Source organism: Colossoma macropomum, unplaced genomic scaffold (assembly GCF_904425465.1).
Source record: "Colossoma macropomum unplaced genomic scaffold, Colossoma_macropomum, whole genome shotgun sequence".
Lineage (NCBI taxonomy): Eukaryota > Metazoa > Chordata > Actinopteri > Characiformes > Serrasalmidae > Colossoma > Colossoma macropomum.
Window position 1 is genome coordinate 36,270,280 of NW_023494802.1, and position 60,948 is coordinate 36,331,227.

General features: G+C 38.5%; 3 protein-coding genes across 3 annotated transcripts; all 3 read left to right on the forward strand.

The window, feature by feature from the left end:
• The first annotated feature begins 4,911 nt into the window (after positions 1-4,911).
• Positions 4,912-7,738, forward strand: LOC118823043 (urokinase plasminogen activator surface receptor-like). The gene is made up of 5 exons (XM_036592421.1): positions 4,912-5,009; positions 5,253-5,366; positions 5,445-5,588; positions 5,699-5,809; positions 7,376-7,738. The coding sequence occupies exons 1-5, from the start codon at positions 4,961-4,963 to the stop codon at positions 7,576-7,578; spliced, it is 621 nt and encodes a 206-aa protein (XP_036448314.1). The 5' UTR covers positions 4,912-4,960; the 3' UTR covers positions 7,579-7,738.
• Positions 7,739-31,606: 23,868 nt separating this feature from the next.
• LOC118822905 lies at positions 31,607-48,257 on the forward strand. The gene is made up of 10 exons (XM_036592234.1): positions 31,607-31,723; positions 31,965-32,075; positions 32,152-32,295; positions 32,409-32,513; positions 35,008-35,206; positions 46,459-46,556; positions 46,837-46,947; positions 47,310-47,456; positions 47,685-47,795; positions 47,929-48,257. Exons 1-10 carry the CDS (start codon positions 31,675-31,677, stop codon positions 48,129-48,131), a joined length of 1,278 nt encoding a protein of 425 aa, XP_036448127.1. The 5' UTR covers positions 31,607-31,674; the 3' UTR covers positions 48,132-48,257.
• Positions 48,258-52,426: 4,169 nt separating this feature from the next.
• Positions 52,427-54,291, forward strand: LOC118823042. The gene is made up of 2 exons (XM_036592419.1): positions 52,427-53,460; positions 53,536-54,291. Exons 1-2 carry the CDS (start codon positions 52,923-52,925, stop codon positions 53,748-53,750), a joined length of 753 nt encoding a protein of 250 aa, XP_036448312.1. The 5' UTR covers positions 52,427-52,922; the 3' UTR covers positions 53,751-54,291.
• Positions 54,292-60,948: the final 6,657 nt, after the last annotated feature.

The window sequence follows — 60,948 nt, forward strand, 5'->3', positions numbered from 1 at the left end:
TTTCCTCCGAGCGCGTTCAGCTGTCCAGTGACGTTGCGTGAGCGGCAGCTCGAAAAGAAGCGGTGGCTGGTTTCACAGGTCTCGGAGGAAGCCTGTGTTAGCCTTCACCCTCCTAGCGTTGATAGCGTGGTGTGTGACTGGGGGAGTCCTAACTAGCAGGTGGAATTGGAGACGACTAAATTGGGGAGAAAATCGGGTAAAAATTGAAGAAAAGGTCAGGAAGTTCAAAACCATTATTTAAAATGACCAAAAACCAACTATTTAAAATTAGTAATAAAAAATGATAATATGGCATTATTTTAATAACATTTTAATTACCCAGCTATTAAAGCACATAACACAACACATACCCAGCTATTAAAGCACATAACACTGGTGACACATACAAGTTGTGTACTGCCTGATGAACAAAATTATTAATAAATAATGAAATATAGTGAGTGAGTGTGACTCGCCTTCTCGTGCCTTGAGATGCTTCCTCTCTACCCAAAGAAGTAGTTTCACAGAGCTGAAAATACTGTGTTAAAACGTAAAATAAGAGTCCTGATAACACCAGTGACCAAAATCTCTGTGACAAATGTATTTTTTAAACAAAATGCATATATTTTTTAAAACATAGTTTAACGTTAATGATATAAAAAGTAAACATGAATCTGTTTTATACAAATTCCTATATTAAACCTCTTAAAAACTTTGTTTTATGTTAAAAATAGTCTCTTAAATGTTGGAAATTGTTGTTTGTGCTGTTTTACATATACAGAGTGATTATGAATCAGGATTAAAAAAAAGAAAAATCAGAGAACTCATAAGGGAAAAGTATTAATCTCAGGTCAACTGTGTAAACGTACATACTGACTTTTGGTGCTCTGCCTAATATTTCAAGCATCTTTTTAAGCCCTGAAACCTTTTGGAAGTTGTTCCCCCACTCCAAATGGACAATGACCCAAATACAGGAACCTGAAATATAGCTCTGTATGCTCATTACCTGAGAACTTTCCTCATACTAAACTAGCCCCTGGTGCACTAGCCTGAGGTGATGAGATGAAGCCGGAGATGGACTGAGCAAAACAGGAGCTCAAGAATAATCAGGCCAGGCATCGGGTGGCAATGCCCACCATCTAATCATCATGCCCCACTAAACCCACTAGCTTTTAAACATGCTTCTATGGTGGCAGGAAGCCAAAACACAGTGAAACTAACCTATGTGTGCTACTGTTGCCTCATGTGCTTGAAATATAAGAGTATATCAGTTAACATAGGAAGGACTGCATGCACCACTTTGTATTGGCTGGTTTTTTGGATGTGCCATATGTTGTGGGAAGACAAATCAGCAAGCAGGGTTCCTAAATTTAGCAGATCTGTGGTGATTAGCTGTAAACATATCTCTCCTGTGGGTCTTGACCTGCCATACATTTATTGCTTCACGTGTTTTCTTATCTAAACGTAATAACGCAGTACACTTACAGTAAATGCAGAGCACTTAATGTTCAGTTATCACATTAACCTTTGCACTTGTGCGTGCGTGTGTGTGTGTGTGTGTGTGTGTGTGTGTGTGTGTGTATGAATTCACCTGTTGTAATTGAGAGATTAAGTGAGGAAATACTGCACACACAATAAAATGTTGCCATCTCCAATTTCATGTATGTCACAAACTTGTCTACCTTTGGCATCTCTGACTTCCCATAACCTACTGAGGATTATGTTCCCGTTTCTCTGCCATATAAAACTCTTCAGAAAGGCTGTAGATATTCTGGACTTCTCTCTCTGTATGAGCTGAAAAGTGTCAGCAATGCTTTTAAAAACATCTCCTCAGTCCAAATCTGCTTACCTCTTTACACCTGGCGCTTTCCTCCGAGCATTTTCGGCTGTCCAATGATGCGTTAGAGGAAAGGAAAGCACATTTTTATATGTAAATTGTCGTATTAAATTAATCAATAGCAACCGCACAATTTATACTTTATAAGGCTCCGCCCGCGCTCTTAAAGTCCAGCATGGTATTTCCCAAAGAGAGTGATAGAGTAATTAACAGGAATGATGGGAAACAGGAGAACAACTGTTCCTGTACAGATTGTGCTCATATGTTACAACACTGTGCTCCACAGAGCTCGTCTAGCTTTTGCCAGTAAAAAGAACAGATGACTATGCAAACCACTCTTTAACAGCGTGCGTGGAACTGCAGATTATGAATCGTCTTATCTTGTCATCCTCTAAGTGGGTGCGTAGAAGATGTACATTTCAAAGTGCAATTGTGAAGAAGGACAGTTGGAGGTGAACATTTGACATGAAGAGATTTTTTTCTCTGTCTTTTTATTTTCATTTTTTCCCCATATCTTAAGTTCAGCAAAAGCATAGTAATAGTGTTTTAAGATATTCTGAAGTCTGTTCTCTATAAACTTATCTCTAAGTCTCTCTCTCTCTCTCTCTCTCTCTCTCTCTCTCTCTCTCTCTATATATATATATATATATATATATATATATATATATATAGTCACCCATCATTTGTCACCCATCTGTACCCATAGCTTTAATAACACAGCTAGCATTTTAACACATTTTTTCTTTAAACCAAGACACAAATGTAAATATATGGGAACCATATAATGATCCTATCCCAATAAGTCATCCCAGAGCCCACATGCAAAAGTTTCAGACAGGGCCCTCTTAATCCAGGAACAATCACAAGGTGAGCTACATTGTAAAAAAGTAGATCGTCAGATCTCCCTACAACAATGACTTCATGTGGTAAGAAGCAATTGAACTAGTTTTATTCAACTTCAAATCTGCACTGAAAGAATCATTCATTCAAAGTATTTATTCAGGTTGAATAAAACTAGTTAATTTACTTGTTACCACATGAAGTAGATCTGACAAGCCACTTTTACAGTGTAGGCTAACCAAGCTACTTAGCCCTGTAAAGAGCTTTGAGCTTTTAGCTTGTTTTTCTGTATTGTTTTCCATATAATATAACTGACAATCTGTATTATCTGTAACACTTTGTATTATCTGCTGATGCCTTTTGTGTAATAGTCAAGTAAAAGCAGAGATTATCTGTTTACTTATCATATTTAAAAATTTCATGTTAAATGCATAAATGGTTTGCGTTCAAAGTGATGTTATTTTCACCCTATGACAGACGTATAAATCTGTGGTGTGACTCCAACTGCTACATTTTCCTCCCTCTGTAACGTGATGAATCTGTAATTCCCTCTAGATACGAATGCCAAATGCATAAATGTAAGCTTTTAGCAAATCTAATACTGTTGGCAAAGCCTCAAAGCTTTGTTATACCATAAACATAACTACAATATTACATTCTATCATATGCATCATCATGGACGTCATTACTTTTACCAAAGGAATATCAGATTTTAAATAATATAATTCAAATTTCTCAATGACAAATTATTTTATATACTCCTGAGTAAATACAGTTTATGTATTTAAGCACCCAGGACTATTTCAGACAGAAACCTTCACATTGTAAGAAGCCTCTATGATTATGCTATTTTTAGCACCTCTATGATATATGCACTGATATGTTAGGGCCAAGTTAAGAGTGGTGCATGTGTTCAAAAGGTGGGTTTAGCACTAGTAATGACTACTAACACTACTAACAGACATTTGAAGTTTGTTTGAGGACAAATGAGGACCAATCTAACAAATCAATTCAAACTATGGTTTGAAAAAACATATAGATAGATAGATAGATAGATAGATAGATAGATAGATTCATAGATAGATAGATAGATAGATAGATAGATAGATAGATTCATAGATAGATAGATAGATAGATAGATAGATTCACTCATTAAGTCAGTTGGTCTCATTTGCAAACAACTAATCATGTGAGCTCATGTCTTGCTGGAATGAAAGACTGCAGCAAACCATCCCTTTGGGGATAAGATTAGACTTGTCACTATCATGTTTTGTATCAGCTAATTAACCCATATACTCATATACTCATATACTCATACTGTTTTCCAGATAAGAGAAATGAGTAGAAATAAATTACAATGTTACTGCATGACTAGTGATGTTAGATAATCAGCATTCAGTGGGCTTAGAATTATGAGGGAGTCGAAATGAAATTATGTGCATGTAGGTAATCATTTAGTGCTGATTGTTGTTGCTCTGGTGATTTAAAACAAACAAGCACTGTAGAGGAACACTAACTTTTCAGCTCTGGAAGGGAACAGATTATTTGGATCAGGTGTGTTTGCAGTGGGGAAATTACTTATGTTCAGAACCAGGGTTGTTCCCTACCCTTGGGCTGGAGGCTCACTGGAGGCCACTGCACTGCACTTTTTAGTGTTTTCCCTGCTTCCAACGCACCTTACCTAACTAATTAGCTTATTACCAGCCCATTATTGAGTTAAAGTGGGTGTGTTAAAGCAGGAAAAGCACTAAGATGTGCGGGACAGTGGACCTCCAGGACCAGGATTGAGAAACAGAGCTCTCATGCATGCAGCACACCAAGAATGGCCCTATGAAAATGTGTAAAGGTACATAGATCTATACATTTCCACATCAAATCATTCATAAATCATTAAGCAAATATACTATCGTCTGTGTGTTTCATAAGCCAGGCTCTGAAAAGCTACTTTTGTAGGAAATAGAAACAGACAAACTTTCAGTTTCGATTCTTATCAAGCCATGAAGTAATGAGGTCGAATGAAAGTAGTCCGACTTCACTGGGCAGTGAACTCTTCCTCCCATCTGTACTTCCTCCAGTCTGAAACAACAGATAAGGGGTGCTGAAGGTAAAGGCTCAGGTGAGTGAACTAATGATGGGAAATGTGAATGGGCAGAGACACTATTGGGAAACCGTGACACATGTTAACAGTTTCGAAGGATAAACCATATCTGTGGGAGATTCTGAAATGCCTCTATGAAGCCACACCCCTTTAGATCTGATTTATATCCAACACAGCTCTGCTCTTCATCACATTTCGAACCAACAATGAAGCTGCAACTAACACTGGCGCTCATCTGCGTGCTCCTCCCACAAGGTATAGGACACGACTTTATAATGGAAAGTTTTAGATTTCAGTTTAATCAGTTTATGTAGTATAAAATATCATTTTAACCAAGTTGTTGTGGCTGTATTGCTAAAGAATCTTTCACGTTTGACCTTTCAATGCAATATTATGTGTTGAGTTATTGAAGTTTAACGTTTTGAGGATATGAATGAATGTTGTTTTGATTTCTCTTGCTGAACTGTTGTTTTAATGCCTGCCTTCTCTGTTCTCTAGTGAGGACATATGCGATATGTTACCTGTGTATACCAGATGCGTCTGGAACATGCAAAGAAATGCAGACGGTCTGTGCAGATCGGTGTGGCAGCCAGACCACCCTCGTGAGCGCTGGTAAGAATGAGCTCAGTACAAAATGGTGAGACTCAGTCAGAAGTGTATCCGCTAATTCATGTGTGCTGTGTTCACTAGGTGGTGTACAAGAGGTGTCGAGTGTAAAGGCTTGTGCAGTAGCATCACAGTGCGTCAATGGGAGCCTGAACCTGGGACACGTGAAAATGACTGTCCACACGCAATGCTGCACCACTGATCGCTGCAACAGCCAGAATCCAGCAGGTAAAATCAAAAGCTTTGAGTACTGAACCAAGATTGTTGACCATAAAGTTCAACTGCAGAACTGAAGAAAAGGTGTTAAATCTCTTCTTGTGGCTTGTTTTCCGGTTCAGCTTTGCCATTTGGGTCTCCGAATGGGAAGAAGTGTTACACCTGTACTAATAACGACTGCAAAGGAACTGTGAACTGTGAGGGGGATCAAGATCGCTGCATCATCACCACAGGTGAGAACTGCAGTACTCATTTAAACATAATGTTATTTTATGTGCATTTCTGGCCTAAAATAAGAGCTACTCACAAGAGGGAAAGTTCTTATGACACTCAGATGATTGTTTGAAAGTTCCTGTCCCAAACAACTATTTCTTAGCACATTTAATTAATTAGTTTATTTATTTATTTATTTATTTATTCATTCTCCTGACGTCCGCTTACATTTGTGTGAGTTTATGTACCAACAATAGTCATTTTACACAACCTCTTTCTCTTTATCTGCTAGAATTAAATATATAATGGGAACAAAAAATCATATCTCTAAAAGGAAAAAACACTGTAAATAAAAAAAACACAAAACAGGCAAAATAATGACAAAAATGGAGATAAAAGGTTCTGTTTGTACAGCGATGCTGTTCTGATTGGCTGTCCTGTATCGCGCCTCATACATCGCGCCGCAACCTAAGCTGAAATGCCTCTGCTGTTGGCTGAATTGACAGATATGTGCAAATATGTCAGACAGTACACTGTTAGAATAAAGCTTCTGTGCAGGTACAATTTTCGTTAATCAAGGTACAAACAGTGTAAATGTGCCCTCAAAGGTACAACAGTGGTTTTAAGGTCCAATTATTAACTTTGAATAAGTTTTTCCAGGTGAAAAGTTCATATTTGTAGCTTTTCATAACCAAACGTTTTAAAACAGAACAATAAAATAAAAAGCCTGGAGACGAGACGGGGTGTGGAGTCAATACAACTTAGAAAATATCATTTAAATGGATTATGGAACAATTATGTTCCCTGCCTAAAGGTACTGAGATGTACCCTTGAGGGTCTCACCCCAGTGACAAGAGGGGCACTGCCCCAGTGACAGTTCCGTACCTTTATTTCTAGTAGAGTGTGGTAAAAAGAAAGAGGCAGTGGAAACAAAAGGTAAAAGGCTTTTCAAAAGCAAAGGCTAAAGCAAGTAGTCTGACAGGGTTTTTTTGCTAAAGTCTTTTAAAGACATTTTTAAACTAATTAAAAAAAAATCTTAAAGATACTGTTGAGGGGATTAAAGGACAGGGTTGGTTGGCACAGTGTTAATTTCTGAGTCAGTAATGGGAAAATTTAACATAAAAATTACTGACCAACATTCATTTTATCAGGATGTTAAGGTGGGGATGATGATAATTCCCACATCGATGCTGTTCTGATTGGCTGTGCAGCATTAGACCTCATACAAAAACACACTCCTTATAGTTTCAGGGTGAATGGATGGAGCTAAACTGGTGTGAACAGGCAGAGAGATGCTCACATGTTGTTTTTTGTGAGATCACATTTAAAACAGGCTGTTTCTGGAGCTTAATTTTATATAGTGACTGTATGAACTGGGGAGTGAATTATATGTTTTGAAACTCTAACAATGTTTAAATACTACATCAAAGACTTTTATTAAAAAAAAATGATATGAGCTCTTTAAATTGAAAAGAAATGAAAAATATAAGACCACTTTTCATCTGAATTGGCCTTTTATCTGTATAAATGTATTGAGTGTATTCATATAAGTCACTCCTCTTTCTCGCCTACATCTGCATTCACAGTTACTTCCGGTAATGTTCAAGTGAAAGCGAAAGGCTGTGCGAGCAGAAGTCTCTGTGCTGCAGACGCATCGAGCATGAAGGCAGCTGGAGTCACTGCAACTGAGAGCTGCTGTAAGGGGGATATGTGTAACAGTGCTGAGGGGGTTAAACTGAGTCTCCTCATCATGCTGGTTCCTCTGATCTCCTCCACCCTCTTCCACTGAACTCTCTGTGGCTCAAGCACTTTTTCACATTTTCATTTTTTTTATCTTTTGATTCTCACATTAGTGTATATATTACAAGATGACAGAATGGAGAGTCTGAATGTTGTTTATAATGACGGTTTTTGTAACCAAAATAACTAATAAACAGTGTAAAGAGTGACTCTGTTTTCATCTGATATATGTATGGAGCATTTTACTGAATTAGTTCAAGCCACTGTCCCACAGTAAAAAAAAAGTATTCAGACTTTTAGATATTTGAATGATTGATGATGTTATGATCTATTTAAACACATTCATTAAAATAGTAATAAGCTAAATATATACAAAAATCATACTTTATTGGATACTTTCTATTTGGACTCCCTTCTAATCACACAAACAAACAAAAACTTAAATTGCCGTCCCAAGTTTTCATGTCACTACCACTAAACACAACAAGTTCTATGCCATGGGCAGAGCCTTTTTGAACCATACCCCTTTCCTTTTAGAGCAGGCAGTAAGACTATATCCCTGCTTCTCATGGCCACATGGTGAGCAGTTAGATCCCATGGTTTTAAAGTAATTGAGTCCGAAAGTCTGAAAATTTGTGTAACCTTACAAATAGTCCCTACTGCAACGCATCTACTGCAAGAATATTTTTTTTGTTTGTTTGTTTGTTTGTTTTTTTTTAATTAAAACTCTATGATTTAATGTGTACAACCATTTAAAGCTGTCCTTTTTTTTCCCCCCACTGAGCTGGTTATGGAATGGTATTGGCCGCTACAGGATTCAGAGAGTACAAAGTTATCAAATGGATTCAACTTGTTTACTATGTAGAATAGACTGTAACATTTCAAGTGGTTGCTGCTGTACATTTACATACATACGTTCACATAATGTATACACATAATGGCAGCACCTTTTCTAATAAGCACAAAGAAAATACCTATTTACATTTGTAAGAACCCTCCAAAACACACAACATTTAGTTCCCGGGCCCCTTAACCGAAGCCTCAAAGGACTAACTTTACCTCTCACTTAACAGCTTAAATAAAGAACAAAAACTCACATCATGTCTGAGTGCTATACAGCCCACCACAGCAGTCATACACAAGAGAATAAAAGTCCCTCTTTTAGTAAATATGTGTGACTCGTCTTATCAGCACAGGCGCATAGGTGTACATGACCATGCACAGCGCTAGGAATTTAAACAGTGTCTGAAAAAATGAAGAAGTCACAACAAAAGCTGTGTTTGCTAGTCATTTGCTGGCTAGTGTTTCTAAGATCTGCTCAAAATGAGCTAAAACTGTCACTACTGAAACAGTCGCTACTGAAACATTTGGAAAGTGTTATGAATGTTTCGGTAGTGACAATAGGGAATGTTAGTAGAATTAAAGCGTCAGTCAAAGAGAAACGATTTTTGTCCGAAATGTGTTTTCAATTCTGAATTTGAATCAGTTTGCTAGAATGATCAATAAACTCTGCAATTAATTAATGGATCCATTTATTAATATTGTGGCATTGGCGTACAAGAAGACAAGTGAAGGCACTTCAACAGGCAGCAAGAAATGCCCAGCCCATTGCTACTGAATAACAGAGGAAGGTCACCAGTAGCCATACAACTTCTCTCTATGGGAGACAATAAACCCACTGAAGGATGTACAACTGTGTAGTGTGTTTAATGCTGTGTTATGTCATTATCTTCAGTATTGTGTGTGTGTGTGTGTGTGTGTGTGTGTGTGTGTGTGTGTGTGTGTGTCTGTGGACGTGGGGCAGCTTTTCATACCATGACCCTAAAACCTCTTCAAAAATGCAGAGCATGTGTTGGACACCACACAGCCCACCCTTCAATGGTCAGCCATCCTGGTGGCCCACAGTCCGAACAAAGTCTCTGAGCTGTGTGGGCACATTACCCCTGCCTCTCGGGGCCATGACCCTACTGCAGCGGCTCTGGTGTGCCATCCTATTTTGACCCAGGTCGTTCAGCCAATTAGACACCATAGAACAACCTGCACACTCTTTGGCCAGCCCCCCTCCCTACCACGGTACCATAAGCCTCCCCTACATGCCCCTTTCACCCTCCTGTTAAGCCTGAAAGCCTCGACTGGATGTCATCACTATTCTAGAGAACTGCTCATCATCACTTTCACTTTCTTGGACTGATGAGCTGCTGTCGGCCATTAACTTTAACTAAAACTGGTAACTATAATGCAGTATTTAATGTTGTATTTTACAACATACGTTATAAATCTTATCACTTGTATTTGCATATATTACGCATAATGAATGATAATGAATGTACAATGAACTACAAAGAACTACAAATTAATTTTAGTTTTTTTTTTTTTCCTTTTTCTTTTATTATCCTGAAAAATCTTACACTGATCTTGATTTGGACTTAATATGTCCAGGTCTAAGTCTTGACTCAAACTCACCTCTAGTGGTCTTGACTGCACCACTAACTGGCAGTAATCAAGCCTGTGTGTGTTTAGTTTAAGTGACTCCAGATATCAACTAAATTCAGTAAACTGAGTAACTACTTTTTCACACGGGGTCAGTTTATCACAGGACACGGTTTTGTTTTCCTTCAATAAATGAAAGGATTATTTGCTCAGGTCGTCTTTGTCTTATATTAAGGTTTAGTTTGAAGATCTAAAACAATTAATGTTTGATACATTTGTAAAATAGAAGAAATTATGAGGGGGCAAATACTTTTTCATGGTCCTGTATATGTCCTTCTGGCAATCGTGCACTCAATTTTCATTGTTATCGTTTTTGGATAACCTCTGAAAGGCATTCATCTAAACATTTCTGCCCTTCAGTCAGTTTCCCCCTCATTTTCATCACTGAATATGCATGAGTGTTGTCATTTTCCACTATTATTCATCTTTTGAACCCAGATTTCTGTAAACGACTGTAAATCAGTAAATTTGAATGTGAATTAGGGTCAGTCACAGCTCTAAGAGAATAAAGAGCACTATCATATGTCAAGACAGTGTGTGTTTTGTCTTGTAAAATCAATTAAGTTGTGAAAACACTAGAACACTTAATCTTTAAAACGATCACACACAGGAATAACAACAACATTGTGGAAGCACATATACGAATGAGTTTGTATGTCTATGTGTGCGTCTCATCAAGCCTCTGAGGGGCAGCTCCAAGCTGAACAGCGGCATCTAGTGGATAAGACAAGAAATACATAAATCATTATTTACTTTGTCCACTAGATGGTGCTGCTCTTCAAAAAGTTTGCTGACTGGATCAGAGCCAGTCAGAGCTACACAAATATGAACTAGTTCAGCTCTTAGTGAGAGTCCAGATATTCTCTATAAAAAGCCCATGTTCCTACTGTGTTAGCGTGAAGAACAACATTCACAAAAGTAATAAAGTAATTAGAGAATGACAATAATAATGTATTATATATATATATATATATATATATATATATATATATATATATATATATATATATATATATATATTAAGAAAAAAGTTTTTGTTGTTTTACTACTACTACTAGTCTGATGACAATTATTATGACTATTATTATTATTATTATTATTATTATTATATAAATATTTAAAATACAATAATAATTATTAGACATTAGAGGGTTTATAGAAAACAGCTTGAATTGTGGGAAGGAAGGAGGGACACAACTGCTGACTTTGTTTAAAATATTTGATTTAGTGTCTGTATCTGTAATCTTATTGTCAAATGCATTTATAGCTGTACATTATTTTTATAGATTATTATATATTTCACTTACAGTAGTGGGAGTTATCTTTCTTTATCAGTAAATATACCTTATCAAACTCATCACCCACAAGAACATGGTGTCTGCTCTGATTTTACTGCCTCACTTGAGCATCTTAGACGGCATAACGGAACAGTAATAGTATTGTTAGGGGGCCCCCTTGTGGTTCTGGGGCCCTAAGCAGCTGCCTATGTTGCTTATTTGGTAGAGCTGGCACTGTAAGGGGGAATCTCCCTCTGGCAGGGATAAGTAGAGTTCTGTCCTGATTGTTTTTGTAGGGAATGTATGTGATAGTTGAACGGAAGTCGCGCGTCTGTTTTCCTGGGGGTGTGTGCTGGATATTAATGTGCGACAGTGCATAAATCAAGTAGCCCCTCCCATCTCTGTTATTTACACCGAAATTTCTTATTCTGTGCGAGTTGGTCATAAACATTACAGTGGTAAGCTGGCATCACCCACCTCCCCACGGAAAACTTATGTCATCCCAATAATACTTTGCACATACAGCATGCTTATAACAATCTTACAGGCTAACACGCACTGCACTTTGGCCTGAAAGGTCACCAGTTTGACATGCCTGGCCTACACAGTGTATGAATTGCAGTGATGGAAAGATTTGAACAGTAGCAGTCGGCCCAGTATAGCAGCCTAGTCTGGCCTGCTTCCGCATTCAGATGAAATTAGAAATGACCAAGACAAAAAGGACAGATTTCCTGACATTTGTTTGCACACTTTTATTGATTTATTTCATTTTTGCTGATTTATTTTAAAAGACACAGAACTGCTCACATAAACTACATGCAATGAAGACTGGACCAAACACATAGACCCAGCAGTAGAGACAAATGGAAAAATGGGACATTTGAAGACTAATTCCCATCAGGCCTGTGTCAAATTATATTAGTCGATTTTTTTTGCCATAAAATCAACTAATATAATTTAAAATTATGGACACCATCCATAATTGGATCCCTCTCTTGCGGATCACATTGGTATATTTCTAATTTCTACCAAGCCTGTTCTTTTTCTTAATTTATTCTCTCAGTTTGTTAATGAATATTGAATTGACTGTTTATGAAACCTCTAAAGTGGCCAGTTGCTGTGGAGTGAATGTTTGTTACTTTTATAAAATAGAGACAATATAAATATAATAAGATCAAATTCAGCAATGTTTAATTTTTTGACCAAAATATATATATATATATATATATATATATATATATATATATATATATATATATACATACATAGTTTGTTAACAGTAGGATTTTAATAAAGATTTAAATATGGCTTTGAATGTGGATTAGCCAATCGCATTTCAGAATTGGCAATCCATTTCATTAAGTCATAAGTATTAACATTATAATATAACTGAATTTAATAATAGTGATTTTTTAAAAAGCACTTTTAAACAGTGAAACATGTCATTACTGTGCAGTGTTTTGTTGTAGTTGTAGCAGACCTACCTAATTTTCTTTGATAATACATCTAGTTTTATTCAGTTTATTTGAACCTGTACTAAACTGAAACTAAACCTCTGCTAAGCTAATGGCAAAGTTTAGCATAGCATGAGCCAAACATAAACCTGTTTTCTGTTATCCCACCCTCCATGATTGGGTCCCTCTCTTGTGGATCATACTGGTATATTCTTACTCCGTCCCCTCGTTATTCCTATCGCCTGTGTCTTGTCATGATAATTTGTCTCTGTGTGTATGTATAGCTTATGTATGTATAGTCTTATATATGTGTTTCATGTAATTCCTAGCCATGCTTCCTAGTCTGGCTCTCTACTTCTCATTTCAGCCAATCCTGTTCTTTTTTTTTCTTTTATTTAGTCTCTCAGTTGGTTAATGAACATTGAATTGACCGTGTATGAAACCTCTGGCCAGTGGCCAGTTTATCTGAACCTGTGTTAAACTAAAAGTAAACCTCTGCCCAGCTAATGACTCTTAAGAGTTCAGCATAGCATGAGTCATGCATAAACCTGTTTTCTACTTTCCCACCATCCCTCTCATGTGGATCGTATTGGAATATTCATGCTCTGTCCCCTCATTATTCCCATCACCTGTATCTTTGCATGTGAGTTTGTTTCTATATATGGTTGTTTCATGTAATTCCTAGCCGTGCTTCCTAGTCTGCCTCACTATTTCTCATTTCTGCCAGGCCTATTCCTTTTGTCTCTGTACCCGCCTGTCTGCCTGTTACCAAAACAAAACAACAGCCAACTCCTTCAACTTGTAATATAGGGATATTCAGCCACTACAATGAATGATCCTGTAGTTACAATCATACCAATATATATAATTATGAGATTGTGGTTGGAAGCTGTTTTCAAGGAATTCCAGATTCAGTGAGATGATAGAAGCCTTTTTATTTTTGAATGTATTATAAATATAGTTTTTTAAAATTTCTCAATATCAACCAAAATGAATCCTTAAGAGTTAAAAAAGAGATCAAGTTTAGAGTTTCAGGCTTAGAAACTATTCATAAAGCCTGCAGTCCAGTGAAACGCACGTTAGTACGCACCAGTAGCACTGAACAGAAATGTAATGCGGATATGTGACTGTGCTTCAGGTGGGTGTGGAGGTCTTATTTTCATTTCTTCAGAATGTATAACTGAAGTCTCTTACTTTCATTTCATTGTAGCACATAAGCTAATCCTACATTGTAGGAAAAACGAGGAACGCCCACAGAGATGTTACAGTTGTGTTGGAATAGGGTTCCTCGTTCAGAGGTTCTCAACCTTTTCCACCTCAAGGCCCACCTGTTTATTACTATAAAGTATGAAGGCCATCAAGAAAACAAAACTCAACGATTTTGCTTTTGATTTTTTAACAGAGTGATATGTGGGGACCTGCTCCTGCAATATGTGATGTGTTTCAATGAACATGAAATATCAGCAGAATATGGGTGCTTGGACAACTTTGGACATCACAGGTCCACTACCGACAACTGCCCCCCCTCAGTATAGGTCCTCCACCCAGGGGTTGAGAAACTGTTCTAGGGCAGACTGCAAGTCTAATCTGTACAACAATTGTTTCATAAAAATTTCATAAAACATTTCATAAAATCCATCTAAACTAGCTGTGACCTTGATTATTTTGATCATTCCACCCAAAGTCAGAGTGTGAAACACATTTAAGACTAACTGAGCTGGACTTTAGACTAAAATCCTTCAGCTCTGAAAAGTTGGACAAACATAAACATACACCAGACAGACAATTATGCATCATCATCTCAAAGGAATGCTCAGTGACTGAACAGCTGCTGAAGTGATGACAGCAGAGCTGGGAGGGTTACTTTAAAAATGTATTCCAGTATGGATTACAAATGTAATTGTAACCTAATCCTAAGGATTACTAAACGAAAGTACCATAATCTGATTACTTTCCATTACTTTGGGATGATTTTTTATTTATTTTTTTTTTAAGATGTGTAATTAAACAAAGAAAAGAGAAAAATATTTCAACAAGGGTTTTTTTCAGCAAGAATTTAACTTTAACACAGGCAAAACACAAAACTGCACTGTTTTATAAAGCAGAATGATGGGGTATAGATTAAATGAATATTGTGCCACACAGAAATAGTCACTGATCTCTCAGTTTAGCAAAACAGCCAAATCTAAGTAAAGCTATATATGAAAATAAATATACTGAACATACAGATGGATATGCTTAGAGTATAATATGAATTTAGACAGGTACACTTGCAGTGAAAAATGTGATAAGTTCAGATATCAAGGCACAGATCCCGAGGACAATAATTGAGTGAATTTAACAGGAACATAAAAGACCAAAGACTAAAACACATTTAACCTGCAAAGTCAATATAGTTCAAACTCTGTTGCTCTCCTGGGACTTTTTCTTGTTTGCCTTATTTGCTCAAAATTGTCTTTACCAAACCAAAGTCACCAGATAAATCTGGTAGAAATGTTATTTTGAGACCCCTCATCTACAATTATTATAAACAAGGCCATTCTAAAAACTCTGACTGCCCCTTGTTTGTGTTGTTTCTAATAAAAGGCCTAAATTGGTTCACAAGGTTTCAATTGGTGCGTTGTGCTTGGACCTTCATGATCGTAATTTTTAATTCATAGAAATCAACGTCTGTGATGTTGCCATTGATTTGACATGAAAACTAAGAGAGAGCTGATAATATTAGTTGCAAATAATAATCAATACATATTAACATTTTGCATCCATCTATTGAAGAATTACTGAAGAAAGAAGTTACATATGCGAAAATTAAAAACGTTACAGCTTACAAGATTTTGCATCTCTGTTCGTGACTGTTAGTTAAAATGAGCTCACTTCAACATTAAAATCTGGCAGCTTAACATTCACAAAAGTTTGGTGTTTAGACAGTCAAACTAGAATTTTACGGAGCAACAAACAAGAATAAAAAATCAGTCTGCTGCTGTAGAATCTTGTGAGTCTGGCTGTTTGCGTACATGACTGACTCGGATTCTTTCAGGAAAATGCAGCAGTTTTGAGTTCTGACAATACAAATACAAGACTTGCTAAAATTCTATACATTGGCTGAATAAAAAACACAAATTGTTGCTTGTTAGTGGAGTTCTTCAGAAATCTTTCCTGGCAACAGGACCCCCGTCCCCCTGCTTGCTCCCTAAGTTAAAAGCTCTTAAAATCTATACAATTTTTCACATTTTTGTCATTGAAGCAATGAAATTCAACAAAAGGAGATGAGTTAATGTACTTGTTGTTGAACGTAATCCTGCTAATACATACATACATCATCTAAACTGCTTATCCTTCTGGGTCGTGGTGGGGTGCTGGAGCCTATTCTAGCTGTCATTGGGCGGATAATCCTGCTAATGTGCGTGACCTATGAACCCTCAGATGTCATTAAGAAACTGTTGTGGTATTGTGTTAAATATAGCCACATGGGCTTGGGAATATTTCGGAAGACCATTGTCACTTTGTCACAGTCCACTGCTGCATCAAGAAATGCAACTTGAAACTCTGTTACGCACGCAGACAACCATACATCAATTCTATGCAGAAACGCCACTGAGTTCTCTGGGCCCAAGCTCATGTCAGTGGCTCTAAAAGACTGTGGAAGTGTGTGCTGTGGTCAGAGGGGTCCATGTTTCAGCATGTTTTGGGGAAAAATGGACATTGAATTTTTTGTGCCAAAGACAAAAGGGACTGTCCAGAATTATCAGTAAAAGGTGCAAAAAAACAACATCTATCATGGTATGGGAGTGCATCAGTGACTGCCTACAGTCCAGTTCTGTCTCTTACTGAAAATATACGGTGCTTCATGAAGAGGAGAATCAGACAACAATGATCAGACTGTTGAGCAGCTGACGTCTTGTATCCAGCAAGAATGGGCAAAACCTGCAACGATTAGTATCCTCAGTTCCCAAATGATTACAAAGTGTGATTAAAAGGAAAGGAGATGTAACACAGTGGTAAATACACCTCTGTTCCAACTTGAGTGTGTTGCAGGCATTAAACTTTAATTTTGTTTATGTTTAGAAAATGCAACAACGTTAGTCAATGAAAACATTGGGAATCTTTTGTCAGTTAAATACAGTTTCAAAGGAATTAACAAAGCACAGATTATTGTTTTTAATGCATTTTGCAAAATGTCCCAACTTTTCCAGAAAGGGGGTTTGTAAATCACGTTATGGAGATTTTTTTTTGTAAGGATTTTGTAATAAAATTCTAGATGAACAAGTGTAACAGTCTAAGAAGAAATGAGGAATAACAGTGAAAGTTGTTTACAGGTACCTACTGGCTAGCTGTGTATCTTGTGTGTGAACTGGGTTAGCTCAGTCTACAAGTGTGCCGTTATTGAACTGAAAGGACTGCCAGCTTGGCACAAATATCAATGTAACGACCCCACGTTTTTTCTAGGGAGCAGTAGGATCAGTAACATTGGCATTAAAACATAGGGAACTGACACACTCTCTGGTTTTCCGAAATATTCCCAAGCCCATGTGGCTATATTTAACACAGTACAACAACAGTTTCTTAATGACATCTGAGGGTTCATAGGTCACACACATTCAACAGTTGTTTCAGGCCTTGCCCTACACAGACAAATATTTCTCTGAATTCCTTGAATCTTTTCACAATTTTATGTACAGTAGTTGGTGAAAGTCCTAAATTCAGTGAGCACAGCGAGCAGTGGGCAGCCCTATCCACAGCGCCCAGGGAGCAGTTGGGGGTTAGGTGTCTTGTTCAAGGGCACTTCAATCACGTACTTTTGACTCAGGCGATCGAATAGTTAATGGAAATGTAGCAGAAGTCATTTGCCCCATCATGGCTTCTGTTTGTTCACTGCCTGTGCTGAGCTGTTTGGCTAGGCCAGCATTCTTTCCTTCTAACTTCACCCCAAATGGACAAGCTCTAGCCCAATGTCCTGGTAGCACATAACAGTTTTTAAGTAAATTACAATGTATATACCAGAAAATTACTGGTAAGTACCACACATTTACCTATTAAATAGTAGCTACTCACCATATCATGAAATAAAACCAAATTATGTTTACCATTAACAAATGTTTCACCACGTTTCATTATTATCTTTAGATCAGATATGCTGCAATGCAGGGGAGCCAGGATGTTGAGTGGTTGACGGTAAGAAGGAAGTTTTGTGACTCAGTGTCAGAGCAAACAGATTGGTTGACCAGTGTGGTTTGGACTGTGGAAGGAAACCTAACCACCCAGAGGAAACCCACACAGACACAAGGGAGATCATGCACATAGAAAGGACTCTGGTCGCCCGGCTGGGGAACTGAACCCTGGCGTCTTGAGTTCGAATAGATCTAAATATCTAAGATCTGGATACCTCTTTTTTTGGGACTGCAATTTGAAGTAATTCAGTAGAGTTTTTTGTATATCAGATGAAAACAGACTGCACCCCTCAGTTTCTACAATGTTTATTAAATTTATTTTAATTACAAAGAGCATCATTATAAACAGCATTCAGACTCTCCATTTATCATCATGTAATATATTCACTTCTGCTAGTGTCAAAATATAGAAACGGAAAATGTGTTTGAGGAACAGAGAGTTCAGACGGAGATCAGAGGAACCAGCATGATGAGGAGACTCAGTTTAACCCCCTCAGCACTGTTACACAGGTTCCAACTGCCTGCATGGTCGCTGCCCCCGCAGTACAGAGACTTTTGCTTGAACATCCTTTCACTTTCACTTCAGCATCACACAGTAGCTGTGAATGTAGATGTAGAAGAGAGAGAGACAGAAGTTACTTAATACATACATTTAGACAGATAAAAGGCAAATTCAGATGAAACATTATTTTTCCCATTTCATGAAAAAAACAGTTTTTCAAAACAAAAGACTTTGATGTAGACAACGTACTACAGTTGAGTATCCAGATCATATGGCAACTATATACAAAAACAGCCTGTTTAAATAAAAATAATGCATGGCCACGACTTAATAAGGCTTTTGGCAATGAGATCCTAATGCGTGGCTACAACTCAGTAAGACATGGGAATGAGATAATTAAGCCTTGACCACAGCTTAATAAGGCATGATCTCGTTCCCACACTTTACTAAGTCATGGCCGCACAGTAGGATCTCGTTCCTACACATTAATATGGCATGGCCACGCATTATTGTTCATATGGGAATGTCACCAGAAGAGCTCCATACTTTGGGGCTGGAACCTTCTAACAATAGTTTGAGTGCCATTTAGAAGAACTTTTTCCTCTTAAGCACTTTTTTCAGGCCAAAATGTGCATAAAATGACATTCTAGTGTTTAACACAGTTTAGTTAGGGAGTTTCATGACTCAGTGTGAGAGCAAACAGACCGGTTGAAGACACCGGAGGTCATTGAAAGGCAGGGTGTGTTAATCCAAACACAATCAAAGGCCAGAAAATGAAAATGAGGTAGCAAGGAACTACAGAAACCAGAAATATAGCTCTGTATACTCATTACCTGAGAACTTTCCTCATACTAAACTAGGCCCAGGTGCACATACAGAAAAAAAGTTGTTTGTTTTTTTTTTTGTTGTTTTTTTTTTGTCATGTTTCCATCTCACATTTCATGTGTGTATACATTTGGTCTCTCTGACTTCCCCATAACCTACTGAGAATTAAATTTTCCTTATTTTCTACAACCCCATTTCTCATTTATATTTTAACAACAAAAAAGTGTCTGAGAACTGAGGAGATCAACTGCTGTAGTTTCTAAAGGTAAATGTTTCCCTGTTCTTGTTTGATATAGGATTTCAGCTACTCAACAGTTCGGGGTCTCCTTTGTCATATTTTTCACTCCGAAATGCGCCAGATTTTATCAGTGGTGACAGGTTTGGAATGCAGGCAGATCAGTTTAGCACCCGGACTCTTTTAATACAGAGCAATGCTGTTGTAATACATGTATAGTGTGGTTTGATATTGTGTTGCTGAAATAATCAAGGCCTTCCCTGAAAAAGACGTTGTCTGGATGGCAGAATATGTTGCAAAAACATGTATATATCATTTAGCATTAATGGCATCTTCACAGATGTGCACGCCACCCACGTCATGTGCGCTAATGCTCCCCTGTACCATCATGAATACTGGCTTTTTTCATAGACAGTGGTTTTCAGCAGTGTTTTTGAGCCCCTGCAGTGATTTCCACTACAGAATCATATCTGTTTTTAAAGCAGTGCTGTCTGAGGGCCCAAAGATCATGACTAGCAAATACTGGTTTTTGGCCTTGTTCCTTGCATACAGAGATTTCTCTGGATTCTCTGAATCTTTTAATGTTATTATGTATCATAGATGCGGAAAAGCAAAAGTTCTTTGCCATTTTATGTTGAGAAACATTATTCTTGAATTGTTGCACTATTTGATCGTGCAGTCTTTCACAGAGTGGTGAACCCCTCCTTATCTTTACTTCTGAAAGTCTCAGCCTGACTGAGATGCTCTTTTTATACACAATCATGTTATTGACCTGTTACCAATCAACCACCAGATGGTTTTTTTTTACACAACTTTACCAGCCTTTTGTTGCCCCCATCCCAACTGTTTTGGAACTTGTTGTTGGCATCAAATTCAAAATAGGCATATATTATTCAAAAAACAACAAAATTGTGGTATTTACATTTTGCACAGCGTCCGACTTTTTGGAAATGGGGTTGCAGTTCATCCTATCGTTCTTATTAGTTTTCCGTTAGAATTGTTACACAGTTTTTCTACCATTTTTACCTGTTTATACAGCTTTGTCCAGCGCTATACAGCTTGAAAAATAAAACAAACAAACAAACAAAACAAAAACAAAGAAAAAAACCCTCTCTTCTTCAGTCCAGCTGCACCTCTCCACCAGTTTTTGTTGGGTATCACCAACCACTTTTTCTGCTAAGGTTGAATGGAGAATACATCCTACAACAGCAACCTTCTAACGTAAAAACTTTTGTAAAAAGCTACTGGTAAAAGATAAATGTAATAGCAGCCATATATCAGACCACATTACACCAATAGTTTGAAGAAAAACAATGTTATTATTTAAAAGAACACTCATTCTTTTAGAAACAGTGTTTTCACTTTTCTTTCGTTTTTGATTTTGTATATAAGACTTGGCAACGAAAAATGCCGATTTCTTGCACGTTGTCTTGATGTGTAAATCCTCATAATAAATTAAAAAGTGGCAACTGCACATTTTACATGTTAATTAAAAATAAATAAATAAAATTATCTGAGGCCCAGGAAGAGATCCTGGCTCCTAATGACCAGGAACATAGTTCTGAATGTGAATGTTAAGCTGATTGATGGGAATGAAGGGAACCAGGAAAATTCACATCTTTGTACAGGTTACACAGACTGTAATCATATTTTCCTTCTGCGTGAATGTTCAAGTTATGAATCATCTTTTCTTGTCTTTTCTTCTAAGTGTGTGTGTGAAAGGTTTACATTTCAAGATGTGCAGTTCTGAGAAAGGACATTGCCCTGGTCAATAGAGAGAGTTGGAAGAACAATTTTGGCATGAAGAAGACAATTTTTCTCTGTCTCTTTTCTTTATTTGTCTAATATGTTAAATTCAGCAAATACGCAGTAAAAGTGCTTTAAATGTGCAGAAGTGTGTTCACTGTAGAAGAACCTATTTTCACCTATTGATTTTTCTTTCTTTAGTCATTTATCTGTAGCTGTAACTTTAATAGCACTAGCATTTTAACACATTTTTGCTTTATACGACATGCTGTTCTCGGGCTGAAGATGAAGACTGACTCATTTTTTTAATTTCTTCATATTTCGGCTCCTCCAGTGTTTGCAGTAAGGATTAAATTATTTATCGGACTGCAATGTATGAAATAACTGCCATGTATCTTTCTTCCTAATTGGTTTAAAGTCAGTCACATTTTGAAATTTTTACCGACTTGGATTTTACACTACAGTCGTTTTGCTTTGAGTGACCTGATACTGCTCACGCTAGAACGTGCCATTTTGCCACTAACAAAACAATCATAACATGACCGAAACTTTATCCAAATGTTTATCCAGTGACTGCTTCAGTAGTGACAATTTTAGCTATTTTTTTAAGAACTCAAAAACTCAATCCTGTCCATGACCAGCAAACCCAGCTCTGAACAGCTATATGCACATAAAATAGTATCTTTATTAAAACATTAAAACAAAAATAGTTTTTCATTGAAAACGAAACTGAAATGTAAATCTTTCAAATTTCATCTTAAAATAAATTACAAAGATATTTCTAAAAATAATGTTTTTCTTTTCTTTTTCTTTCAAAAAAAACAAAAAAACAAAACAAAAGAAAAATATTATTTTTAGAAATATAAATTTAGGGGTTAGTGTTTGGGACAGACACCTCCCAGTAGAAACTACCCTATACATTTTGTGTATATTTAGCTTATTATTATCTCAATTAATATATTGGTTGCAAGGGGTGCTGGAGCCTATCCCATCATTGGGCAGAAGGCAGGAAACACCCCGGACAGGTCACCAGTCCAGGGCAGACACACAGTCACACTCACACCTAGGGGCAATTTAGCGTGTCCAATTGGGCTGACTGCATCTCTTTGGACTGTGGAAGGAAACCTAACCACCCAGAGGAAACCCACACAGACAGGGACAGCATGCAAACCCCACACAGAAAGGACTCTGGTTGCCCAGCCGGGGAACTGAACACAGGCGTCTTGAGTTCAAATAGATTTAAATATCTAAGATCTGGATACCTCTTGTGACGGGGACTGCAATTTGAAGTAATTCAGTAGAGTTTTCTGCATATCAGATGAAAACAGACTGCGCCCCTCAGTTTCTACAATGTTTATTAAATTTATTTTAATTACAAAGAGCATCATTATAAATAGCATTCAGACTCTCCATTTATCATCATGTAATACATTCACTTCTACTAGTGTCAAAATATGGGTATGAAAAATGTGAAAATGAGTCAGCAGCAGAGAGTTCAGATGAAGAGGGTGGAGGAGAGCAGAGGAACCAGCATGATGAGGAGACTCAGCTTAACCCCCTCAGCACTGTTACACAGGTACTCATCACAGCAGCTCACACTTCCAGTGATTCCAGCTGCCTCCATGCTCGATGAATTTGCAGTGCAGAGACTTTTGCTCGCACATCCTTTCATTGTCACTTGAACACCACCAGCTATAGATGTAGCTGTGAAGGTAGATGTAGAAGAGAGACTAAGACAGAAGTTACTTAATGAATATATTTAGACAGATAAAGGCGAATTCAAATTTCATTAAAAAAAGGCACTTTTTTGAAACAAAAGACTTTGATGTAGACAACATAGTACAATTGAGTATCCAGATCGTACAGCAAGTACATGCAAAAACAGCCCATTTTGAATAGGATCTCCCAAAAAACAACATATTTTCATATAAATTTGCCTTACTAAGTTGTGGCCAGCCACTAGGATCTCGTTACTATGCATTAATACGATGTGGCCACACATTATTGTTATTTATATGGGATGTCGCCAGCAGGGCTCCATACTTTGGGACTGGAACTTTCTACCAATAATCTGAGTGCCATTATAAGAACGTTTCCTCTTGAGCATTTTTTTTTTATTATTTTAGGCCAAAATGTGCATAAAATAACATTCTAGATTTATAAATGAGTATGTGATTCTCACCTGTGGCGCTGATGCATTGATCTGCACCTCCCAAACAGCTCACGGTTCCTGTGCAGTCACCATTAATGTCACATGTGTAACATTCCATCCCATTTGAAGACCCTAGTGACAAAGCTTAACAAGAAAACAAGTGAAAATGACGAGAAGAAGTTTAACATCACCTTTTCTGCAGTTGAACTTTATGGTCAGCAATCATTCAGCATTCAGCTTTCGATCTCACCTGGTGCTTTCTGGCTGTTGCAGAGATCAGTGCTGCAGCATTGCGAGTTGAGAGACATTGACAAAAGTCCCAGGTTTAGGCTGCCACTGACACACAGCGCTGCAGTTGAGCAAGACTTTTCCACTTATCACCTTATCTACACCACCTAGTGAACACAGAACACACAAATTACAGAGGAATTTCTGACTGAGTCTCACGGTTTTGTACTCTGGTCAGTCTTACTAGCACTCACGACGGCGGTCTGGCTGCCACATTGATCTGGACAGTCCACCTGGGTGTCTGTGCAGGTTCCAGACGCACCTGGTATACACTGATAACACTTCAGTGTCAGCGCTAGAGGACAGAGAAGTCAGGCATTAAAAACAGTTCAGCAAGAGACAATCAAACAACATCCACTGACATCCTCGAACGTTAAACTTCAATAACTCTACACACAATACTGCATTAAAAATCTAAAATGTGGAGGAATTTTTAGCAATACAGCCACAACAATTCGGTTAAAATTATATTTTAGATAACATAAACTGATTAAACTGGAATCTAAAGCTTTACATTCCAAAGTCAGGTTCAATACCTTTTGGGAAAAGCACACAGATGAGCGCCAGTGTTAGCTGCAGCTTCATTGTTGGTGGATCTGAGAGGTTTAAAATGGCAGAGCTGGGTTGGATATAAATGTGCTCTCAGGAGGTGTGGCCTCAGAACCTCCCACCAATGTGGTTCATCATTTAAAAATGTTAAAATGTCACAGTTTCCCAATCCTGGCTCCACCCACTCACGTCTCCCATCATTAGTTTACTCACCTGTGCCATTACTTTCATTACTTTCTGCAGTCCAGTCTATTGTTTCAGTTTCCCTTTGTCAAATTTTTGTGTATGAATTACTTCTGTGATGCTCCTGTCAATGTTTTTGTAAGTGTCTCTTCTTCATGTTTAACAAATTGAACTCCCTCTTAAAAACAGGTTGGATTCGTATCTAATATTAACCAAAGAATGATGAATAGCCAAGCTGTCTATTTGAGTTCGTGAGTTTCAGTGAACAAGCTCTACTTATGCATACATTATTTTCTAGCTTGTGAATGTTGAGATTCAGACTGGAGGAAGAAGAAGTGGGAGAAGTCATGCCTTCATTCAAATTACTTTCATTTTTCCTCATTGCATAATGGCCTGGTATGAACTGAAACTTAGTTTTCTGTTCAATTTCTCCACTTTTTTAGAAAAGTTGTTGTCCTAAAAGAGCCTTTTCAGAGCCTCGTTTACAAAACACACAAATGATTGTACGTTTGATTAATGATTTAAGAAGGATTTGTGAATTTAACGTGAAAATCAGTGTAGATAAACGTACTTTTCCAACCTGTAGAATTTTTCATAGGGCCATTGTGTGCTGCATACATTAGAGCAGTGTTTCTCAATCCTGGTCCTGGAGGTCCACTGTCCTCCACATTTTAGTGCTTTTAAAGCTTTAACACACCCACTTTAACTCAATATTGGGTTATTAATGAGTGGGCCACTGGGTTGAGAAAACACAGCATTAGAGCAATGGTTCCCAACACTGGTCCAGCCACCCTGCTCTGTGTGGGTCCATGGAGGTCCCGACCACTGAAGAACAGGGTAAAAGGAGGCTAACAAAGTATGCAGAGAAACAGATGGACTACAGTCTGTAACTGTAGAACTACAAAGTGCACCTATATAGTAAGTGGAGCTGATAAAATGGACAATGAGCGTAGAAGCAAAGAGGTGGTCATAATGTTATGCCTGACCGGTGTAATGGTAAGAAGCATTACATTACAGGGAACGTTTCTGAGGAAGAAATAGAATATAAAGTAGAATATAATCTGCACAAAATCACACCTACACCAATTCACTGTGCTCATCAGGGCTGACAGCATTTTTGAAAGTGACGTCAGAACTTATGTGTCAGGTGAAAAGCTCATTACCATTGAATTTAATTATGTTTAATGTCCTCATTCCATTCAGTTTAGCAAATCAGATTTTTTCAGACTTCCTTTTCCATTTAAATCACTCAAAGGTTTGACTCAATGGTGCATTTGCAACTTCATTTCCTTCAAACAGGGAATTCAGGTAGATTGAGTTTGGCCAGCTTGCTGACTAAGCAATGCAACAAATCAAGCAGGATGTTTTGGATATGAATTAACTAGCTGGATGACTAATATGAGCTACATAAAGAATTTATTATGAGTTCTTACTAAATCATTTACTAAGTCTGAGGACACATTTAACTAGGCAAGCCAAGCTACTGAGCCCAGTAAAGAGCTCACTGTTCAGCTCGGGAACATTTGGAGCTTGTTTGACAACATATGAGGAGCATTTAACCAAATCAATTCAAACTATGGCCACAATATATATATATATATATATATATATATATATATATATATATATCTCGCTGTCCAATGAAAAACAAGTATCTCCAGAACAGAACTTTACAGGAGAAGGCAAAAACACTCTCACCCTTCAATGTAAGTCAATGTAAAGAGATTTTGTTCTAAGTGAACAAAATGTGGATTCCTCTACTTAAGGCTGTGGCAAACAGCAGCCCTTTGTCACACCTTTGTAGAGGGGGGACTGGTACGGTACTTAGCCCAGGTGGGTATTTAAACAAAAAGAAAAGAAAAACAGATAGAAATGAAAAGAAAAGAGGGCTGGCAATAACAAAAGAGAGTAATTGCCATAAACTACTCAAAAAAAAACCAAAAAAAAAGACGGCTTGAGCTACAAACAGCTCCAAGCCATACAAAGATGTTTGCTCCACTAAGAACAAACGAGTGAAACATAAAGTCTGCCTTCCCCTCATAATTACAGTGAGTGTGTTTTGTTTTCTTATTATCTTTTAAGTTTCTAGTTCAGCCTTTGTTTGAGCTGCTTTCAGAGTTTCCTTTGTTTGCCCTCCGTTTTATCTCCCGTTCCCTGAGGTGTTTTGCCCGTTGTCACCTGTGTTTCTCAGTGGTGCAGTGGTAACTCCACAGACCGCCGGTTTGAGCCTGGCTTGGGTTCACCTTATCCCCAACGTGACAATTCAGATTCCATTACCTCCATAAATGTTTAACACCCTTTCTCACGGGTTTTCATCTTTGCACTTGGGTCTGCCTCCCTGCCATCCCGTAACAGCTCATGTTTTCATATCACTACCAAAATAGAGTTTTAGTCCATGGGCGGAGCCTTATTGATGATGAGGATGAGGATGATGATGATAAAAGTTTGTATGTCATGGTTAATGAGATGTCAATTTATTACTATACATTATGTTGAATGTTGTGCAGATATGTTGCTCATGCTTTACTGTGTTGGGCTGTGGGGTAGTGATGTCATTGTTGGCGCCTACCATGAAGGACAGTTGTATGCCACAGTGTTATTAAAGTAGCCATCCTTCATATTTAAAATACTGCTAAGTTAAGGCTGCCGTCCAGCCAGTTAGACCACCTAACTAAATCACCTGCTCGCTCTTTTGACACCCCTCTACCCCCCTGTATACGAAAACGTGTGTTCTGTACACTGAAATGCTTCAGTGTGTATGTGTGTCTCATCAAGCCTCAAACTGAGGGGCAGAACCAATTTGAGCGGCGCCATCTAGTGGATGAGACAAGAAGTCTATAAATCATTGTTTACTTTATCCACTAGATGGCGCTGCTCTTTACAACGTTTGCTGACAAGATCAGAGCCAGTGAACTCTGGTTCTGCTCTTAGTGAGAGTCCACATACTCTATATAAAGAGACTATATTCCTAAAAACAAAAGTAAATTGCAAAAGCAAATTATTGCATAATAATGATATTAACAATAAGGCATTGTATTTTATATAATATTTATTTTAACATAAGAAAATGATTTATCTATACTACTACATCTACCATCAATAATAATAACAAAACCATAATAATAATGATAATATTAATGATAATGTCCACTTGTGGAATCAATGCCACATCAAGTTGCTGCACTTCGCTGGTCTAGAGGGGGTCCTACACGATACTAGTTCCTGTCCCATGACTTTTGGCATGTCAGTGTATTTCAGTGTATTTTGCTGTGTGCCATATGGGCCTCTTCCAAATGCTGTGCACTGTCTATGTGAAATCTCTGACCTGTCAACATGGGCATGAAAATGAAAAGTGAGATGTTCTGCTTCTGTCTCAGCACAGAGGAAGAGTTTCACATTAAAATTATCTTCACTTAATAATGACACTCAATTAACACAATGAGCAGATCATACTCATTCCCCAGTATGTGATCTGCTAATAATATTATGAGACAACAACATTGCAAAGCAATTACAAGTGTATGATAATGAAAACAAAATAAATTATTTATAATTCATGTATATATACACTATATTTCCAAAAGTATTCAGTCGACTGCCTTCACACGCATATGAACTTTCTTAATCCATAGGGTTTAATATGATGTCGGCGCACCCTTTGCAGCTATAACAGCTTCAACTCTTCTGGGAAGGCTTTCCGCAAGGGTTAGGAGTGTGTTTATGGGAATTTTTGGCCATTCTTCCAGAGGCGCGTTTGTGAGGTCAGACACTGATGTTGGATGAGAAGGCCTGGCTCGCAGTCTCCACTCTGATTCATCCCAAAGGTGTTCTATCAGGTTGAGGTCTGTAGTGATTGACTCTGCAGAAAGTCGGTGACCTCTGCGCACTATGCGCCTCAGCATCTGCTGACCCCACTCTGTTATTTTACGTGGCCCACCACTTTGTGGCTGAGTTGCTGTCGTTCCCAATCGCTTCCACTTTGTTATAATACCACTGATAGTTGACTGTGGAATATTTAGTAGCGAGATATGTTTGTGTATATATATTGCCAAATGCATTCAAAATTTGTGTAATTGGAGCTCAGAATTTCAATATAACCAGCTATTATAAATATAAATCAAACAAAAATCATGCTTGTTCACATCACCACCACAGTAAAGTAAATATGAGCCAGTAAGTTTCTCCACAATAAACTATTTCACCTCAAAATGCTTAGTTTTAAATGAAATTATGCATTAAATTATGTAGTTATTAAAAAAATAAGTGGAACTACCCTTTAAAACAGTAAAGTAAATGGCTAAATAATGGCTAAATTAAATGTTTTATCTTGTTTTCTACTTGCTTCAAACTTGTTGTTATTCTTTCAGTGCTTCAAACTCGGAGGTCAACACAAACGGCTATAGTCCTTTATGGCTGCTCTGTAGATGTATTCTCTATGGAGCACGGTCCATTCACTGTAGTATTATAAAATCATACATAATTAGTACCTAATAATGTTGACCAAAACTTTGGTCTAAAGCTTGGTCCACCTGATCAGGATGATGTGTTTTGCCTAAAGAAGGCCCAGACACGGTCCAAGACACACTTTCAATGAAATGTAAACACAATATATTCAGAAACATGCAAAGGCAAGTACAGTGGAGAATGAATCTCTCCTCTTACATTAGGCTACCCGTGTCAATATCAGTGAGAAGGCTGGTGCAAAGGAAACATTAAGCCCATTTATGTTGCTTCCTCTGTTGTGTTAAATATTGATGGGAGCAGTAAAACGATAAAAGCTGCTTCCAAGAATTCTTTTGGTTTCTCTGTAAGCTCTTTGAGGGTCTCTCGAGGAGGGAAATTCACAGCATTCCCACAAGACTGACCACTCCTCTATCAAGCAGATGAGCACTCTCAACCCAATAAATAAATAAATAAATAAATAAAATAGGGGGAGCAAGCTTTCTGTGCAATGTATAGCATGTTGTTTTGAAGTCTTGAGAGCATGTATTGCATATATAAAATAAGAATTGCAGAAATGGAAATATTTGAACAATATACATACACCGGTCAGGAATAACATTATGACCACTTCCTTGTTTCTACGCTCATTGTCCATTTTATCAGCTCCACTTACTATATAGGAGCACTTTGTAGTTCTACAGTTACAGACTGTAGTCCATCTGTTTCTCTGCATACTTTGTTAGCCCCCTTTTACCCTGTTCTTCAGTGGTCAGGACCCCCATGGACCCTCACAGAGCAGGTACTATTTGGGTGGTGGATCATTCTCAGCACTGCAGTAACACTGACGTGGTGGTGGTGTGTTAGTGTGTGTTGTGCTGGTCTGAGTGGATCAGACACAGCAGTGCTGCTGGAGTTTTTAAACACCTCAGTGTCACTGCTGGACTGAGAAAAGTCCACCAACCAAAAATATCCAGCCAACAGCGTCCTGTGGGCAGCGTCCTGTGACCACTGATGAAGGACTAGAGGATGACCAACACAAACTGTGCAGCAGCAGATGAGCTGTTGTCTCTGACTTTACATCTACAAGGTGGACTGACAAGGTAGGAGTGTCTAATAGAGTGGACAGTGAGTGGACACAGTGTTTAAAAACTCCAGCAGCACTGCTGTGTCTGATCCACTCGTACCAGCACAACACACACCACCACCACCACGTCAAAAAAAAATAAAAAATTGCCGGCATGCACAATGTCTCCCTCTTCACCAATACGAATACATAAAGAACAATATGATCAAATACAATGTTTAATTAACACTTTTATTTTTTTAATAATATTAAGTACAACAGACAGTTCTTCAGCCAGCAAAGTTTGTTTACAGTAAGCTTTTAACAAAGACTTTAATATGGCTTTGAACATAACTCAGCCAATCAGATTTCAGAATTCATTAATATTAAATTATAGGTAATGAAACAATCAATATACAACAAAGCACTTTTAAATAGTAATATATGTCATCATTGTGCAGTGTTTTGTTGTAGCTGTAGTAGAGATGCCTGATGTTATTTGATAATACATCTGGCTTAACGACAGATCAGAGATAGTAATGCGGAGCAGTCAGGGTTAACATAATGCACAGCTGAGTATGTTAGCTTGGTCCTAACATGTCAGTGCACATCTCATAGAGGTGCTACAATAGCATTATCATAGTAGTGATGAACCAAGGCTTCTTATAAAGTGAAGGTTTCTATGTGAAATAGTGATGGGAGTTGATGGGAGAGAAATATGTACAGGGTAGTGATACTCCAGGACCAGTGTTGGGAACCGCTGCTCTAATGCAGTATTTCTCAACTCTTTTTTTTTCCCTGCTCCCAACACACTAATCAGCTCATTAACAGCCCATTATTGAGTTAAAGTGGGTGTGTTAAAGCAGGAAAAGCACTAAAATGTGGAGGACAGTGGACCTCCAGGACCAGGATTGAGAAACAGAGCTCTAATGTATGCAGCACACCAACAGTGGCCCTATGAAAACTTCATCACGTTGGAAAGTACCTGGATTTACACTGATTTTCACATCAAATTCACTAATCGTTCATAAATCGTTAAGTGTATAACATATACAAACGTATAAACATCTGTGCGTTTCATAAATGTGGCTCTGGAAAGTTTGTTTTCGGAAACGTCTTTCATAAAAAGTGTTGAAATATAAACAGACCAACAACTTTTAGTTTCAATTCAAATCAAATCATGATGTGATGAGGTGAAATGAATGAAGGCATGACTTCACTGGGCACTGAACACCTCCTCGGATCAGTACCTCCTCCAGGCTGAATCTCAGCATTCAGAAGCTCAAGCATGATGTAGATTAAGTCGAGCTTGTACACTGAAACTCACAAGCTCAAAAAGAAAATAACTGTCGTATGAGAAACATAAACCGTGAAAAATTATACAGCATTGCATAATTCATCGCTCTTTGGTTAATATGTGAGATGAATCCAACTGTTTGTCCAGAAGCAGTTCACTTTATTAAACATGAAACAGAGACATTTACAGATTTACATCCACAGAAGCATCGTAAGACAAATCGATGCAAAAAAAAAAAAAGACTAATAAACCAGATTGCAGGAGGCAAAGGCTCAGGGGAGTAAACTAATGATGGGAGATGTGAGGTGGTGGAGCCAGGATTGGGAAACTGTGAGCAGTTTTAAAGGCTGGACCACATTTGTGGGAGATTCTAAAAAGCCTCCATGAAGCCACACCCCCTTATATCAGATTTATATGTCTACCCCCTACCCCCTCCCTGCTTTCATCACATTTGAAACCTCTCAGATCCAACAATGAAGCTGCAAGTAACACTGGCACTGATCTCTGTGCTTCTTCCACAAGGTATGGAACATGACTTACAGAGCACAGAAACGTTTAAATGTGGTGAATTTGTGTCAGTTTAGCTTCTTTAGAATATCATTTATCTAAGCTGCTGCGACTGTATTGTTAAGGAGTCTTTTACATTAGACTTTTTCAGTACAATATTATGTGGTACATTATTGGAGGTTAATGTTTGAACTTCAGTCAATGTTGCTTGATTGTCCATTACTGAACTTTCCTGCCTGACTTCACTGCCCTCTAGCACTGGCGCTGCAATGCTATATTTGTATACCAGACCTGTCTGGTACATGTACAAAGACACAGAAGGACTGTCCAGATCAGTGTGGCAGCAAAACTACCGTCACGAACGTTGGTAAGAATGTTCTCAGTATGAAAAGCTGAGAGTCAGTCAGATATTTCTCCATTCACTTATGTGCTGTGTCCACTAGGTGGTCAACAACAGGAGTTTAATTGGAATTATTGCACAGTAGCCAGCGAGTGTGTCAATGGGAGCATCAACCTGGGACTTTTGAAAATGGCCTTCAACTCAAAATGCTGCAGCACTGATCTCTGCAACAGCCAGTTAGTGCCAGGTAAAACCAAAAGCTTCGAGTACTGAATGAGGAATGCTGACCATAAACTTCAACGGCAGAACTGCAGAAAACATCCTGTTAAACCTCTTCTTATCACTTGTTTGTCTGTTAAGCTTTACCACAAGGGTCTCCAAATGGGAAGAGGTGTTGTGCTGATAAACACTGCACAAGAACCATGAGCTGTGAAGGAGATGAAGATCACTGCGTCAGTGCGACAGGTGAAAGCTGCATACTCATCAGTTATTCCAGAATGTTATCATATGCACATTTTTGGCCTGAAATAAGAGAGGTGAAGAAAATTTCTTATCATGGTGCTGAGACTGTTGTTAGAAAGTTCGGTAACACTTTCTATGAATGTCGCATTTTTAAGCATCTATAACACATTTATAACATGTTATAACATATTCATAAGGCATTATAAACCTGGTTCTAAATATTTATTAAAAAGAATTACACTGAAATACACTTTATAGCCATGTTTATTATACATTATGAATTGTCAAAATAATGCATTATAAATAGTGTTAATAACATGTCATAATGTCAGTGCCAAAGAAGTCAGTCCCAGCTTGGAGAGCGTAAAGTAAAGACAAATACCAAGCTAACGGTGGTGTACATTGACTTTCCCACATTGGGTAAAACACTGATGGCAGCACTAGTTTAAACTCTGACATTTGAAGCCTGTAATGTGCTTTATTGTGTATGTTTTAGTGTTTCAGTAAATTCTTCAGTAAATATTTCAACTTGAAGCCTCACTCTTAACACTGGAGGAGGCTTTAGTACAGTACGCTTCACTGTACTTAGAGCGGACAAATACGACTTATGAGCTCTTATAATTTGTTATGAACAGTACTTATAATGTATTATGTTAACAATTCATAATGCACAATAAACATGGCTATAACATATAATGCATTTTAATAAATGTTTATAGCTATGTTTATAATGCCTTTATTATTTATTTATTTATTTATTTATTTATTTATTTATACATTTATTTATTCCTGACATCCTCATTTGTGTGGGTTTATGTACCAACAATATTCATTTTGCACAACCATTTTGCAGCCTCTCTTTATCTGTCCGACTGTTTGTGTAACTTTAAGACTGATATATCATCACTGTGGGAACCAAATCTCCAAAAGGGAAAAAAAAACTGTCAATGAAAAAAAAAAACTAAAAACTAACAACTAAAAAATGGCAAAAATGGAGATACAGGGTTTTGTCCCCAAAGTGATGCTGTCCTGATTGGCTGTGCTGCATTATGCCTCATACAAAAAGCAATCCATGCTCCTTACAACTGCAGGGTCAGTGAGTGGAGCTAAACTGCTGTGGACTGAACAGACAGAGAGATGTGCAAAGCCTAGAGACCCAAAGTGGAAGAAACGTGGAGAGGCGTCTGACTGCGGACTGGACTCTACACAGACGCTGACTTTTTAGATGAGATTAGATTAAGGTTAAGATTAGATTAAGTGACCTTTATTATTCCCACAACGGGGAAATTTCACCTCCGCATTTAACCCATGCGTGCGGTAAAACACCACATACACACTAGTGAAAACACACTGTAGGGGGCGGTGAGCACACTTGCCCAGAGCAGTGGGCAGCCCTATCCACAGCAGCTGGGGAGCAGCTGGGGGTTAGGTGCCTTGCTCAAGGGCACCTCAGTCTTGTACTGTTTTCCTGCGATTGGATTCATTTCCATAAATTTGATACACAGCAGCGTCCTTAAATGTCTGTTAATCTGCTAACGCTCGGCTTATTTTATTAGACAAGTTCACCTCCAGAAGCTGGAAACAAGTGAACAGCATCAATGTGCCCTCATTTAGCACTTAAACGGACCCTTTTTTGATCATGGTAGCAAAATAAAAGAAACACAGCTCTCTCTATTTGAACGTTTTTTAACATCTTCTGCAGGTAAAACAAGCACAACATTCACCAGAAGGCTGAGTTTCGCTTGTTATTCACCAGCTTCATATTAGAATTTGCCATTCCACCTTCAGTGGTGCAGCAGTTAGGCACCCTTGTTTCATCATGAAGCAAAAACATCCAGGAAATGTGAACATTACATGGCTGTTTGTTATTGATTGTGTCAACCTTTCAGCCATACAGCCTTCCTTGAACTTTTTTCCATAGTTTCAATGTTGCTTGACGTCGATTTTGTTGTGTTGGCAGTGAAGGGGATCATGGTTTTGAGGGGGAATTGAATTGGATGCAACGCCGGAACATTACTACTGCACCATTCAAGGTGGAACAGAAAATTTGAATAAGAAGCTGCTGTTGAAAAAAGTCAACATTAGCTTCATCAATTCACCATCATTTTGCTGTCTTTTTGTCTTTTCTGTAAACTTTGTTTAGCTCTGTCATTTCTGATGTCATCTAAATTCAGTATAGTGGTTATTTTTAGTTGGTTGAGCTAGTTTTGTTGTCTCATGTGTATATAATGTGTGTGTGTGTGTGTGTGTGTGTATTACACACACACACACACACACACACACACATATATATATACATATAATTTCTAAAAGTCTTTTATTCCAAAATAAATATTTTTTTTCTAGAGATGGGCCCTTTAAAGTGAAAGCGAAGGGAAATAAGTGGAGGGGAAAAATACTACCACATTTCATCTGATTTTTCTCTTTTAATCTCTTTTAATCTTTATATTCATCTAAGTAACTCCTCCCTCTCTCTCACCTACGACTACATTCACAGCTACAGCTGGTGGTGTTCAGGTGACTATGAAAGGATGTGCGAGCAGAGGTTTCTGTACTGCACATCCATCGGACATAGAGGAAGCAGGAATTGCTGGAGATGTGAGCTGCTGTGAGGGGGATCTGTGTAACAGTGCTGAGAGGGTTAAGCTGAGTCTCCTCATCATGCTGGTTCCTCTGATCTCCTCCATCCTCTTCATCTGAACTCTCTGCTGCTCAAGCATCTTTTGAGACTAGCATAAGTGTATATATTACATTGTGACTGAATGGAGAGTCTGAATGTTGTTTATAACAATGTTCTGTGTAACCAGGGTCTTTTCACTAGGCAAAAGTAGGCAGCAGCCTGGGGCCCACATTAGGCAAGGGCCCCATGAAAATACAGACTATGTATACTGTCCATGCTGATGTTGAAGAACAGTCTGTTCTACTGAACTAGCTCAAACTGCAGGACTACATTAAAAATAAATAAATAAATAAATTAATTAATTAATATTTATTGTGAGCTTAGATGTTTAAAAGGATTGTGTTATTATCTATTAAAACCCCAAGACATTATTTGAGGTCATAATAAGCTAATTATATACTCTCCTGGGCAAAAAAAAGGTCTATCTCAATTAAAATGGCAAAACATGAAGTTTTATATAGTCTTAACAACAAACCGTTTAACAAATAGATGCAGTAGTTTGATATGATAGAGCTTTTCTCTTTGATTGCTTTACATGTTGAAGTTTTGTGTGTGTAAATTTGCAGACAGCCTTTTTACAGAAAGAAGAGTCAGTATTTTTCCACTAGTATTGACGGCTTCGAAACAACTGAAAAACACTGCTGAGCTAGTTTGTTTTTAATGTGAGACCAAATATTCTCTATAGTGTTTAAATCTGGACTCTCACCAGCCAAAAACCCCAGTACAAACCATTATACTTTGGGCTTGGCCCATATTTTTTGCCCAGGACTGTATAAAATAATCAGATTTTGGGTACTATTAGCTATCGGGAGGAATCTGTTTCAAATCTGTCGCAATCTGTCCTTTAGATCTTTTTTGATTTTAAAGTGAAGTTGAAAGATTTAGACTTATAATTAGTTCAATTAAAAACAAAAAATATTCCTTTATTCAGAAATTGCTGTTCCATGTTTTCATGTCGTTACTGAAGCACTAAGAGTTTTAGTCCATAGTTCGAGCCTTAGTTTAGCCACACCCCTGCATTTTAGAGCTGACTAGCACTAGACTGACCCCCCCAACCTGTGCAAACTTACTGTGCTGTGAAAAAGTCTTTGTTCCCACCTGATTTCCTCACATTGTCACATTAAATTATACAAAATGTAATATAAGACCAGAAGCACATGAGAAAAAGACAAAAACACTAAAACTGTCATTTTATGTACTGAAGGTAAAAAGGTTTGTAAGGTTTCCTTAATGTGGTGCACTGGAACCTTAGGAATGGCTTTTTTAATGCTTTCCAGATATATTTCAATATGTGTACTACTTGAGACCTTTTAACCTATTTTGCTTTGCTGGAAAGATTCAACTTTTTACTTTTTTAAATATTACATATTATGTCTAGAATCAACAGGGCTGACAGTGGTGTTGTAGCACATGAGTCTGTCTTGGTCTCAAGAGCGTAAATTCATGGTCTCGCTCGTCTCATTCTCAACATCATTTGGACTTGGAAATTGTTCTCGAGACCAGCTGAGCACAGCGCCTCCTTCTGAGGTAACTGGTATCTGAAGTTTCTATGATAAATGAACATCAACAAAACCTTCAACAAAACCTGGTCGATTAACTGGGTTTTATTTGTTTGTTGATGTCCATTGGTTCCAAAATGGATGCATCTTTCTTTAAAATAAACTACAAATGAATTTCATTTATTTATTTTTTTTCTCTTTTATTGTCTTGGTTGGTGTAGTGTAGTGGGTAACACCTCTGCCTTCTACGCACGCTGTAGACTGGGCACCCTGCACTATAACAATAAGAGTCCTTGGGCAAGACTCCTAACACTGCTGTTGCCTACTTGTGTAAAATGATCAAACTGTAAGTTGCTCTGGATAAGAGGGTCTGCTGTAGATGTATTTTTTTATTTTATTATTCTGAAACTTGTTTTGACCTCACCTCCAGTGGTCTTGACAAGACCAACTGCCAGTTGCCAAGCCTGCATGTATCTATTTTAATCGACCACAATTCATTAATTGGTGTTAATTGGTGGATTGAGTATTTTAAACTTTCACATGGGGCCAGTTGGTCACAGGACTTGTTCTTCTTCAATAAATGAAATGACCATTTAAAAACTGTGCTTTGTGTTTGTTCAGGTTGTCTTTGTCTTATGTTTAGTTTTGTTCAACAATATCTTAAACAATTAACGTGATGAGGGAACAAATCATGAGGAAGAAATGCTTTTTAATGGCTCTGTACATGTGCTTGTATATGTACATGTTGCGATCCTCCCTACCTCAGCGGGCACTAAGACTTCAGGTGCCCCAGCTGCTTCTATACATGGCATGCTGCCCAGAAAACTGCCCGGTAACATTTTATTTGGAGTGGCCCTTTGTAGATGATTAATAAACTCTTAGCAGATTATCAGTAACACATCAACAGCATTTAGATTAAGATTAATTGACCATTATTAGTCCCAATACGGGGAAATTTCACCTCCTCATTTGACCCATCCGTGCAGTGGAACACCACATACACACTAGTGAATGCACACACACCAGGGGACAGTGAGCACACTTTCCCAGAGCGGTGGGCAGCCCTTTCCACAGCACCCAGAGGGCAGTTAGGGTTAGGTGCCTTGCTCAAGGGCACTTCAGGGTACTGTCGGCTCAGGGGATCGAACAAATGACCTTCACTAACCTCCAGCCCATGACTGCTTAACATATCAGTGAAGTAGCAGAGGTGCAGCATCTGAATACATTTTAGTAAATATCTTGTAGATGTTCTGTTGATACATTACTTACATTAAATAGATGTATTGTTAATATGTTACTTTCATTAAGCAAAACCTAACCTTACCAACCTTAACCCAAAACCTAGCCCTCACCCTGGCCCATAAACTCTAACCCTCATATGTTTTTGACATGTTACCAAAAGTCAGTTGAGTGTTTGTTTCATCTAAAAATGGCCACCCAAAATAAAGGGTCACCAACTGCCCTGATGGCCTCTTACTATAATAATGGCTCTTACTATGGTTGACTGGAGTCACACGCACTAAACATGACAACTGATGAGTGTAATCAGGTGTGTTTGACCAGGTGAATCACCAAACTGTGCTGGACACCGGCCCCCTAGGACCGGAGGTGTGCACCCCTGGTCTAGAGGATGTGCTGTTAGAGATTGTCCCCCTCCCCCCCTGTGTCTAACCTTTGTGATGGGAACAGTTTTTCAGTGCATGGGTTTTGTGATGAGAGCATGGTTACTCAGCACTTACTCTTCCAGCACAACCTTCTCCAACAACGCCTGTCAAACCATCATGCTCAGCTCCGCACTCCACTTATCCACCTCTCAGGGAGCAACCGTCTGGCCACCTACGCTGCCGGTACCTGCCCAAAGTGTCGCTGGAGGGCCGTGGTCAATATCACTAGGTCTTCCTATGAAAGTTGATCTTGTTGAGGCCAGCAAATCTCACAGTTTCTTAAATGTTTGTCTGGATTATTTTGTGACTTCCTGCATGGGTAATCTCTGTGGGACTTTGGCAGGCCGACCATTTCTGCGAAAATCTGTTCCAAGTTTCTCCCCAGGCAAATAATGGATCTTACTATGGTTGGCCTGAGTCCCAGAGCTTCTGACATGGCTTTGCCATCCTTTCTGGACTGATACATTTCAGTAACTTTCTCTCTCTCATCTCTTCCGGGTTTTGTATTGATTGTGGTCCCTCTGCTCTCAAGCAATATTTTCACATTCTTCTTTTCCATCTTTAAAAACTAGCAATTATGTATTACAAGGTGAGCAAATGCAGAGTCTGAATTATAATAATGTTTTTATAGCTAAAATAACTTGTATAAACAGCATGCTGACCAATTGTGCATTGCGTGTATTGACCAATATATCTTACAGTACTTTGACATTGAAAATACTTTTTTTTTAATACAGTATGAAGCAAGCAAACTTGGTCTTAACCTTTGATTGTCGCTTGGCAATATGGTGACAGAAGGATAATGAACTGTCTAACCACATGCCTAGTTATTCATACGCAGTGACCTGTTCCAGGATGGCCCCCTCATTAGTAGTAAATTTGAAAGTAGGGGTGTTTGAGGCACCTTTCCAACCAAACCACTTGGTTTTTGAAATGTTTAATGGTAGTTTAAAGTTAGCTGAGGCATTCTGAACCTGAAGGATGTTATCCTGGAGTACAGATTCAGGAGAAGAGCCATATAGTATAGAATCAGTATGTAAATAAATGAAAGCATCACCAGCAGCAAGGAGAGTATAAGAATATGAATATGTACACTATGTTATACTGTATGTCATCAGAAGCAGGTCATTATGAAAGGAAGCATAAAACATATTTTCCACCCATAATTTATAACAGTTGCGCAAAAAACCATGGTGGACGGTGGGGATTGCTGGCCCCATAGGGGAATGTAGTCAAAATTTCTTGCAACACTGGATGGACAGTTGTTGACTTTAGGTCTGTCTGTGAGACGTAATCAGAATGTACAACTGTATGAGACCAATGAGAGACATGAAGCCTAGAGTAGAAAAAAATACCTACATCAAATGTAGATGCATAGTTATATACACAAATATTCCTCATGAAATGTTTACACACTATAAAGGGAAACTGGTGTAGCAATAAAAATAGAGAAGGTTTCACCGACAGTGATGATGTACATCAGCTGAAGCCTCATTCAGAGGTGTGTGGTATGTGTTGTGTGGTCTGTGGGTTATTATGTGCATAGCAACATTTTTGTCTCACTTCTAACATTCACTGGCTATGACAGTCACAACCCAGGGCCAGATCTTACAGTCTCATGCCAAATGTTTTGCAAAACAGCAGAGATTTCATGTTTCACCATTTCTCGAATGGAATATACAGTGACAAGCAAGACATACGTGAACTGGCAAGGAAAATGCAGGTTAATTTACTCAAGACAAGTCAGGCTTTATTGTCATTTTAGCTATATACAAGTACACAGTTAAACGAAACAACATTCCTCCAGGACCATGGGGCATCACAGGAACACAAGTGTGAGACAATACAATATACACAGTGCAGACAATACAGTACAGTAAATAAATATGAAAGACTTACGATAAATACAGGCAGTTCACGGTACTGAGTGGAGTTGGGCAAAGTACTTGGTCTCCTGGCTATGTTAATGTTATCTATCAGGGTTCCAGTAAAATGTTACCAATAAAACTCTTGCAAGGGAAAACAGTTCCATTAAACCAGGCTATACCTTATCTTGAGAAGTGATCACTGAGCTAGTGATAGAAGTTGGCTAGAGGTGGCTGTATGTGTATTTGTTTGTGGCAGTTTTTGCTACAATCTAACACAAAAAGAAGCTCCATCTTATTCCATAGCATTTTTAAGATTTCTGTAAAGTTAAATTGTTAAGATCTAAACAAATGTATTCAGAGTGGTTTGGTGTGAAATGCCTCCTTCTAGAGAAACATACAGAGTCAGAATTGTTCACAGTGGGGGTGATAGGAACCAGACGTCTGAAGAGTTTAATGAATCTAAAAGCTCCCTCGCAGAAAGCTGGTACACAAAATGATTAAAAGTATTTTGTCTCATTATTGAGGCATAGTATCGTTTTGCTGTTAGATTTTGGGCAATTTTGAGAGGTACATGCAGTATGGTGTGAGGCAAAAGTCATGTGTTCATTATCAAGTTCTTGATGAGCTGATTCAGTTATTCCAGAGTAAATGATAAACTGTACAGGACTGTGAACTGCACTACAGCACGCCTCTGCAGTTTAACAGGTCACTGCCATCTTGTGGAAGTAAATAAAAGCACATTTTCAAAAGATATTATTGTGGCCTTTAAACTCGGCTGACTCAGCTAAATCGAGGCTCAACAGTTGACTTGAGTCTGGTCATCACTGGTCTTAATGAATGAATAGAGGTAATCAGTTAGTTTAGTTAGTTTAGTTAGCTGTCTATCTCAATACATTAACAGTTTTTTGTTATGTTTGGAAAAGCTATTGCAGTGGAATGTTGCAGCCCATCTGGCATTTTACTTCCACTGACCACCTGAGCTGTGTTCTGGACAAAGGAAGTGACTAGGGTTAACAGGACGACGGGTTTTGCTTACAGAATGCCCGAGCATTGTTTAAGAGGAACTGACAATGAAACCTGATTCCAACAAAACAAACATAAACATACCATATTCTGACGCGTGTGAAAGACGAGGATTGCCTTTTTACATAGATAATAGTGAGACGTCTGATGCAAAGGAAACCCTGTTTATGACATTTTCCTCCATTGTGTGAAACACTGATGAAGGAATTTAAATGGTAAAAAAAATGCTTATGCCATTTCTGCTTTTCCATTTAATGAGCTTGGGGAATATTGGGGTAGGAACTTCCCAGCATTCCCACAAGGCTAACTATTCCTTTAACAGCGAGAGAGAGAGAAGTGAGCTTTATGGTCAGTGGACAGCATGCAAATCATATATAACATATGAGTTACAGTGAAGGAAAGATCACAGTCTAGTCAGGCCTGATTTCACATTCAAATAAAATTAGAATTGACCGATGCAAACATGACAGATTTACTAATGTTTTAGCATATTTTTATTCATTTATTTATTTTTGTTGATACACTTTAAAAGACACAGAACTACACATGTATATGTTACATGATAAACACTAGAAGAACGTGTAGTAGAGACTAAAATACAGATAATTTATGACTAATTTCTATCAGGCCTATGTCAAATAGATTTTGCTGTGTATAGAATTTTTATTACACTTATCAAAGTATTGTGTTACCTAAAAATGGAGACAAAGTACAATAAGATCAAATACAACAATCTTTAACAAATGCTTTTATTTATTATTAATATTATTCACAACAGACTATTTTGACAGTAGGCTTTTAATAAAGACTTAAATATGGCTTTGAACGTCGCTCAGCCAATCAGATTTCAGAATTGGAGCTATCATCAATACGAAGTTATGAGTAATGATACAGCCAATACTAATACTATCACAGCATAATTAAATGTAAGAAATGTACAATAAAGCACTTTTAAATAGTAAAATATATCATTATTGTGCAGTTTTTTGTTGTAGTTGGCTGACTGATGTAATCTGATAGTAAATCTAATTTAGCTGCAGATCAGACTCGTGCTGAGCAATCAGGGTTAATGTAATGTAGGGGTAGGAATCTCTAGGCACCTCATGATTCGATTCGATTACGATTCAGAGGGCTGCGATGTGATTATAAAACGATTATCGATGCATCTTTTTTTTCTATACAGGATTTCTATTTTCTCACGGTCTGAGGACTTGATACTTTTAAAGCAAAGTATTTGTAATGATCCGTAATGAATTTACTTCCAGTATCTTTTATTAATAAATCAAATGGAAGTGATGTGGCAAGTGAACCAGAAGGCTCTCATTCACTGCTTTTGTTTGGAGCACGAGAAGCTACCTATCTGCGATAAATGCGCTGTTAGGGTGAAATAAGATCCAGTGGTGATGGATGTCCACGCAGCACATGTTACAGCGAGTGGGGGGATCGCTGTGTCAGTAAAATATCATCGAGACGGGACGTGTGCAACACAGTGTGAAAGCCCTGGTTCTCAACGACTGAGAACTGGCATGCAGACTGCTGGTCACATAGCAACGCAGTCTAGTAGCTAACGAAAAGGCAAAGAGAGAGATTTAAGACGAACATTTGGAGACGAATGGACTTCAGTTGCAGTTGGTTTCCGGGTATATTAAATCTGCAATGATAGACTGTCAAACACTAAAAGTTGTAAAGATGAAGTCGGTTCTCTTTCGAATTTTCCCGTTCCACCTTAATTGGTGCCACATTTACATTCAGCGCCTCAAGCAGAATTTAAGGTGGAACGGGAAAATTCGAACAAGAAGCTGACGAATGAGAAGCGACTTCAGCCTCTAAAAGCAGTCGAACGTTGAGAGACATTTTACAATAAGCTGCTCTACTTCTGAGGAAAAGTTTTCTGGCGGAGATAGGAGGAAAGCAGCTATAGCTGAGCTAAAGCTTAAAGCAGAGCAAAGTAAGTCTGTGTTTTTGTTTATATTTTCTAGCCTATACTAATACATCAGCACATACTGAGACATACTGGACATTAAATGTTGTGGCTCCCAAGGTGGTTTGATTTTTGTTGAAAGGACAAAATGGCTCTTCTTATCATTTGTGTTGTGACTCCTGATCTAACCTGGCTTTTAATGCAGAGGGAGCCGGTCAGATTTCTCACTCATCCAGCAGTGTTTGCCGCCACAGACTGTCTGGGCGCTGCACTTCTGCACTTCCAAGTTCCACCTTTTGCGTTCCGTCAACAACTTTTGGCCCTTATGTGTATCTTCTTCAGAGCAGAGCTTTCCGATTATGTGGCCACTCAAGCACAAAGGGCCTATAGTACACATTTAGCAATTGAATTAGGTCTGAAATGACGTTGCAAAAAAAATATTTGAATGTGTTTTCATTTCAGCTCGAATAAAGAGTATTCAAGGACTATTCTCTAGCATTTGCAGATCACTGTCTCTGCCACATGCACTATACCAAAAGTAAAAATATGAGTGGAGCTTTATGCTCTGCAGAGCTGCGTATTACTGTGCTGTGTTACTTATTATAACTTGTTAATAATTTCCCTTTTCACTCTTTTATTGGACTGTTGGATAAAACACATAAAATGTGTCCTTGGAGGATATTTGGCAGGATGAGGATGGGGTTTGACGTTGGCTATGGGTTAGAATGAGGATACTGAGGAGAAAGGATTGTGTTCCTTGAGGAAGGAAGGATGTTTTTAAGGATGTTTTCCTGTTTTAAACTTTGGGTTTATTATTGAGATATTCTTGCCTCTAAGGTTATCATTCAGTGCATAATGATGAATGAATGTCAAACATACTATGAAAACAATATGTAGTTATGAGGTTGAAGAATGGAGGGAGTTTTAAGGAATTCCCAATTGAATAACACAGCAAAGACTTATTCCGAACTTATTCTAAACATAGATGGTCAGTTACTCAGTACCAAATATCATAAACCCTTTAATGTTAAATGAAGGATCAATTTTAGAGCTTCTCAAGCTTAGAAATTCTGCATGAAGCCTGGACCCTAATGTAGCACACTTGCTGGTATGTGCTGCTAGCACTTAGAAGAAGTGTCATGAGGATATGTGACAGGCAGGTGGTGCAGCTGACATTGGCTGTGCATCAAGTGGGCGCTCACTTTGTAGTTCATTTAAAGCTTTTGTTGAATTGGTGTAGAGAAAATATTAGACATTAAACTAAAGCAACATCTATGGAGAAGGACTTTGCTTTTCCTTGTAAAAACTGACATTTTGGGAAAAAGAAGGAATTTTAAAGGATAAAAATCTGGACAGGAATGACTGTGAAATGAAACATTTTAAAAGTCATAAATCCATCAAAACTGGGTGCTACAATGGTTATATAAATCATTCTACCAAATTGGTTCAAAGTCAGACTTCAAAACATATTTTGGACTTTTAACCCCTTAAAATCCCAGGTTTATTGCACACTAAAGCTTAGTATTCAGTAACTACACAGGCTTTAAGGCAAACTAGCTGAACTTTTCTTAGGCTATAGAAAAGTGTAATAACACTTTGAGTTAACTGATTTAGACTTTAGACCTTTTTCTTTGAGTGACCCTATGCATTAACCATGTAGTTTTATTGAAACATATGATTGATTATTCAATTTTGTCACTGCTAAAACAATCTTAACACCACCAAAACTTTAACTTTTTTTTTCAGCAGAACTTAAAAATGCTAACCAGTACAGATGTGCTTACAGTGCTCACTGCTGGGGCTTGTAGGCCATAAAAGTAGCCAATCACAGGTTCACTTAGCCCCCCTCCCCACTCAATTGTTTTACATCTAGTAGGATACTGATTTGTGCTAATTTGCACCATAGCCCTGATGTTATATTACTTTTTGTTAAGTTTTATTTGTGTTTTTTCATGTATTTCCTAGCCGTGTTTCCCAGTGAGCCTTGTTAGTTCTTAATTATGTCATCATTTCTGATTTTTGACCTTAGCCTGTCCTTGCATGTTGATTATTGAACTGACTGCTTTATTCCTGGCTGCCTGCGTTTTACCAAAATACAAAAACAGCCGACTCATTCATGAACAATAAATCATTAGGATGAAGGCAACTTCCAAAATGCAGTCTAGTCCCGTGTCAAGTCTTATCTCAAAAAAAGGCTAGTCCCAAGGTAATGGGAATATTTTAAATAGTATTATGTTAAAAGCCTTGCAAATCTCACAAACCCAATTCCAAAAACGTTGGGACAATTAATAAGTACAAATAAAAACAGAAAGCAGTGATTTATAAATTTACTTTGACCTGTATTTGTAAAAAAAAAGTGAGGACAAGTTCATGATCCAGGAAAGGTCTAGTCATTTATGAGCATAGATGGGTCGAGGCTTGCCACTTTGCCGAAAATGCACCTGCAAAAAACCCAAGAATTTAAACATATTTATTAAAAGTAATTTTCCTCAATAAGTGATTGCAAGGATTTTAGGTATTTCATGCTTTACACAGCACAATATCATCACAAGGTTCATGGAATTTGGATAAATCTCTGCATAAAAAGCAAGACCAAAAACCACAACTGAATGCCTTCGATCTTCAACCCCTCAGACATCACTGCAGTATAAACTGTCATGCTTCTGTGATGGATATCACCACATGAGGACAGGAATACTTTGACAAACTGTTGTCAACTGTTGTCACCGCTGCAACCACAAATGCAGGTTAAGATCGTACTATTCATAACAGATATCATGTCAATGGTGTCAGAAACACTGCCGACTTCTCTGGGCTAAAGCTCATCTGATGCACTCAAATCTACATTGAAAAAAGGAACGAGCTGCAGATGTGTGGGATAATGAATGGGCAATGCTAGAGTGGGTCAATCTCAGTTAATGCCCTATCTCAATTAGCTGTCATACAAGTAGGATAAAAGTTACAATTGATATGAATCCAGTCTGCTGTCAAGAAGTCAAGGTTGTTCGTTTTACGTAACACAAAACAGGAACTTACAAACACTTTCATTGAAGCATTTCAGCTCAAATGCAGACACATCAGCACACAGAACCTGGCTAAAGTAAACTGAAACACTAGACACAGGGGTCAGAACAGCACATGCCTGAGGAAGATAACGACACAGTTGACACAGAGAGGAGTGAGAAAAGACAAGACACATTTTAATAGCTTTAAAGGGTGAATCACAGTTATGGGAGGTTCTGAAAAGCCTCCAAGAAGCCACACCTCCTTAAATAAATTTGTATCTGATCCAGCCCGGCTTTCATCACATTTCATTACATCAAACTCTCACATCCACCAACAATGAGGCTGCAAGTCACCCTGCTGCTCGTCTGCATGCTTTTCCCAGAAGGTATGGAACTAAACTCATAGTACAGTTAGATGCATTTAATTAATTTGAATAAATTAGTTAAAAATTAAATTACTTAAAAATAAAATGTTAAAGTGTGAGGATGTCAGTGAATGCTGCTTGAATGTCTTATAGAATTTTAATTTATTTGTCATGTGTCATTTATGAAACACTGTCTAAGCTTTGTGGTAAAACCGAGCAAAACAGTGAGCAGGATTTGTAGTGGGGGTTCATCAACTTTGTCTTTATGCACTGAATCTGTTTTTTATGCTCTGTCCTCCAGCGCTGACACTGAAATGTTATCAGTGTTTACCTGGGTTGTCTGGAAAATGCACAGACACCCAGACAGACTGTCCAGATCAGTGTGCCAGCAGGACCACTACTGTGTACGTAGGTAAGAATGACCTAAATTTCACATATGTATCACATACATTTAAGACTATGTGCTATATATGGTATATATATATTTCTGGCTATGTATGTATAATGTAAAGTCCTTAAATAAATAAATAAATAATTTAAAAATGGTACATGTGTGTGTATATATATATATATATATATATATATATATATATATATATATATATATATACACCTTCAAACAGTTGAAAACACTGCTGAGCTGGTTTGTGTTTAATATGAGCCCAAATATTCTCTGTAAGGTTTGAATCTGGACTCTGATCAGCCCAAAAACACCAGTACAAACCATTAGCGTTTTGGACTTGGTTACATTAAAGCATGTGCTGTGTTCACTAGGTGGTGTACAAACGGGAGACATTACTGTGAAGAGCTGTGCAGTAGCTGGGCAGTGTGTCACTGGGAGCCGAAACCTGGGACTTGTGAAAACGACTGTCAACTCGAAATGCTGCAGCAGTAACCTCTGCAACAGCTACAAAGCACCAGGTAAAGCCAAACACTTTGAATACAGGACGCTGATTATAAAGGTTCTCTCTTGTTTTGTTCCATTCAGACAGCCCATTTCAGCTAAAGCTAATCTAAACAATCAGTAGTGCTTCATTTTCAGGAGGTTGATGTGATATCCAGTAAGCAGTAGCTCTGGGTTTAATGTGTTTTGTGTTTTCATGCACTGAGCCACAGAAAAGATGATGCTCAAACTGTTTCTCTCTAAAGTTTTGCCAAAAGGCTCTCCAAATGGGAGGAAGTGTTACACTTGCACTGATGACGACTGCTCAAGAACCGTGAACTGTGAGGGAGATGAGGATCAGTGCATCAGCGCCAGAGGTGAAAAATCTGAAAAATGCACATCTGTGGATCTAAAATGTTCCTCCATTTTTCATCTAAAATAAGGACGTTCATTGATACATTGATATATTCATCTGTCTAACGTCTCTCTCCCTCTGGCCTGCATTCACAGTTCATTCTGGTGGTGCTCAAGTGTTAATGAAAGGATGTGCGAGCAGAAGTCTCTGCACTGCGGACAAATGGAGCACGCAGGCAGCTGGAGTCACTGAAGATGTGACCTGCTGTGAGGGGAACCTGTGTAACAGTGCTGAGGGGGTTAAGCTGAGTCTCCTCATCATGCTGGTTCCTCTGATCTCCTCCATCCTCTTCATCTGAACTTTCATACCATTTTTCTTTTCTGCCTTTAAGACTAGCAGAGCTGTGTATTACAATGTGTCCAAATGCAGAGTCTGAATTGTAATGAAGATTTTGTAACCTGAATAAACTGAGTGCCGACTGTAAGTGGTCCAGTGTATTTACACTGTTACGAGCAGAAAAGGAAACAGACAGGGAACAAACTTTATATATTTAAATATAGTTTTATAATCTTCAGTGCTCTGTGAACTACCAGTGGTTCATCAGGTCTGAAAGCCACAAATATCAGCTTTGTGACACATTAGATGAACGAAGACAGTAAACTTTCAGCCTTGAGCATTTCAGATTGTGTGTACTGTCGATGTATGTCATTTTTAAGTAATCAAATAAGTTTAGTAAACATGCTGGAAGAGACTACAAATTCAGTTTTGCAGTGTTAAATGAAAATTATAAAATTTTAAATTTTTTTGCATTTAGTCACTTTTTGTCCGGGAAGTAAAACGTGAGCACACAGCTTTTACATGTAGGACCCTGAAACCCACATGGCAAACACAAGGCCCACAAAATGATTTGAATTTTCTGTTGATATTAACCTGTTTCACAATGCACTGCATTGCAATCCCAACCCACACTGTAACAGAACGTGCGCTTCTCCTCTCTCCCCCAACATCAATCTAGGGGACAGCAGTGACGGCACAAAGAGATTCCAGGTGTCTAGTTGAAGGAAATAGGCAGCTGTAGATGAAACCCTATTAATGGTGTAATATTTCCATGTCTACCACAAGTGCTTATATTTTACTGTTGAGTTTTTGGTATATTTTGAATAAACGATTGTCAGTTTGGTAATAGCGAAACATTAAGTAAAAGACGTTCTCTGGCCCACAGATCTGTTTTATTTTTTAGATTTTTAATTATGGCCCTTTTGACGCCCCTGATTTAGAACGTACACTCTTGGGCAAAAACATGGCAAAAAAGTAAGCTTTTCATGCTCTTAACAACAAATAATCAAACAAATAAATAAAGTAACCTAATATGGTATGTAAATTTGCAGACAGCCTTACAGAAAGACGAGTCGATATTATTTCCCATCGGCATTGAAAGAAAAACACTCCTGAGCTGGTTTGTGTTTAAGGTGAGACCAAATATTCTCTATAGGTTTTAAATCTGGACTCTGATCAGCCCAAAAAATATCAGTAAAAAATATCATATTTTTGGATTGGTCCAGTTTTTTTCTACATTCATGTAAAGTGTTTCACCCACAAAGCAGACAGCAGTATCAGATCATTCCACACTAAGGGAAAGGAGCTGACTGCTGCTCACATATTACAGCAATTTAATATCATAGTGTATTTACTATGTAACTGTATTAACACTATAATGTTGTGACTGCACTGTTATAGTCCATAAAACAACAATAGCCATATCAAAATGAAGTGACTAGACTGCGGTAGTAGTAAGTAGAGTAGCTTCTGCTACCGAAATTGTATGTGTGTATTATCTGGGAAACACAAGGTCATATCAGTATCTGTCAATATGAGTATTAAAGTAATCAAACATGATAAATTGTCCCTAACTTATCATTTATCAGGTCTATTACTCTTATTTATTAAGATTACTGAGTGCTGGCTCTCTATTAGTAGTAGTACAGTCAATAGACAGTACAGTAGTACAGCTTTAGAATAACCTTCAGTAAGTGTTCGGGGCTAGAAAACCTAGTGCAGATGTGGGTGTTTGTGGACATAGAGAACCAAAATGAGCTGAGATGCTGGTGCTCATACTTTAAATATATGAGTGCTGACACTCCATTGAAATTGCGTTCTAAGTGAATAGGCTTTTGCCAAATGGTACACACGCGAGTGAAAGGAACAACGTGCTGCAGGAATATTTTGTTATATTACTTTTTATTTGTGCCCAGCTTTTATTTAGGCTTGACTCTGTATCCAGAGTACTGGAGAAAGGAAATATGCCTTTTAACCTTTGTCACAGCCATAGCTGTTACAGAATCACGCCAGGGTTATAAATCAGGATATAGCCTTGGATGACGGTAGCTCACACTTCCTGACTCATTGTTTTAAGAACTAAATGCAGTCCAACTAAGCATGAACAAAGCATCATCGGAACCACAGCTTGCTCTGATGCCACACTTTGCTTATTTACAATGGCAGCCTGACAAGCAGCAGAAGCTTGTTGAGGGACAGAAAAACACAAATGAGCGATAAAAAGACAAGAACAATGAAAAAAAGACAAAAAACAGTTGTAACAAAAACATCATAGGCCTAAAATAATTAAGAGAGAAGCATCTAGCAATAAAATGTCCTTTCAATAGTTCTCTAACTTAAAAATTGACATAAGTGAGAAAAGAAATTTATATTTTCTTGTAGTGTGATTCAATCTTGTGCAGCAGCAGAATGAAATGATGAGGGGAGAAGTTATCCTGCAGTACAGATTCAGGGGAAGAGTCAGTGTATAGGATAGAATCAGCATATAAATGAATGAAAGCATCATCAGCAGTAAGGAGAGTGTAGCAATATATACATGTACACTATTATACTGTCATCTGAAATAGGTCATTTCATAAAAGGAAGCACGGCATGTTTCAACCCATCATGTATAACAATTGTGCAAAAAACATGGTGGACGGTGGGCAGTGCTGCAACACTGCATGGACAGTTGTGCAGATTTCCTGGTTATGAACATTTGACTTTAGGTCTGTCAGTGAGATGTAATCAGAATGTACAACTGTATGAGAACAATGAGGGACATGAAGCCTAGAGTAGAAAAAATATTATGAAATTTTTTACACACCATAAAGGGAAACTGGAATTGTGATAAAAATGGAGATAGAAGGTTTCACTGACAGCGATGATATACTTCAGAAGTGTGTGGTTTGTGTGTTGTTATGTGCAGAGTATATTTTAGTCTAAGTCTAATTAAGACTATGTATTAGACGTGGCCTTAAATTTCCTTAAAATCCACCTTGTTTCTCCGGCAGGGGGTGCTGTTAGCTCACAAGTCTCTTTAGTGTTTATCCATTGGAGAAGAAACAGTCATGAACTTCAGCATCATCTAACAAACGGGCTGTATAAAAATTACCTTATGGTAAAAATTACCCGAACTGACTTTTCATTATTGACAGTGTGAAGCTTTATAAGCAGAATAATTGAAATGAGTCTTTATTTCACTGATTAACTCAATGACAAATTTATGACTGAAGCAATTGTATAAGTAATTCTTTAGCATATGTCAAATATGCTAACAAAGCTGTATTTTTTGGTGCTAAGGCAATAAATGGTGGTCAAATGGCATAAAATAAAACACAAAATGTGGCCTGGGCAAATGATATGGCACATTTTAGAGTTTACATTTTTTGTTTGTGATATGTTAAACTCAAATAAAAATGGTGCATTAAAATATGCAGAAAACATGGCATATTTAAGTGGGTTCTCTGTACAGGACATGTTAACATGTTTACAAATAGAAAATCTACAGTACATGTAATTTGACATTTACCTAATGTTTAATGATCTGGTTGCCAGTGAACGCTCACATTTGTGGTTTGGTTTAAATTAAAAGCTGATTATTGTGATTATTTTTATTTGTTGCTTTTGTGACCCCCCCAAAAAATGTGTTCACAATAATTTGTTTCTTTTTACATGTATTTATCATTTTCTTCATCCATTTTACCCGATACCTGTAACAGATTCATGGGGGCTCGTTCGGAATCCACTTGTACAGTACAGAGCTGATCCGTTGGTCTTTGAGTGGCAGTTTTCAGTGTGAGGTCTGTGCTGAGATCTGGAGCTATGAGTGGGCAGCTAGACAAGCAAAGGTGACCAAGTGAGAGGGGGATCCTAGCTGGCAGAGTGCACCACAGAAGGCAAAGCACAAAGTTTTCACGAAAATGAAATTGTTTGAGGTGTACTGCAAATCATCAAACCTGGCCATTTTAAAGATATGTTAATCGAAAAGCTTCATGCAGTCCCATCTAGGCCAGAAAAACAGCCCAGAACACAGCGGAAACTGTCTCTTGGTACGTGGAATGTAATCTCACTGGGGGGAGAAGGAGCCGGACCTTGTTCGGGAGGTTTAGAAGTACCGACTAAATATAGTTGGGCTCACCTCCAGCCACAGTTTCGGTTCTGGAACCAAACTCCTTGATAGGGGTGGGTCCCTCTCCAACTCAGGAGTTGCACAGGGTGAGAGGTGCTGGGCGGGTGTAGGGATACTCACGAGTTCCCGACTGGCTGCTGTCCAGTTGGAGTTTGTCCCGGTGGACGAGAGGGTCGCCTCAATGTGAACTAAAATGCCAGGGAGGAAAACTCTGACTGTTGTGTGTGCTTATGCACCAAACAACAGTTCGGAGAATCCGGCCTTCTTGGAACGAGTGAGCAGGGATTTATAAAGGGCCCTGCCTACAGACTCCATAGTCTTGCTGGGAGACTTTAATGTTCATGATGGCAATGACTGGAAGACCTGAAGGGGGTGATTGGAAAAAACAGCCTGCCCGATCTAAACTCAAATGGCGAATTGTTATTGGACTTCTGTGCCAGGCATGGACTGTCCATTAAGAACACCAACTTCGAACACAAGGATGTTCATAGGAGTATGTGGTACCAGAGCTCCTTGGATGAAAGGTCAATGATTGACTTTGTTGTTGTTTCATCCGACTTGGGACTATATGTTCTGGACAAAACCTCCATTCTGGAAGCTGCCAGGCATAGCTGTGGCCAAAAGCTTGTTGATGTCTGTCAGGGCGGTAACCCAAGAACCCCCTGTTGGACACTGGTGGTGAGGTCGTCAAGCTGAAGAAAGATGCCTTTAGGGACTGGATGGCCCAAAGGGCTCCTGACTCAGCAGATAGGTACCAACGGGAAAAGAGGCGGCAGCAGCAACAATGCCTCAAGCAAAATCCAGGCATGGGAGGAGTTCAGTGAGGCCATTCAAAAAGACTTTCGGTTGGCTTCAAAGAGGTTCTGGACAACAATCTGGCAACTCAGGAGTGGTTGGGGTGGCTTTGCCCAAGCCGTATTTGGCGGAGGTGGAGAAACTTTGACTTCAAATGAGGATAATGTCGATCAGTGGAAGGAGCACTTTGACCAACACCTTAATCTGGTGGAGGTCTCTGAGGTAGTTAGCAAGCTCCTCAGTGGCAAGTCTCCAGGGGTGGATGAGATTCACCCAGAAATGCTTAAGGCTCTGGATGTTGTAGGGCTATCGTGGCTGACACGCCTCTGCAGTGTCGGATGGACCTCGGGAACAGTACCCTTGGACTGGCAGACCAGGATAATGGTCCTTAATCTTAAGAAAGGGGACCGGAGGGTGTGTGCCAACTACCAGAGTATCACTCTGCTCAGCCTCTCTGGGAAAGTTTGTGCTGTGCTGGAAAGGAGGCCGATAGTTGAACCTCAGATTGGGGAGCAACAATGTGGATTCCGTCCCAGCTTTGGAATTATGGACCAGTTTTTCACCCTCTTGCAGATTGTTGAGGGGGCATGGGAGTTTGTCAACCCAGTCTTCATGTGTTTCGTAGAGAAGGCTTACGACCGTGTTCCCCTGAGATATCCTGAGGGAGGTCTTCCGGGAGTATGGGGTGCTTGCGCTACGACTCCAGGCCACTCAACCTCTGTACTCCTGGAGTGAGAGTTGTGTCTGTATATTTGGTATTAAGTCAAGCTCGTTCAGTGTATGTTGGACTCCACCAAGGTTGTGCCTTGTCCCCTCTCCTGTTTGTGACATTCATGGACAGGGTGTCAAGGCATAGCTGAAGTCGGGAGGGCATTATGTGTGAAGAGTGGAGAGTGGCGTCTCTGCTATACGGATGATGTTATCTTTTTAGCTGAATCCCATGGATGCCTCCAGTGATCACTGGAGTGCTTTGCATTGCTCTCTTTATCTAAACTAAATGTGCTGAGCAAATGAACTGCAGTCAGAGACTTACAGCAGTAACAGTTAAAGGAACAAGTGTTGTTTTAATTATATTGAATATGTATATTATGGTAATCTCTATCAATGCCATAATGCTGTGTGCATGACACAAGTAATACAGAAAAGATAGATCAATTGTAATGTTTTATTTAAAATAACAAGGTATATAAATCTTTATAGGATGTATAATCACGTATGTATCAAATGTATTGTTCTCCTGTAAGGAAGACTGAATCATTCGAGAAGAGACACCAAAGGCAACACAACTATCTTTCTCCTGTGTCTTTATTTCTCCTGGTTATGCAGGAAATATCTGCCTACAGCATCTGTTGCCTGATAACTATAACACTTCATTGTTTGAAACTACAGCCTTTCAACATAATGTTTACAACTATATTTGGGGTTGGTTGCCACAAGTGCAAAGGAAATATTTTGAGGTGCAAAGCATAAATTGGGTTTTAAGGTTGAGGCTTAAATCGAGTCAAAAGTAGATTCCTTTACTCAGTACTGCACTTGAGTAGAAGTAAAAGTATTATGATTTGAAAATACTCAAATACATAAAAGTTTTACTTGAGCACATGCACCTCTAGGGTGTCCAGTCTTTTCCAGAAAGGGCCGGTTTGGCCGCAGCTTTTTATTCAAAACAATATGGAGCACAAGTGATTCTACACATTAAATCAGTTGGCTTCAGTCTTCAAACAGCAGCAAACCGGCCCCTCGATAATACGATTAGATTTGACACTTTATCACATTTGGTTTCAGCTCACTAACTCTGCACAAACTTGCTGTTTTCCAGACAAAAGATATGGTGAAATCAGCTGGAATGTAACTAGGCTTGTAAAGTTAGATGATAGATGATTATCATTCAGTATGTTTAGCATTAGGAGGATCTACGGGACATTTTTGTCGAGATTGAATTGTGTGCATGTAGTTAATCTTCTAGTACTGATTGTTGTTATTGATTGTGTAAAAAAGTAAGGTTCCTTCTTGAAGGTGGCATACTGAGTAGGCATTATAAGGTTCTATCTGCATCAGTCAACCTGTGCAGCTGATAAATGTGGGAGAACCACGTTTTAATTTCAGTTGAGATCAAGTCATGATGCAATGAGGGTATAGGAAGGTAATTTAAATGAATGCATGACTTCACTGGGCACTGAACACCTCCCATCTGTACCACCTCCAGTCTGAATCTCAACATTCAGAAGCTCAAAAATGATTCAAGACAAATCAGTGTAGAAAACTTGACACAAGGAAACTGAAACAACAGACCAGACTGCAGAAAGTAATGGCACAGGTGAGTAAACTTTATAATGGAAAGTTTAGTTTGAGTTTAATCAGTTCAGCTTCTCTAGAAAATAAGTTCACCAAGTTGCTGCGACTGTATTGCATATGCAATATTGTGTGTTAAGTTACTTAAGTTTCACCTTTGAGGATATTAATGTTTATTGCTCAGTTGTCCCTTGTTTTTCATTCCACTAGTGCTGACCCTGAACTGATCAGTGTATACCAGGCCTGTCTGGAACATGCACAGACACCCAGACGACCTGTACAAACCAGTGTGCCAGTACGACCGCTGTAGTGACTATTGGTATGAAAGATCTCAGAACAAAATGGTGAGTCTCAGTGAGAAATTTCTCCATTCACTCATGAGCTGTGCTCTCTAAGCGGTGTACAACAGGAGGTCAATATGAAAACTCGTGCAGTAGTAGCAGGGCTGTGTCTCAGTGGGAGCCTAAATGTGGGAGTTGTGAAAATGACTGTCAACTCACAGTGCTGCAGCTCTGATCTCTGCAACAGCCAGAAAGCACCAGGTACAACCAAAAGCTTTGAATGCTGAATGAAGAATGTTGCACATAAAGTTCTCAACGGCAGAACCACAGAAACTGTCCTGCTAAACCTCTTCTTTTCCTTTCGTTTTCCTGTTAAGCTTTGTCACAAGGGTCTGCGAATGGGAATAAGTGTTACGCCTGTGTTAACAATGACTGCACAGGAACTGTGAGGGGACTGAAGATCGCTGTGTCAGCACCACAGGTGAAAACTGCATACTTGTATATTTTTCTAAAATGCTATTTTATGAACAGTCATTTTACACAAGCATGATGCAACCTTTCTTTGTCTATTAGAATTGAAGAGAGCATTTTTAATACCGTCTTTAAGACTGATATACTATTGCCCTTGGAACAAAATCTTATATCTCTAAAATGGTAACTTATCAGGAGAAAGTCCGTTCACCTTGAAGTTAGAAGGAGCGTTTGTGTATAAATACATGACAGCAGGCATGTTTAGATTATCACTCAGGTTGACTGGGTGGAGCTTAACTGCTGTGGGCTGAACAGTCTGTTCTAACAGTGTAATTTCTATAGTGACTGTAAAATTAGGGAGTGAAATGTATGTTCTTAAACTTTAACAATCTTTACATTAACAATGTAAACAACAATGTTTACATCAACAACTTTAACAAAGTTTACATACGACAAAGTCGTTCAATTCAAGAGTTAGGAACACTATTTTTATTCCACGATGATCCTTTTATCTATGAATGATATCTCTCTCTTTCTGATCTCCACCTGCTTTCACAGTTACCACTGGTAGTACTGAAGTGAGTGTGAAAGGCTGTGCGAGCAGAAGTCTCTGTACTGCGGACACAGCAACCCTGCAGGCAGCTGGAATCACTGGAAGTGTGAGCTGCTGTGAGGGGAACCTGTGTAACAGTGCTGAGGGGGTGAAACTGAGTCTCCTCATCATGCTGGTTCCTCTGATCTCTGTCCTCTTCCACTGAACTCTCTGCTGCTCAAACACATTTTCACATTTTTATTTTCTTTATTTTGACACTAGCAAAAGTGTATTTATTACAAGATGACTAAATGGGGAGTCTGAAAGTTGTTTATAATGATGGTTCTGTAACCAAACTAAGTTGAATAAACAGTGTGAAGAGTGACTGATACAGTCTGTTCTCGTCTGATATACAGACCATTCTGCTGAATTAGTTCCACAGTAAGAAAAAAAACAACTACTTACAAAAACAGTTAAACATTCAGGCTATTAGATCTTCAGAAAGACTGTTATGATCTAGTTAAACACAAGGAATCTGTGTTTGGTAATAAGTTAAACATATAGAAATCATTTATAGGGTACTTTCTCTTGGGAGGGCTCTGTCCCAAACACTAGCCATGTTTTCATGAAGCCTAATAATCTGTTAAGAATCAGACTAATAGCTCAATCGGAATAGAATATGTCCGTAAGCCACCCGTATATACACCTCGATCGGAATAGACTAGTCCAATTGAGGTCATTTAGAATACAATTTCTATCCGATTGAACGAGATGGGAAATCCTGTAAATAATAACCATGTAAACGCCTGTATCTGATTACGTTCCCAATCGGAAGGTTTAAGTACATTCTGCGCATGTGAAGACTGCGACATTTATGCTCTGATCTTTAAAAGACGGCGGTGGGACGGGTGTCCAGTTTTATGATCAGGAAGTGAGACTGCATCCCTGTCCCTCATGGCCACATGGTGAGCAGTGAGATCCCATTGTTTTGAATGAATGTGTCCCAAAGTCTTGAAATCAGTGTGGAATGTTAATTCGATTCCCGGCTGGGCGACCGGGGTCTTTTCTGTGTGGAGTTTGCATGTTCTCCCCGTGTCTGTGTGGGTTTCCTCTGGGTACTCCGGTTTCCTCCCACAGTCCTAAAACATGCAGTCAGGCTGATTGGACATGCTGAATTGCCCCTAGGTGTGAGTGAGATTGTGTATGTCTGTCTGTCTGCCCTGCGATGGACTGGCGACCTGTCCAGGGTGTATCCTGCCTTCCGCCCAATGACAGCTGGGATAGGCTCCAGCACCCCACCGCGACCCAGAAGGATAAGCGGTTTAGATGATGTATCTATGTTTTGGTGACAATTTTATAGCTCATTTTGAGCAGAACTCAAACACGCTACTCAGTACCTGACTAGGAAACCCAGCTTTGAGCAGTTGTACAAACATAAAATCATAATATTTTGCATTAAAACACCAAAGTTTAATCAGAGAGTCTTTCGGTGGGGACAATTCTTAATGTTCCACACTTAGTTTCAGACTTTGTGACACATTTATTTCAAAACAATGGGGTCTAAGCCTCACTCCCTGCTTTCAAATGCAGGTTCCACATAATCCACATAATTCCATCTTTGAGGGCTTTGCCAGAGACATTCAGGGCTTAAGCTGCCTAAGCCCACCCCTGGCACTGCACATGGCTGTAGCAGCTTTTTTTACATTTCACTCCTTTAAATTCAACCTTAAAAAAAGGTTGTTAGATTTACATGAAAAAAGAAAATACATCAGTTGCACATCATATAATTATGTTTACTCAAAACCCTTTTATTTGTTAAACCAACATGACTTTTTTACATTAATTTAAATCTTTTCTTTAATGCGAAGTACATTCAGTGATCATCCATTAAGCCAATGTGCCTTGCACTTGTAAGGTTGGTGCGCTATTTCTTTACATGCTATTTAGTGTGGTGGTATGCGGTTTGGGACGCCGCCCTCGTCTTCACTGTTTGGAGAGGTCACACTCCCAAATGAAAAGCTGGCGAACTTTAATGAACTCCACGCAATCAAGTCATTTGAGCCCCCATGGTGTTACTCACTCTGCAGGCAAAACTCGCTGTGCTCGTTATTAACAATCTGAGCTGAGTCCTGATGGGTTGACTTTCAGTTTTAAAGGCAAGAGAAATGTGACTCATGCTACTATCAGCAAGCGAATCTAGCTTTGAGTGTAGGACAGGATATTTGTGATGTAGATGCCTCAAACTTCTGCTTCAAACTCAACACAAAAGGCTTCAGTTCTTTATGACTGTTCTGTTCTGTAGATGTTTCTCTACTGATCATGTTCCATTGACCGCAGTATTATAAAATTGTTGTGTCATTTCATTAATGTTATGTTAGAAGTAAAAACACAGCCACACTATGTTCTACTATAATTTCATTTTGAATCTTAAAAGTGCAATAAAGGACTTAAATAGTGAAATATGTCATTATTATGCAGTGTTTTGTTTAAGGTGATGTGATGCTGATGTAATTTGACATCTGATTTAGCAGCCAGGCTACCACTACTTCATCACATGAGCCAGGTAGACCTGTGCTTGTGCTTGTTTTGTAAGAGCAGTCAGGATTAATGCAATGCGAACCTGCAAATCACTGCTGTCGGAAGAAAACCTCGTATCTCCATTTTTGTAGTTTTTCATTTTTTTAATAGTTTGAAAATACCTGTTACTCTTTACATTGTGTGAAGAATGGAGCAAAAGAAATGGCCCAAAATTGCTTGGAAAAAACTCTGGTTCCATTGACTTACATTAAAAGTACAGTATGTTTTTCCTTCTCCTGTAAAGTTACCATTTTGGAGATACAAGGTTTTCTTCCGACAGCGATATTTAACCCCTAAAGTGACTGAGCAATGACAGAGCAATATCCTTATAGGAGTTCAGCATAGCATGAGCAATATGTACGCCTGTTTTCTATTGTCCCAGTGTCCAAGACTGGTCATTCTCTTTCGGAATATTCATTGGAATATTCTGGCTCCGTCCCCTTATTATCCTTAACACCTGTGTCTTGTCGTGTTAGTTTGAATCTGTGTGTATATATTGTTTTACTGGTGTTATGTTGTTTTCTCTGGGTACTCCGGTTTCCTCCAACAGTCCAAAGACATGCAGTCAGGCCAATTGGACATGCTGAATTGCCCCTAGGTGTGAGTGAGATTGTGTATGTCTGTCTGTCTGCCCTGCGATGGACTGGCGACCTGTCCAGGGTGTATCCTGCCTTCCGCCCAATGACAGCTGGGATAGGCTCCAGCACCCCACCGCGACCCAGAAGGATAAGCGGTTTAGATGATGTATGTATGTATGTATGTTGTTTTTTTATGACGTTTTATGTGTGTTTTTTCATGCATTTCTTAGCCGTGTTTCCCAGCGAGCCTCATTCGTTCTTATTTATGTCTAGTCAGTTCTGATTTTTGAGCCTGTGTTTGCATGTTGTTGATTACTGAACCGACTGCTTTATTCTTGGCTGCCTGTGTTTTACCAGAATAAAACAACAGCTGACTCATTCATGAACAACACATCGTTAGGATGAAGGCAACTTTCAAAATGCAGTCAAATCCCATGTCAAGTCCTATCTTAAGAAAGGCAAGTGCCAAGGTAATGGGAATATTTTAAATAGTTTTATGTCAAATATCACACAAATATTACAAACCTAAAAAAAAACACTTTTTTATTGTTGTTGTATTGTATTTTGAATACAATCATTCTGAAATTGATTCCTGCAACAAATTTTTTAAAAAAAAATCAGGACAGGTGCAATTTAAGTCCAGAATCATGATGTAAAATCATGATTGGGTGTAAAGGGAGCATCCAGGAAAGGCCTGGTCCTTTATGAGCGTGGATGGGTCGAGGCTCGCCACTTCGCCAAAAATGCACCTGCAAAATTCCAAGAGTTTGAACATATTTATCAAGAATAATCTTCCTCAATGAGTGATTGTGAGGATTTTAGGTATTTCCTGCTCTACATAGCACAGTAACATTTAAATTGATATGAATCCAGTCTGGTGTTGTGAGGTCATGGTGGTTCATTTCACTGAACGCAAAACAGAAACTTACAAATACTTTCACCGAAGCATTTCAGCACAGATGCAGAAACAACAGCAAACAAAACCTGCTTATAACACTGAAACCCAGGTGTCAAAACAACATGTATCTGAAAGAGATCATGACACAGTTAAGGACACTCATGACTAGAACAGGAAAGAGGTGTGAGTGAGTGAAGTCTGGACACACTTTAATAGTTTTAAAGGATTAAACACAGTTATGGGAGATTCTGATAAGCATCCATGAAGCCTTAAATCAGATTTACATCTAACCCAGATCTGCTTTTAT

Coding starts and splice junctions, on each gene's coding strand:
- LOC118823043 (XM_036592421.1), top strand. CDS start 4,961: ATGAAGCTGCAACTAACACTGGCGCTCATCTGCGTGCTCCTCCCACAA. Junction 5,010..5,252: donor CTGCGTGCTCCTCCCACAAG/GTATAGGACACG, acceptor TCTGTTCTCTAG/TGAGGACATATGCGATATGT. Junction 5,589..5,698: donor CAACAGCCAGAATCCAGCAG/GTAAAATCAAAA, acceptor TTTCCGGTTCAG/CTTTGCCATTTGGGTCTCCG.
- LOC118823042 (XM_036592419.1), top strand. CDS start 52,923: ATGCCTTTAGGGACTGGATGGCCCAAAGGGCTCCTGACTCAGCAGATA. Junction 53,461..53,535: donor CTACCAGAGTATCACTCTGC/TCAGCCTCTCTG, acceptor GGGAGCAACAAT/GTGGATTCCGTCCCAGCTTT.
- LOC118822905 (XM_036592234.1), top strand. CDS start 31,675: ATGAAGCTGCAAGTAACACTGGCACTGATCTCTGTGCTTCTTCCACAA. Junction 32,076..32,151: donor AACTACCGTCACGAACGTTG/GTAAGAATGTTC, acceptor TGTGTCCACTAG/GTGGTCAACAACAGGAGTTT. Junction 46,557..46,836: donor CTGCATGCTTTTCCCAGAAG/GTATGGAACTAA, acceptor TCTGTCCTCCAG/CGCTGACACTGAAATGTTAT.